Consider the following 70827-nt stretch of genomic DNA (forward strand, 5'->3'; position numbering starts at 1 on the left):
CTGTGAAATTGGTTGAAGTGAAATTGGATCTAGGTATCTGATTTGTTTCAGCAGGGTTTAAACCATGATGTATCTGGTTTCATCTTTTGTTAATCTGCAGTGTATATTTTTTCAAGCAGATTAACACTGGATGAAACCAGTTTCGTTCAGGTTTAAAGATACATCTGTGGTTAATATAAGAGTATTAGTATGTTCTGAATGAGATGTATGAAAATCTATGTTATGGATTGAACGAAATTGGGTTTGCATTTGGCTACGAAGTGATGCTCAACAGGTGTTTGAAACTGGTTTTCATCAAATTTTAAGTTAGAATGTAAATGACCTGTTGGTGGTATTAAATTAATGATTAAATGGGTTTGCATCTTGTTATTTAATTATTTTTAATTGTTAAATTGCTTGAAGTGAGATTGGATGTAATTTGGTTTTCATCTTGGCTTGAATCTGGTTATATCAACTGTTTCAACAGGTTTACATATTATGAAACTGATTTCATCCAGGTTTAGTTTGCAGTGTATGTTGTTTCAGCAGACTAAGACTGGATGAAATCAGATACATCCAGGATTTTGCTACTTTTTAAAGTTAACATTTGAAGATCTGTATTAAAGTTAGGTCCTATTTTAGCTTCATGCCATAAATCAATTATTCTGAAACCTGCTGAAACTTGTTTTCATCTAGCATGAAAGATAGGATGTAACTGGTTTCATCCAAATTGTTGCAGGAAGCGGTAGCAAGAAAAGTAAGAAGAGTGCTGCTGCTGAAATTACATCCAAGAATAAGCATGATGTGAAAGTGGGCGGAGAGTATAGCACAGGGGATATGGAACTTGTGGATGCTGAAATGGATGAAGACAAGTTAGAGAAAAAGGAAGGGAAGAAAACGTTCCGATCAAACCTGAAACCGACAGTTGAAGTGCTGGAAAAACTGGTATTTACTGAAGCACAAGAGGCTGTGTTAAGGAAGACTAAATTCTGGAACTTTATTGAGGCGATCAAACAAGGTAAGGTGGGCAAGGCTGAATGTAGCAAAGATCCAAGGGCGTTAGAGTTCATCATAAGAAATTTTGACCCGAAAGAGTTGGCATTCAAGATTGGTGATCAAGTTTTCAAGACCAATGCAAATCATCTTGCTGTTATTTTCAAAATGCAGAGAATACGTATGAGTGAAAAAGATAAGAAACTTTATGGACCAAAAGAAGACCCAAGTTTGAAAACTTCTGAATTTTACAAAAAGTACTTTCTTGAGCCAAAGAGAAGGGATGAAGAGGAGAAAAAGAAAGATGAAAAGAAGAAGGCTAGAGCCAAAGAGAAGAAAAGGAAAGAGAAGAATACTGGGGACAAGTTGGATAAGAAATACATTGTCGAAGGAATACATACTGCGATGAATGAAGAAGGAACAGAAAAAGACTTGGCGAAACTTTTGTTGTTGTTCATGTTCTGTACAGTATTCTTCATAAACACTAGAGGTATGTATGTCCACTACAAGTATTTGAACTTCGTACAGTCAATCGACACCATTAACAAAGTATCTTGGTCCGATCTCATTCACGAGCATTTAATGCAAAGTGTTAAAGTTGTATACGAGACATCACACTCTATCAATGGTTGCAGCTTCTATTTGCTGGTGAGTATCGTCTTCTATCTTTTGAATATATTTTTTTCTTACGTTAAATGTATCATGCAGTGAGTAACATCTTATATATTATCTTTTGAATATATTTTTGTTTTTGCAGTTATGGATTTTTGACCAAATGAAAGGCATTAACAGGAAAGACAACAGTGATTCATGGCCAAGGAATGCAAGATGGGACTTGTATAAAGTATCTTGCGAAATTGAGGGGAAGCTTGAAACTCTTTCAAGCAGTGAGGTAAAAATCTTGTTGTTATTATAACTGGATGAATCCAGTTACATCTTGTGTTGATGTTGTTTAGATTCATTTTTAAAATTCTATCCCCTATTATAACTGGATGAAACCAGTTACATCTTATGTTATAAAATGATGAAACCCATTATCTACCAAGTTTCATCCTGTGTTATTAGTGGATGAAACCCAGTCACATCATGTGTTATGATAAATTTTATGTGTTTGCAGGTTGTTGACTTTGTTGGTAGCTGGAGTCAAGAGGAGAAAAAACTATGCTTGTTTGGTGATGAAGAAGAAACACAGATGAAGATGATGTTTCCAAGTTGAAGAATGAACTAGCTGAGAAGGACAAGATTATCCGTCACTTGAATGACGAGTTGGAAGCAAGGAATACAGAGTTGGAAGCAAAGGAGGCCGAGTCTGAAGCAAAGGATAAGACAATCTCATACTTGAAAAGTGAAGTGGAAGCCTTGAAAAGCGCAACTCAAGCCTCAACTGGGAACTCCACAAGCTTCCTCTCAAGAGATTGTTCTTTACACCCCACCTGAAGACTATTTCAACCTTAACATCACTCAAGAGATGAATAAACCTGTGGAGGAGGTTGTTCCTAAAGACGACATCACTCAAGAGATGAAAAAACCTGTGGAGGAAGCTGACAATATTCCCGAAGCAGAACCTGTAACACCAGTTTCTCGAGCAGAACTTCTAGCACCAGTTCCTGCATCAGAAATCAACCAAGAAGAAATTATCGCAGCAGAACCTCTGAGAGTTATTGGATCGCTTGAGAATAGAGTGAAGAACGTATATAAAAGGGCTAGAAATAACAAGTTTGTATCAGATGATGATGAGCGTGCAGAGAAGAAGCAGAAGGACGATAAGTTATGGAAGTTAACAAGTAACAACATGTTGTGGAAAAATTACTTGATGAGCGGAATAAGACAAGCTGAAGAGAAGTTAATAAAGGAGTACTTTGTAACTGGAAAAGTAAGGTACGTATCCGCATTCTTTTGCTGTTTTTTTTTTTCATTCTACTTTTCTTATTTCTGTAAAAGTACTGCTAAGTTTATACTAAATTATATGAACTTGTTTAAATGAAGTGACTGCGTTTGGAAGTCCAATAGAGGTGTATGTATCAGTGGAGAACACATCAAGCAACTTGTTTTCAATCATCCATTGGTGAACACTATTTTGGAGTTCAAAATCGAAAAATGGAGACAATTGTTTCAATCTGGCGGTGATACCAAAGGATACTCCAAGTCAATCTTTCTCAGCGCGCTTGCATGGGTAAACATTTTGAATACTACATTTTAAAATGAATGAACTTAGGTCTGCAAGTTGTTTTCATATAACTCTTAAGTTAGTGTAGGATGTACCTAGCTTGCATCTGTTGCTTGAAATATAATTCTCTCACTAGTGTAGGATAAAACTGAGTTTCATCTAGCTATTATATGTAGGATGTAACTGGGTTTCATATGATACCTGCAGAAACTGGTTTTCATCTAGCATTAATGACAGGTCGTAATTGAGTTTCATCCATATAAAAAATATGGTTTAACTGGTTTTGATTCAAATTTGTATTCATGCTGATATCATTGGGGGAGATGAGTTGGACGCTGCAAAAATGATAAATGCTGAACTGCAAAAGATTAATGTCGAAACGCAACACTTGTTCATCCCAATGCTGAATGAGAAAGAACATTTCACATTGCTTCACCTTGACATCCATGGAAGAACTTGGACACACTACACTTCTCGCCTAGGTTCTTCAAACTATTTAAAAGAATCTCAAATGATGGCGAAAAGAATAAATCATCTTTTTCAAGTTCAAATTAAAAGTACTAGTATGGATGACATTTATGTCGTCGTTCAATCAGATTGTCCACAACAGTGCGAAAGGTAGGTCGTTAACTCTTTGAACTGAGATTATAACATACAAACTGAAACGAAGTTTGAACCGACATTACATTTTTTTTTCAGATCGTTAAACTGACATTACATATTCATTTGTCTTGCAGTGATGATTCGATGATGTATGTTATCTACTACATGGAATGGGCAATGACAGACGGTTACTCCTTTGAAGGCAAAAATACTATTGGAGAGGAGATGGGCACAAGACGAATCAATCTGGCATATGAAATCCTAACTGTTGAGAATAGCTGCTGGAAAGTTTGATGTGTTTAGGTTGTTTAGAAATTTTTTATTAATGTAGTTCATTTGGTAGTACTTTTTTTTTTGTTGAACTATGTCTTCGCATATAGTTGTGATCCGTGGATTCGTCTTAATTAAAATATGAACTCTTTTACTGAAAAATGCCTATACTTCAATTTCATGATGGTTGTGTTTGAATATGTTATCCAGAAATGATTAAATTTGCAGATTGAAAATGTAACCAGGCTTGGATGAAACTGGTTACATCCTAGCCTGTATAAAACTTCAATTTTTTTGTCAGATTGTAATCAGGCTTGGATGAAACTGGTTACATCAAAGCCTGTATAAAAACTTTTTCCAAAGTGTGCAGGTTGACAAAAAATAGTTTTTTTTGTCCATATGTGATGGATGAAATCCAGTTTCATCCTGGCCAAAAATCTCATTTTTTCCAAAATAGGCAGGATGAAACTGGTTACATCTTGTACAATTAAATTTGAATCTTCGCAAACATTCAAATTTTACAGTGAAAAACTGAAGGGAATGTACAATTAAACAATCAACACAAGACTAAAAGATATATACTATAAGATATATTTTTATGAACAAAATAAACAATCCAAGGTAAATACTAGTTGCGAAAATATAATTCAAGGTAAATAAATCTTAAATGTGCAACAAGAGGCTGCAGAGAAGAATAAACTAATAAAGATATCATGGTAAAAAGATAATAAAAGATATCATGGTAAAAAGCTGCACAGAAGAAATGAAGGCTGGAGATGTTCTTAAGCAGGTACATAACGTTGCTTTTTCGCAGGAGGATGAGGACACGTCATCTTGTTATGATGTGCCTGAGTATGGCAGTTACCGCACGTAATTGGTCTCTTGAAACTTGCACTACCTGTGTTAGGAATCCGCTTCTTCTTCGGCCTACCATGTTTTTTTCCTACGACAGTTGGTGGGTTCACGAGATCTCCAGTAGCAACATCAATAGGCTTGTCCTAATCAGGAATGGGCTTGATAGGACGATCATACGAAGCACAGAAGCTAGCAATATTGAAATATGGATTAATGTACTCGTAAACATTGATGTTATTTGAATGCATACACGCAATAGCGTGATCACAAGGGAACTGCTCACACTACAAAAAACCTGAGAAAAGGCTACTAAAATCCGGCAACTGCCCAGAAAAATTCGTTGCCAAAGGTTTTCGGAACTAGTCAAAGGCAACTAGTAGTTCCTATATACTTCGGCAACAAGTTGATCGCAACTACTGTTTTTATTAGTTTCTGAACTGTTTAGCAACGAACATATGCCAACAACATGAGATACTCTAGTAGCTTAACGCTTCCGGAACTAGGCACACACAACTTCTAGTTAATGTACTCGTAAACATTGATGTTATTTGAATGCATACACGCAATAGCGTGATCACAAGGGAACTGCTAAACCAAACCCTACAGCTGCACTGAAACCTCGCAATATTAACAGCATGCGTGTTCTTTCCATCAAAAACTTCCCACTCCATGTCACCAGACTTGGTTATTCTCCACTGGACACCAGCACGAATGGAAGCCAACACTTTTTTCTCTAGCCTGGGACAAATGAATCCTTTATACGTCGCCCCCTTCCTCTTCCTTGCATGTCGCCGTAACAACAGCCCAGACAATGTGCATTGGACCAACATTCCACTGGAATCTCACTCAAGAATTTGTGAAGACCATCACATCCCATATCCTTCAACTTTTGCATACCCTGATCAAAGCCTTCATGAGTCGATGAATAGAAACATTCTTTGAACAAACCCATCGCAGCACAATGCTCTCCCTTTTTCTTGTTGGTCTTACTGCAGACATTATTCTTCAAATGCTGGTAACACCAAGCATGATAGAAAGTTGGGAAAACATCACGAATCCCTTGGATCAAACCCTCATGGCGATCCGAAATAAAAGTTAGTACACGAGGACCCAAGATAAATTCTAGTTTCTTCAAGAACCAATGCCAATTCTCCACAGTTTCAGCTGATACGATACCATATGCCAGAGGAAATATTCCTACAAAAACAAAACAAACACAAAAAGAAAAAATCATATCAAACTGACTGAAACATCTATTGTACAGAATGAAACTAGTTTCATTCTCTAGTCTGACTTCACCAGTTAAGGACGAAACCGGTTTCATCCAGTGATAAACTGACATAATTTTTTTTTATGACATCAAAAATAAAAAAAGACGTACCATTATTCGCATTCTTCCCGGTAGCCGCCATAAGACAACCCCTAAATTTTCCAGTTAGGAAAGCTGCATCCAAGAACAGTACCGGGCGACAATATTCGAAACCAGAGATGCAAGCATCGAAGGCTAAGAACAAAACTTAAACCCGCCACCTTCAACAACTAAATCAGCCCTACTACCTGGATCGTGTTTCTTCACGTCTTCACACCACCATCTCAAGTCAGTGTATGATTTAATGTCCTCGCCATACAATTCCTTGAAAAATAATTCTTTCCCGGCATGCGCCTGATCGTAACTCACTTCCAACCCATAATCACTTTTGAGTTCTCTAACAATATCCCTGGCTTTCTTGTTGGGATTCTGTTCAATCTGCTCAAATATCAAACTCTTGATAAGTTCGCGCGTAACCGGATCAGCCTTTGTTGCATCACTATAACCAGCACAACATTTATGTTCCCCGTTATAGGCCTTGAGGAATAAGTGACCCTTCACATTGGAAGTCTTGGGATCTGCATGGAACATCCAGTCGCATTCCAATTTCTCCTTGTAATAACATTCCACCGTATATCGTTATGGATTTCTCTTGACGACTCTCACCCTGCGACCAAAAAAATGGTTATATTTCTCAACAACAAGACGAGATTCATATCGTCCTCCATAAAACTCTTGACCAACACCTTTTATAATAAACTCCCATTCAGCCGCCTTGCAAGATCTTTTAATTACCAACTTTCCATTGTATGTACATTCTTGAGACATGGGGATATATTGAGAAGAAACAAGCTCTTGAGAGGAAGGAATAGGTGACTGAGCTAAAAGCAACTCCGTCATTGTAGGTGTAGGAGTAACTTTACTGCTGCTCGGAAGATGACAAGGATTAACCAACTGAGCTCTGCTAGGGTCTGGTGCTAAACGAAACTCGCTCGTTCTACTGCTGCTCGGAAGATGACAAGGATTAACCAACTGAGCTCTGCTAGGGTCTGGTGCTAAACGAAACTCGCTCATTCTGCTGCTGCTCGGAAGAAGGCAAGGATTAACCAACTGAGCTCTGCTAGGGTCTGGTGCTAAACAAAACTCGCTCATTCTACTGCTGCTCGGAAGATGACAAGAATTAACCAACTGATCTCTACTAGGGTCTGGTGCTAAACTAAACTCGCTCATTCTACTGCTGCGCGGAAGATGACAAGGATTAACCAACTGATCTCTACTAGGGTCTGGTGCTAAATGAAACTCGCTCGTAGTAGGTTCACGAAAAAAATCAGGAGCACGAAGAGGAACACGTTCAAATAAACGAAGCTCCAAGAAAGACAACTGGTTAACAATACACAATGACAAGAAAGAACAGAGCTTCACATCACTGTCAACAACATTGCTTCTCCCCTCATAGTCAAATACAAACTGAATTGAGTCCGGTAAAATGCTATTCCAATAAGAACAGACATGCGCCTTCAACTCATCAACTGTTGACTTCGTAGTAACTTGGTATGGACACGCATCGATACCCCGGATAACCACACAGAGAAAAATGAAGATCCATCTTCAAAAGGAATATACAAAAACAAATCTTCTGAATCTGGATGTATTCAATTGATAATATGTAAACAAATTAGCAGCAGTACATACTAATTCAGTTCACATCCTAAATGAACACACAAACTTCACATCTGTGTATATTGCATTGAAAATCAGATTACTAAACCCTAGAAAACATGATTCGAGACAAACCCAAATAATGGACAAATTGAAAAATTTACCAGTCACATAATCAACTAAACCCTGGATATTCAAAATCAACAACTAAAATCAAAAATTAACAAAAATTAATTATCAACAACTAAAAATTGCTTCAAAATCAACAGAGAAACTTCAATTGGACAAATTGAAACTTACCGATTCGACGCTATTATAGAAACTTCAATTGATTCAAAACAAACTCAGAAACTTCGATTAGATGAAACTCCAATTGATGAAACTTCGATTAGATGAAACTTGGATTCTACAAACGTATTAAACAATCGCTAATCATCATGATTGATAAACGAGATATGAAGAAAAAAAAACGAGCTCTGAATTGCCGATTTCTGCAGAGCTCTGCGGGAAGGGAAGAGGAGGTTCTGCAGAGCTCTGCGGGAAGGGAAGAGAAATAAATTCTCTTTGAAAAGAAGGGTTTAAAAGGTTAGGGGGTATTTTAGGTAAGAGACCTTTTTTTTAATTTTCCTGGGCCAAATATCCAAATTGGATATATAAACAGAATATTTCTGATTTTTGGCTATATAAACAGTATCAAAAGCTAAGAATCTATATGACCCAGAAATTTTGTGTTTTGGTCTTTTTGACCAATTTTGTGTTTACTTATATCTATTTGTCCCCCAAACAATAACTCGTGGCTACGTCCCCGGTATCTACCCATTGCTTTATGTAACATATTTCTTACTGATGGGCGAGAAAGGCTTGACATATGTTTCTGCATCACAACACTAATATCGAGATATAAGATACGTACTGTTGGAACGAAATCTGTGAGTATACTCTTCCCATATCTATGTTCTGGGTGAAATTACATCATATTTGCAAAATGGCATCCCTCTAATTATTCTCGTACTACATTAATTCCCATCTTCAACTAGAATTCGTAATAGGTTCAAATGGTGTGATGAGCCGATGACTCCGCTTCAGGTTTAGACCAACACTAGGTTTTGGTCTAACATTTGTACAACATTAGGGCTTGGTACCTGGACTGGATGTTGACCCGGATCGACTGTTTTAAGTCTTGATTTCTGTCCAAATATTATTAAAAAATTTCCAAACAAAAAAATAAATAAAATTACCAAACCAATTTACAATCATGCCCTTAATATTAACCAATTACATCATAACCATAAGGAAGGGAAACATCTTCTGTTCTTTCTCTAAACCCATCAGCACCATCGGTCCATCACCATTTTTGTCTCTTTATCACTACCAGTTCAACCACGATGTCTATCACCATCAAGTTTCCACACCGGAGCAACTAATTCAGTGCCCACAGGACCTTATACTCAAAACCATTCAAAATATCAATCCCATAGACCGGAAAAACACAATCACAGCTTCTTTCTATTAAAAACAGAAAACATCAATTCATTTCAATTTCTTAATCTCTTAACTAAAAATAGACAATAACAACACCATTAGAGCTTATTATACATAAGTAGGGTAGGTGGGAAAAAATTCTTCATTACAATTTCATATCTTTCATTCTCCGTTGTCATTTGTCCCTTAGCATCGCCATATCAACCATCGATGTAACAGCTCCCCAACTAATCAACACTAGAAAACAAAATAACAAAATAGACTTGGGTTTCCATGTACATAAGTTAGGGTTTTGATTTAGCAAAATTGGGTAGAAATCAAGGTTTTAGTTTTGATTCAATGAAATTGAGATTATAATTTGATCAGTAAACTAGGGTTTTGTTCGATTCGGTAAATAATTATTTGTTCAATTCAGAAATTAGGTTACAGTTTAGTGAAATTGAGATCTTGATTTGAATCACCAAATTAGGGTTTTATTTGATTCCGTAAATTAGGTTTTGTTTGATTTAGAAGTTGGGTTTTGATATGGGAGAGTAATTCATCTGATAGATTTGTGAACTGAAGAAATCAGGGAACAAGTTAATGGAGTTTGCGGCGTTTGGGTTCTTGATAGAAATCAGAGAAACTGGATTGATCAACTAAACAAAAAAAAATTAGAGAAAAAGAAGAAGAAAAAGCAATTCGAGAATATTAGTCCCACATTGTTGGGTAATCTAAGATCCTGCGGCTTATAATCCCTTAGGTCCTCTCCACTCATTGCCAATTGGTTTTGAGTTGGATGCCCGTATTCTAACATGGTATCAGAGCAGGCTATATGCGACGAGTCGTTTGACCGCGCCTTTACTCCGCGTCACCCGATTTAGTTGTCCACGTGTTAGACCCAACGAGGCTACACGTGAGGGGACGTGTTGAGATTATTAGTCCCACATTGTCTGGGCATCTATGATCCTACGGTTTATAATTCCTTAGGGCCTCTCCACTCATTGCCAATTGGTTTTGAGTTGGGTGCCCATATACTAACATGGTATCAGAGCAGGCTATTTGCGACGAGTCATTGACCGCGCCTTTACTCCGCGTCACCCGATTTAATTGTCCACGTGTTAGACCCAACGAGGCTACACGTGAGGGGGCGTGTTGAGAATATTAGTCCCACATTGTTGGGTAATCTAAGATTCTGCGGCTTATAATCCCTTATGGCCTCTCCACTCATTTCCAATTAGTTTTGAGTTGGATGCCCGTATTCTAACAACTAGTAAACAAAACTTGGATATGATTCCAACCTCTACTTGACATGTGAGTTGCTAAGAGTGAGAGATGCAGAATTGAGGCAGACTGACAGAGGAAGAAGATGAAGATTGAGTGGGATATGGAAGCGGAGGAAAAAAAGTTGTAGCATTAGGATTATTGCATCCTAGCCGTTGAATAAATGATCTTATTTTCAATCGTTGGATTTTAGACCCATCTCAGGGATATACTTGTAATCTTAGTAGTATTTTACAGATTTTTATTTGATAAATTTAATTAGAATGTGGTCATTAACAATCAACGTGGGTCAACATCTGGTCCAGATACCAAGCCCTACAGTCGGACAAATGTGAGACCAAAGCCTAGTATTGGTCTAAACCTGGGTACCAAACACCAATTATCTCAAACCAATACGAACACACACAGCTGCAAGAAAAGCAAACAAAGCAAAAGGACATCAGCCCAGCAACAGCCCAACTAATTAAACACAGCCTAATACCGTACTGCAACTAAAAATTCCTAGTACTTCTTCTTGGCAGGGGTCTCCCATCCATGTTCAATCATTTTAAACACTTCATGCATATTTTCACCAGTTACCAAGAACCATGCACTTTTTCACCATCCAGGATCAAATATAAAAAGATGAAAGCTTGAAAGGTTCATAGAAACAACATTATTCTTTCAGCGTTAATGGTAAATACAAAGAGGAAATATATAATATCCCCATGCTGTGGCACGAAGGTACCAATTAATATCCCCATGCTGTGGCAGCGAGGACTGCCTGCTTCTTGCCGGTGATCTGTCTCTCTCTCACTATATAGTAATGATCAATAATACCGAAAATCCCATGTAGTTGCACGTACGTTGGGACTAGTTAAATGAAGTTTCATGATTCCACATGTATTAGTTATTTCCCTATAGTCAACTAGAGTTCTGGGCATTGGAACTTTACGAGATCCAAATTTTATTTAGACGCATGCATATGCAAGCAGTAAACAGACAACAGCGAAAGAAATCAATCCATAGAGCTAAAGATGATGATAGGAACAACAGGATACTTTGCTTTTGCTCTTGTTCTTGCATCATCACTGCTTTCTTACTCAATATCAGAGGCCAATTCTTGCTCTTCTTCAAACGTCCATCTAAACACCATAAATTCTTCATCCTCTTCTGATTTAAATATTTATTCTTCTTCTCCTTCTCTTTCTGATGAAGAGGAAGAAGTAGCAAGGAGAAAAACATTGGCAGAAAACATACTTTTACTTTTAGGAACTGAAGATCAAGCTGCCAGAGTCAACGCTGCGACAGCAGAAAGGATTAGATCTTGCTTCAAGTATTTCGTGACACCCACTTCTAGTAACAATGCTTCTGGTGAATTCATTTGGTCAGCACCACCTCTAATCAAGGATCTTGCCCGGGAAGCAGCTAAGTATACTGGCAATCCTCGTAATTTTATTCACAGTCTTGTGAATCCAGAGAAGCTGAACGTGAGTTTCTTTATGTTTTCATACCATGTTTTCTTTTGTTTTGATTGTAATAAACCTTGATATACACAACATTGGTACGTAATTGACTGGAATCATTTTGGAATTTGATAGATACCTGATGCCAATGGAACATGGGCTGATGGACGCAAAATTCAACATTGTACGCTAACGCAACTAGATTACGGATATAGCTTCCAACGAAATGTTTGCATTCCATCAATCCTAGTTTGAGTTCGTGTTTTCCTAAGCATCAATTATTCGACAATATCATGATCGACTAATATTTTCTTTTATACTGATCTTCGCTATATATATTATATATGTGTTGCAGGATTATACTAGTTACTTCATAAGACTATTTGAATTTATTGCTGACCAAGCTGGTGCATCTGTGGGATCCACGGTGAAACTAGACCGTTATGACTTATTTCACGGACACATGTTTCTTGCACCCGACACTCGAAGGATCGGTGTCATGTGAGCTTACTAATTATCAATATATGAATAGTTAACCCTTAGAAAAATCAAAATTGCTTAGTACTGTTATTTTTTTTTGTGTTTAGCCGATAATGTACAGCGCATAACATACATTATTCTGTATAATCTACTTATGGTAATGACTTAGTATTGACTAATATCTTGACAGATTTCATGCTCAGGAGTACCCCAGATTAAATCGGAGATCGTTTAATGTGGAACTTGGTGTTTGTCAAAGAGGTAAGTTTGTGTAGGGCTAATAAAATCATTGATTTACATTCATGGCCTGGGAAGCAGTGTTCCATGCATTTCGAATTATATTGCTGTACTTACATTGCTAGCTACTGCCTGCTGAGCTAAGCGAACTTATTTATTTTTTTGTCAGATGGTAATATGATGGAGTACAATCAAACCAATATGAATCTACGAAACATTCTCTGGCTCGCGCCACTGTTTGACGATACGGATGCAGTAGAGTTGGCACCTGGTAAGCGCACAACATTCACTTCATTATTATTCAGTGCATATAATGGAAGGAGTTTGTAATTTGATTGTGAGAAATCGACTAGAAATAGATATTAAAAAATGCTATGTACTGCGTAATGGGTATGCATCTAACATGGTTTCCAATTCTGTTTTTCTTTATAAAGGATTTCTGGTTGCCCTCGACGCCCGTCCAAGAGGAATCATTTATGAAGATCTTGTCATGAACGACGCACTGCTATACCAGAAAAAGGGCATGTCAATCACTAACGGTCAGAATCTTGAATTGTGCCTGTTTTAACTTTGTGGAATTTTTGTTGGGAGATCGAATAACACTTAAAGACATTGTGCACAATATGGAACCTACACATACAACAAAAATAACCAAAAATTGTAAAAATACTAGTAATCACACAACACTAACATTTACGTGGAAAAATCTGCCTTCGATCAAAAGATTAAAAACCACGGACAAGTTTCTATTATGATAAATAATGAGTTACAACTATTTTGCCTAAATTATGTGCATATATAGCATTAAGATTACCATCCTAATATTCTCACCACTAATGGTGAATTTTCATATCCAATATGTAATGTTTCAACAAATCATCAATATAACAAGAATAGAAATACTTACTACGTAGAGGATTTTGTTCTCCTAGCTAGAATCACCAAGTTTGCATAGAAAAAGAAACTGTCAAACTTAACTGATTAACGTTGCCAAGATGTCGCCAAAAACTTTCTTAACAAAACCCAATTCTTGCCCAACTTTAAATTAAAACACTAGCTAGCTATTTAAAGGATAACCTTCCCATTGGACAGAAAGGAGTGAACTAGGCCCAACAATTATTTTTGCTGATTTTTTCTATATGTCCTAAACGGATTTCTTATATTGCGTGTGTTTTTGTAAAATCAGCTGATTTCGGAACCGACGTTGGTGATCTCAACTACTTGAATGTAAAAACCAATCCTAACGATGTCGACAATTACAAGTTTTACGTTTGCCAGCGGCGGCCAATTCGGTGCTCCCCTAGTGTCACTTCAGAATAAATGTATAATCATGTCTAAAGTTGCTGCTGCGCTGATTTTACTACAAGCTTAAAATTAGTGTCCAACCGGTCGAAACACATTTTCAGTGTCATTTTGGTATATCCATCACGTGCTGCTGTGCCGAGCCAACATTGTCGTTTCATTTCTAGATGTGTGTTGACTATAAATTAAGCGTGTGTACTGAGGCTAGAACAACACTGTAGCAACTTACAAGGTTTTCCTTTCCAATTTGGATTTTCCCTATTATAGTTTGAGGAGACGAAATTCTTTGTACTCATTTTATTATTAAGGAAGCTTTTTTTGATAGAAGAAACCAAACAAATTTGATAACGTAAAAATCTAACTTTTCCATACAGACACTGTAATTTAAAGTTGCAGCTTATTATCAATCAATGTACTGGCGCCACACAAATTAATCCTTATTATAACAGCAGTATGTCTCCTAGTGTAATAGTTTCGAATGGCTTTGGTAACTCTGCCCTGCTCTCAGCTGACAACGCAAGCTTTACCGATATTTCTTGCATAGTTGGCCGAGCACATGGATCATTATGTAAGCATGAAAATCCAACTTTCATAACGTCCGTTATTTGTCTCTTAACAATCTCCGCTGGTTTTCCAACGGATTTGTCCATGATGTCTCTTACACTTATGCTTTGCCCCACCGTACCCAAAGACAAAGATGAAAGAACATTTTGCGAGAGTAATGTGATAACTTCAGATGGATACCTCCCCATTAGTACTTCTAATATGATCACCCCGAAGCTATAGACATCACACTTTTCAGTCACTTTCATTGTATACGCAAGCTCTGTAACAACAAAACAAAGACATGGATGTGATTTTACTTAGTAACTTCAGAAAAAATGGTACCAAAAACGATCAATAATAAAAGTTTAAGTTCAATTAAACCTGGGGCAACATATCCGAAGGTTCCTGCAAGTGCAGTCCAATTAGATGAATCTGGCTTCAAAATCCTCGCCGTACCAAAATCAGAAACACGAGCTTCATATTCAGAGTCCAACAAAATGTTGTTACTAGATATGTCCCTGTGAACTATTGCTGGAACACAATCATGGTGCATGTAAGCAAGTGCATTAGCTGCTCCCGTGATGAATCTTAACCTCTTTATCCAATCAAACTCCGCTGCTTGTTCCCCATCGCATAAAACATTTTTCAAGCTTCCTCTTTCCACGAACTCATACACCAAAAATGCGATCCGCCTTTCAAGATCATAACAAAAACCAAAAAGTTTCACAATGTTCCGGTGTCGGATTTCTGTCAGTGCACGAATTTCACTTTCAAATGACTTGAGATCAAAATTTTCAGAATCATCATCTGATGAGTGAAGTTTCTTCACAGCAAAAACTCGACCTTTTGACAACTCTGCTTTGTAAACACTTCCGTATCCTCCCGTTCCAATGCAGTATTTAGTATCAAAATTTTCGGTTGCTTCAATTATGTCTTCATACATTATTTTTCCATCGTAATTCCAAATCGAAAATAAATTTCTTCTGGTATTAGTAAATCTAGGTTCATATGTAGGCGGGGCATTTCCTACTGATCTTCTTCGAAGGCGAAACAAAATGGCGAGAAGTACGAGCAGAAGAAACGCTGAACCAAACAAAGGAAGTAGGATTACGAGCAAAAGCTTATTATGTTTGGCTTCTTTTCTTCCCATCGCAACCGAAAAGTTACATGGTTTTAAACCAATAACGTTATAACCACATAACCTTTTGTTGTTCTTGAATGCATGAATTGGAGCATCCTTAAAAGCCTTGATATTTGGAATAGGACCGCTCAATTCATTGTAAGAAATATTGACAACCCTTAAGCTAAGCATTTGATCAAATGAAGATGGAACTGAACCGAAAAACTTGTTGTGAGATAAATTTAACCTTTCCAGCTTGTTTAAGCTACCGAGAGATGATGGTATCTCTCCACTCAATTCATTGTAACTAAGATCTAACAAAATCTGTAATGAATCCAAGTTTCCAATTTGGGGTGGTATGTTTTCAGTAAAATTGTTTCTGCTCAAATCCAAAGATAGTAAGTTTGTACACTCCCCTAATTGTTTGGGTATTGATCCAATGAGTTTATTCGTTGATAAGTCGAGCTTTTGCAGGTTGGATAGTATTCCAATTCCAGATGACAACCTACCAGAAAGTTGGTTATCATGCAAAATCAACTTGCTCAATAAAGACAATTTAAATAACTCATTAGGAATTTCCCCAACTAAGTTATTTGAATGCATATAAAGTTCAGTTAAATTCTTCAATTTTCCGATTTCAGATGGTATTCTACCGGTGATATTGTTCATTGAGAGACCTAGAATTGTCAACTTTTGACAATCCCCCCAGTTTTTTGAGAGCTCACCATACAACATATTTTTTCGCACACTAAATCTATAAAGATTCGGATACACGTGAAACGCTTCTGTTAGATTATCAACCAATTCATTATATGAAAGCTCGAGTTTCCGAAGGCTGGTGCAATTTCTAAGGCTTCTTGGTATAGAACCTGCGAAATGGTTATAACTTGCCTCAAATACTTCAAGTGTTCCGTTCTGACATACATTTTGTGGTAAATAACCCGAAAACTTGTTATGACTCAATACCAGTTGTTTCAACTGTGTAAGATTGTTGATTCCTATCGGTACAGAACCAGTTAATTGATTAAAAGAAAGACATAAACGAGTTAAATTTCTCAAGTTACCCACAGAAGCAGGGATAGAACCAGTGAGTTGGTTTAGAGACGAATCAAAGCTTGTAAGAGAACGTAGCCTTCCAATATCTTGAGGAATGATACCAGAAAGTTTGTTATTATACAGGGACAAATATCGTAGACCTGTAAGATAACCTATTTCTGGTGGAATATGTCCAGAAAATTTATTGGCAGAAAGATCAAGGTGGGTGAGTTTTGAAGAATTACTAATTTTGGACGGAATGGTTTCGAAGAGGTTGTTCTTGCTCAAGTCAAGAATAACAAGATTTGAGAAAGATGAAAAGTTGAAACTATTGAGCGTACCTTGTAAACCCAAACCCATTACGTTCAATTCCGTGACGCTACCCTCATTGTCACAGGTGATTCCATACCACTTGCACGGACTCGTTGTACTCGCAGTGGAATTTCTATTCCAAGAAGAGAGGAGAGAATGATTTTGGTTATCAAGTGTTGATTTCCATTTCAAAAGAGCATCTACTTCTTCTTCAGCTACTACTTGCTGTTCATAAGTAGTCAATGAAAAAGAATGGGAACAAGAAGCAAACTGAACATTGTAAGATGAGATCAACAGTAGGAACGCTACTAGCAAAGTAGCTGCAGTGGTAACATTCACTTGTAGCAACATTTAGAAAAAGGAGAAAAGTTTCGATTCTCAGATGATATTGAAGTCCTAGCTAGAGGCGATTTTATACAAGACTTCACCTGCAACCAAGACAATGTTTTCGAAACCTAAGCCAGCTATCTCGGACCTTTAGGATAGATTGACACATATAGTCAGGGGATGATGCACAAAAGTTTACCAAATTCCAAGTCCAGCCGGAGTTATGAATGAATGGTGGAGCCTGCAACATGCATGCAGCTGACAACGTATTGCTTCTAGTTGTGTCCTCTAATGCAACAATAAATGTGCTCATTGGTCAAGGCCAGCATCACGGATAAGGATTTGTATCTTTCTTACTGCATTCAATTGCCTTCCAAAAAAACTAATCAACCTTCTAAATGCAGACAATTCTCTTCACCTCACCCACCACCAACCTTGAAAATCGTTTTACCGATTCTCCATTTCTTTTATATAGTGTTCAAGGCTACGTCCATATTAATGGTTAACTGTTTAAACTTTACATTAATTTGTTTGTCTTGTGTGGGACTTTGTGGTCAAGTTTTTCTGTCTTCATAAGGCATATACGGCTGGTTTCATCATTTTACGCGTAAAAGATATCTATCTTTCATCATTTAAAGCTAGCTATTTGAGATGAGTAGGTATTCTAGTTAGCAATTCGGGGTTCGGCATACATATGGGCGACAAACGTACGTGTATTATTCGGATTTGTAAAAGTCCAATTCGGTCAAATATCCGGTCAATAATTCGTGATTCAGAAATAATTCGGAACGACATACGTACGTGTATAGTTCGTTTTACTGATTTTAGTTCGGTAACGAAAATTCGGCTTGTATTAATTAATAAATAAATATGTGTCATATACCTGCATATGACAGTCCTTGAACTGTGGTCTGCCCTGAGTAATCCAGTGGGGTGTACTCAGTATTAGTTAGTGGCTAGTAGTGTGGCAGCATGTGTCACTATGGGATTAGTCAAGCTAGGGACAAGTGTCATACTCGGATTAGCTAATTCCGATCTGAGTTATTTTCTCTTCCTTCTTTATTAAGTGTAAGAACCATTTTTGTATGGTTAAGCTGGAAGTAGTGAATTGTTCTGAGGCTGCTCAGGAAGATTGTTACCATTTCCTTGTTATTTTTCAATTCTTGTTAAGTATAGTACAATTGGTATTTAGAGCTGTTCTTTCCTGACACATCAAATTTAACTCAAATTTTTTTTCCCACCATGGTTGCTCAAACGTGTAAAGAGCTAACTGATATAACTAATAAACTACAGCTTCAGATTGATAATATCAATCTCCAGCTCGAGTCGGTGCTTACCAAAGATGAATTCGAAATCAAACTGAAAGCTGGCCTGGATTCACATATGTTGTCAATCTAATTGATGATGAAATCCCAGATGGAGGAGCTCTTGTTTACAACGAATTTCCACCAAGGTGATCATAGTGGAGCTCTGGGACACAATCTACAGGTTGGGAATTCATTTCACAATTTTTTAGGGGATCGTGATTACAATCATCATCATCGTCTTCCAAAGATGGACTTTCCACGTTTCGATGGCGATAATCCAAAAATATGGCTTAATAAATGTGAGTATTTCTTTCAGATGCATGAGATTCCTGAATTACAAAGCTAGAATGGATGCAATGCATTTTGATGGCAAGGCAGCTAAATGGTTTGAGAATTTTCGATTAAATAGACCTCATATCTCTTGGCAAGACTTAAGTAGTAATGTTTGTCTTCGTTTTGAAAATCCTGCTCATGAAAACATTGTGGGTATGTTCAAAAAATTGTCTCAACTTACAACTGTGGATGCTTATTTTGAGGAATTTGAACATCTGAAGGCACTCTTGTTAAGCAAACACAATATCTTTACAGAGGAATATTTCATTAGCAGTTTTATTGGTAGGTTAAAAGAAGAATTAAGAGGGAGAGTGCTTATGTTTCTCCCTACAACACTGTCAACTGCTTTTTCTCTAGCTAGAATGCAAGAGAAAACACTAGCTCTCCAACAAAAGTCTGTCAAACCTGCTACAAGAGCATATTCCACTTCTTTTTCCACCATTACACATTTTTCTACACATCCTCATGTTACACCAGCTTCTTACACTCAATCATCTTCATTCACTTCAAACCCATTACCAAAATATAACACATCTATTCCTATTAAAATACTCACCCCTGAAAAAGTGCAGGCTAGAAAAGACAGAGGTCTGTGTTATAACTGTGATGAAGTATACAAAAGGGGTCATGTCTGTAAACAACAACATCTATACTTAATGATTGGAGCTGAGAGTGAAGACAGTTCTCTAGACACAGAAGAAGCTACTCATCTTGAAGAAGAGGACTCACCTATGGAGAGTTACATGAAAATTTCTCTTCATGCCTTGACAGGTAATAATTCTGGTGAAACTATTAGAATTCCTGGTCTTATTAAAAAGAGAACTATTTCAGTACTTATAGATACATGTAGCACACATAGTTTCATTTATAGTGACATTGCTAGGCAACTTAACTGTACCATTGAGCCAACTCCTAGCATGTTAGTCATTGTGGCTAATGGTGATAGAACTGTCAGTAATGGTATCTGCTCAAACTTAGATTGGTCTATGCACAACCACAAGTTTTCTGGTAGTTTAAGACTCTTACCACTTGGTGGCTGTGATTTGGTTTTGGGAGCTGATTGGTTGAAGCAATTGGGGGATGTGATTTTTAACTTCTCCAAGTTGAGTATTTCTTTTAAACATAATGGGAAGAATATTACACTTACTGGTACTCAAGATAAAGCTTCTTGCAGCATGATGAGTGGCAATGCAGCTACAAGATTCTTCAAAAAACACACTCATGGCATGATTGGCCAACTATTTTCCATATCCACTTCACCACCACCTACTCCTCCACCACCTCCAATTTCAGAATTACTTAATCAATATTCTGATGTTTTTTCTGAGATCAAAATCCCTTCCACCACAGAGAAACCTAGACCACTCAATTCCTCTTAAAACAAATTCTGAACCAGTTAACATGAGACCTTATAAGTGTCCCTACCTTCAAAAGTCAGTGGTGGGACAACTAGTTCAAGATATGATTCAGTGTGGCATCATTCAAAGAAGTCACAGTTCTTTTGCAACTCCTATACTTTTGTTCAAAAAGAAGGAAAACACTTGGAGGTTTTTTGCTGATTATAGGAAGCTTAACAACATCACAGTCAAGGACAAATTTCCAATTCCAATTATAGAGGAGTTGCTTGATGAATTACATGGTAAGAATTTTTTTTCCAAAATTGATTTAAGAGCTGGATATTATCAAATAAGGGTCACTTCTGCTGACATATACAAGAGTGCATTCAGACCTCATCATGGTCACTTTGAATTCAAGGTGATGCCATTTGGACTTACAAATGCACCTGCTACCTTCCAAGCTCTTATGAATGACATATTTCAAGAACACTTAAGGAAATTCATCTTAGTATTCTTTGATGATATCCTTGTGTATAGTTCTTCCTTGGACGAGCATCTGTTGCACTTGCAACTTACACTGGATATATTGAGAAAGCATCAGCTATTTGCCAACTTTACCAAGTGTTGCTTTGGACAAAAGGACTAGAGTATTTGGGACACATCATTACTGCTGAAGGAGTTAAAGCTGACCATGCAAAGATTTCTGCTATGCTCAATTGGCCACTTCCTCATACACTTAAGGAGATAAGAGGATTCTTGGGCCTCACTGGCTATTACAGGAAATTTGTGAACAACTATGGTCTCATTAGCAGACCACTCACTGACTTACTCAAGAAAAATGCATTCCTTTGGTCCCCTGCAGCTACATCAGCTTTTCAACAGCTCAAGGAAGCCATGTCCTCTACTCTTATATTAGCTCTACCAAATTTCAATAAGCCATTTTTTTTTGAAACTGATGCTTGTGATACTGGTATTAGTGTCGTTATGCTACAAGAGGTCAAACCATTGGCTTTCTACAGTAAACCTCTGGGACCAAAAGCAGCTGCTATGTCTACTTATGAAAAGGAATTTCTCTCTATTGTTCAAGCTGTCACCAGATGGAGACAATATCTCCAAGGAAACCACTTCATTATTCAAACTGACCACCAGAGCATCAACTATTTTTTAGAGCAGAAAATCTTTTCTAACTTACAACAAAAATGGTTGATGAAGCTTATGGGGTTTGATTATGAAATTAGATATAAAAAGGGGTCTGATAATATTGTTGCTGATGAACTTTCTAGAAGACCTCATGAGAGTGGTACTTGCCAGAGTATATTTATTTCACAACCATCTTGGTCTCAAGAAATTATTGATATCCACTCTTATGATGCAAAGGTACAGGCTCTCATTGCACAGCTTGCACTTATCCAGCTACTCTTCCCAACTACTCCTACACTGATGGTATTTTGAGATTCAAGTCAAGAATCTATGTTGGCTCCTCATCAGATGTTAAGGAAAAATTTTTGGACTGCATTCACTCTTCTGCAACTTGTGGCCATTCTGGTATTCAAGCTACTTATATGAGAGTTAAATCCACATTCTTTTGGCCTGCAATGAAGAAGGAAATACTACAGTTTGTCTCAGCTGGCTTGTTGCAACCCTTGCCAACCCCTGACCATGCTTGGCAGCACATCTCTATGGACTTCACATAGGGACTTCCAATGAGTGAAAGGAAGTCAGTTATCTTAGTGGTGGTGGACAGACTAACAAAATATGCACATTTCATTGGCTTGCATCATCCTTACACTGCTGCTTTTGTGGAAAGGGAGTTCATTGCTCAAGTTTACAAACTACATGGTTTGCCTGCATCCATTGTGTCTGACAAAGACAAGGTCTTCACCATCCACTCTTGGAAAGATTTATTCAAGGATCTTGGTATACAGTTGCACCTCAGCACTGCTTACCATCCCCAAACTGATGGCCAGACTGAGAGAGTGAATCAATGTTTGGATAATTATCTCAGATGCATGTGTGGGCATCAGCCAAAGAAGTGGCATCATTGGCTACCTCTTGCAAAATGATGGTACAACACCAATTACCACACCAGTCTCAAGCTAAGCCCATTTACAGCTCTTTATGGTTACAATCCTCCTCACTTGGATTTTCCTTCTACTTCCACCACTTCTGTTGCTGCTGTTAAGGAGTACTTGAAACAAAGAACTTCTATGTTGGAATTCCTGAAAGACTCACTCCACAAGTCCCAGGAGAGAATGAAGCTCTATGCAGATAAGACTACAGTGGATACAAGTTTTGTTGTTGGTGATAGAGTTTACTTAAAGATACAATCTTACAGACAAGCTTCCTTGGCTTTGAGAAGGAATTTAAAGCTTGCAGCCAAATACTATGAGCCCTTCACTGTCCTTCAGAAAATTGGCAGTGTAGCCTACAAATTGCTGTTACCTGCTGAAGCAAGAATACACCCTATTTTTCATGTCTATCAACTCAAGAAACAGATTGGTTCTCAACATATCATCTCCCCAACTCTACCAGCCATCAATAGTGAAGGTCAGGTGCTTGTCATCCCTCCAGCTGCACTGGATTCCAGAGTTATTGTTAGAAATGGCGTTTCAGTTCCTCAACTGCTTATCCAATGGACCAATGCCTCAGCTGCAGATGCCACTTGGGAGGATGCTGGCAACATCAAGATCCATTTTCCAAAGTTCAATCCTTGAGGACAAGGATTTGGTGATGGGGAGGGTATTTGTCATATACATGCATATGACTATCCTTGAACTGTGGTCTTCCCTAAGTAATCCAGTGGGGTGTACTTAATATTAGTTAGTGGTTAGTAGTGTAGCAGCATGTGTCACTATGAGATTAGTCAAGCTAGGGACATGTGTCATACTCGGATTAGCTAATTCCGATCTGAGTTATTTTCTCTTCCTTGTTTATTAAGTGTAAGAACCATTTTTGTATGGTTACGCTGGAAGTAATGAATTGTTCTTAGGCTGCTAAGGCAGATTGTTATCATTTCCCTGTTATTCTTCAATTCTTGTTAAGTATTATGTTAATTGATCGTACTAAGTATAGTACAATATGTCTCAGTGGTTGGGATACTGTGATTTGTGATTTAAACCCCATATATATTTGATTTATTCACATTTAATAGCAACAAAGCCTGACTTATGAAGCCAGAGAGCAAGGGTTCGGATCTTCGAATCAGTGGGCTACAGAGTAGATATGGGCTTGGAATAGTGTTGGATCGGTTGGGCAATGAAATAGTTGGGCCAAAGTTAGAAAATCAGCTAGCAATAGCTGGCGCACCGAACAGCCGATTCGAAAACCGTAAAATTCACAAATCATTCGTCAAGGCCACGAAACATGCGGACTGGGTACGGAGTTTAGGTAGTTCGGGCGTACTATTCGGGAAAGACTGATTCAGAAAAGTTCTCGAATTATTCGCGAATAGTACGTCGAATTTCTAACTAGGATAGGTATAGAGAGGTTCGGTAGGCAACCTACCAATTTTTTTTATTTAATGTTAGTAAAAAGAAAAACACAAAAAAAAGGTGTCGTACCAAAAAATGTATTCCCTCAGTCCTATATTATTAGTCCGCTTTGACTAAGTCAAGATATTAAGGAGACCGGAAGAGTGTACAAAACTATCCCTATTAATTGTTGTGTTATTACTAAAATTAAAAGGAGTATATGGATCATGTAAAAAAAATACATATAAATGTTTAAATAGAAGATAAAAATATTTATGGATTGATTTATTAATTTTGTTTCCTATTGAGGAATATATATCATTTAAGACGTTTAAATAGAAGATAAAATAAAAATATTTATGGTTTGACTTAGTAGATTTGTTTCTTATTGAGGAAGATATCACCTAAGATTTTTGTTTGGTGATATTTAAAAATTATTTTCTAATTATAAAAATTGAAAGGTATATTTGAGAGTTTGACTAAAAAATATGACTATAAACAGAAGATGACCAGTATTTTAGGACAAACAAAAATAGAATAGATGACATAAATTTTAGGACAGAGGGAGTATGATGTATCTAGACAGTAATTAAGCATGTCTCTGTTTAGCATGTACATTGGTACCTTGTACCAAAAAATAGTGACGTACGAATAACGGAGAATGCAGTGCTTTTTCAAAGATATATAATTACTCTTCCAAATATTTGATGGATCACTGATGGCTCCTCGTAATGTTTCTTTGATCATTTTACCGATACCAATTAAATCATGGGTTATCTGGAGAATTGGCGGATGATATTTTTGGGGCACGAGCCTAAGCACACTGATTGCGAACAATCAGACTCTGGATATCCTGGATATACTTGGGGTTTTTAAACTGTAGGGCATGCTTACTCTCTTCCTCCTTTTATGCACATTCAGTTCCTTAGCCAGTTTAGAAGTTTCTGCAAGCGCTTTTAAGTGGCATGCTTTTATTTCGAGCTCTTTCTAGCTATGACATTCGACTATTAACCAAACGAGGATGTAGGGTCATGGTCAGGAATGTCTGTACGTATGACAATTTTCCATATAATGAATCAATCCGGCCGTAGCAATTATAGAATTATTCACTTCATATTTAAATGCAATTGTAGTATTACCCACCCGGCTGTAGACCGAACAACCATGGCATTATATTGGAACAGGAAAATAATACAAACTGGCATACATATGACTTATATCCTCCTATTGAATGGAGTCGTCACATGGTGCACGTGCTTTCGAAATCCGTCTGGATGAATAGGTATCGCTTGGAAAGTGGACTGTCGAAACATACCACCACATTGGCATGTTTTCTATCACTTTTGTATTGACTTATGAAAATGAGTTCCCTAACAAGAACTTCATTACAATGTCGTTGAACTGCTTTGGGTTTTCAATCTGAGGTGTATGTGATGTTTTCAACATAACTTCTATTCTTGCTTTTTCTCCAAGAAGCCTGAAAAACAATATTAATAAAAAATACAAAATATCATGTTCATGACCACTAAAATCTGCATTCAACCATTGATGCATGTTGATGAAATAAAATTATTATGCCATTCATCCCGTCCGGTGGGAATGTAAACTTACTCTTTAAGCTCATAACCCTTCTCCAATGGAAATATTGCGTCATTCTCCCCCCATATTAGTAACACCTCCTGCGTGCAACAACCAGTTTTTAAACTGAAAAGTCTAAGAAAAAAAAGCAGGAAACATGCGACCAAGACGTGTAGCAGCGGGACAGGAGAATCGATATCTTACCTGTTTAAGAGGCAGAATGGATATTGTATTCTCTTTCCCAACTGTGGTTCCCTTGAGAAGCTCTAATTTTTCCTTCCTGTTTTCATTACACAAATTCTGCAACCACATTTCAATCATCCAATTAACTGACAGTCAAGACAGCTTAGCACTCAAAAAGCAGACAATACAAATGATGAAAAGCATTGAATTACGAAGAACACTTACATTAAGAAAATCATTCAGCAAAAACTCCGGTATGTAAATCGGTAACTGCTTATGAATTAATCGGATACAAGTTAGTAACTCAGCAGGCGATGACGGCATGAACACACTTTCAATATTCTCAATCTTTGCTTCTTTTAGCAACTGTTCAACCTCTTTTGACGTGATATTTAAAGCCGAATTGGCTATAACTACTTTCTCGACTCTGTCAGGCCATAGTCTAGCCATATGATAAGCAACAAAACCACCATAACTTGTACCCATAACCGAATATGTCGTAACACCCAACAACTCAAGTAATTTCCCAATCGATTCCGCTTGAAAAATTTCCGTACGCTCTGAAGATTTCGTTACAGACTTGCCGAAAAATATAAGGTCGGGGACGTACAAAGTGAAATGGGTTGAGAGATGTTGAACTTGCTTACTCCATTGCCAAAGCGAGTTGCCTCCAAAACCGTGGAGCAGGACTAGTGTTGGTAGTGTTACTGGGTGTATTGGTGACCAATAATGGATATTGGTATCAGAATCGATGTTGATGGATTTCGGAGTGAGACCGGAGGAAGTGAATGTGTTTCTTAGATGAGATTCATACATGGATACAAGACTGAACCAAGAGGAGGATGTTGCCATGACTGCTTGCTTCTAAGTGAGAAGTATTGAGTTCTAGTTTTAAAACCAAAATTCTCCCTTTTCTTTTTATAAGTGGCACCAACAAAAATAATAGTCCTTGTCAATCTTTTACCTATAAGCCTTTTTTTCACGTGTTTGTTTAATAGGTACGAAAGTTAGTTTGAAAAAATTTATCTAGATGTATGTCCAACATTGTTAATAGGGGTACCAAATTAAGTGGGGTGTACCAAAATTATAATAAGACAAAACATATTTTCATACTCCCACTAAACCTAGCACCCCATTAGCAGCATGATTGATAAAGGCTGATACCGAAATTACTGGGCTGATACCATTCAGCCGATCCAAGACCTTTTTGTCTTATATGAAATGGTATCAGTCCTTAGTAATTTGGTATCAGCCTATATCAATCATGGCAGTATGTCGACCACTATAAGCATTTGTTTTCTTTAGCATGTATACATTGTAACTTTTATCTCGAGCTCTTCCTATTTCATTACCGTGTCAGTCGACTATGAACCAAACGAGGATGTACGTGGTTGCGTAGTCATGAATGTCCGTCTCTTCGTTTTTATGACATTTTGACATATGAAGAACATCCATAGAAACTTCCGAATTATTCACTTTCATATTTAAAAGCAATATTTGAAGTTTCGAACTGTTGATGTTGAATACAATGTTTAAATTCTCAGTTTGTAATCAGATCTAAATTTGAATCATAAGGTGTGATTATGTTGTTAAACAAATATGTGACTATAGATTGAACAACCATATGACATTATATTGGAACTGGACAGTAGTTGATACAAACTGGGCATATATACATGACTAATATCCTCTTATTGAATGGAGTGGTGACAGGGTACATGAGCTTTTAAAATCCGCCTGGACTAATGCATATCACTAAAAAAAAGTGGAGAGTCGAAAACACACCAGCACATTGGTTTATTTTTCTATCACTTTGTACTCTCAACCAAGAACTTCATTATAATGTCATTGAACTGCTTTGGGTTTTCACTCTGAGGTGTGTGTGATGCTTTCAACATAACTTCCATTGTTACTTTATCTCCAATAAGCCTGAAAACAATATTAATCAGAAAATTGTCATTGATCACTAAAACCAGCCATTGATGCATATTAGTTAAATAAATTCGGAGTTTATGCTGGACCTTCGGCCTGAGCAGGTCTGGTGGAAATCCTGTACTTACTCTTTAAGATCATAACCCTTCTCCAATGGAAATATTGGGTCATCCTCCCCCCAGACTATTAACACTTCCTGCATGCAGCAACCGAATTTCAAACTGGAAATTCCTTTAAAGAAAAGGCAGGGAAAATATTAAGGAGACATGTAATGCCCGGAGCGGAGTATCGATAACTTACCTGCTGAAGGGGTGAAAGGGAGACTATATCCTCTTTCCCAACTGTGGTTCCTTTGAGAAGTTCTAATTTTTCTTTCCTGTTTTCATTACACAATTTCTGCAACCATATTTCATTATATCATCCAACTAGTAGTCAGGATAGCTTGTGGGTGGCACACAAAAAACCGGGTGAAATGAATAACCAGACGCGTTGAATTAATTAATGAAGAGAGAAATACTTACATTAAGAACATCATTCAGCAAAAACTCCGGTATGTAAACCGGAAACCTCTTATGATTAATTAATCGAATGCAAGTTAGTAACTCAGCAGGTGATGCCGGCATGAACAAACTTTCAATCTTCTCAATCTTTGCTTTCTTCATCAACTCTTCAGAATCTTTCCGCCTCAAATTTATAGCAGAATTGACTATAATGACTTTCTGGATTCTGTCAGGCCATAATCTAGCCATGTGATAAGCAACAAAACCACCATAACTTGTACCAAGAACCGAATACCTCGCAACACCTAACAACTCAAGCAATTTCCCCATTGAAACCGCTTGAAAAATCTCCGAACGCTCAGACGAATTTGTTATGGACTTGCCGAAAAATATAAGGTCAGGGACATACAAAGTGAAATGGGTAGAGAGACATTGAACTTGCTTACTCCATTGCCAAACTGAGTGGCCGCCAAAACCATGGAGTAGGACAAGTGGCGGTAGTTTTGATGGTTGTTTTGGTGACCAATAATGTAAAGTGGTATCAGAATCGATATGGATGGATTTTGGAGTGAGGCCGGAGGAAGTGAATGTGTTTTTGAGATAAGATTCAAACATGGATACAAGACTGAAACAAGAGGAGGATGTTGCCATGACAGCTTCTGGTAGATCGAGGAGTATAGAGTTCTAGTTTATTGAACGGGAGAATATATATATGTATATTAAAAGAAGAGGAGGATTTGCTATGAGCCTTTTCTTCACATGTTTTGCTTAAGAGGTAAGAAAGTTTGCTTGAAAATATTCTGAGTTGAACAAAATAAATTAATTCGTTGAAATGCAACAAGCAAAGTCAAAGTCAAATTGAGTGGTTTAACATGTACTGGGATGATTGGTTCGTCATTATACTTTGTGGAATAATCTTGCTGCTCACAAGGAACCCCTTAATTGACTTTGAATAATCTTGCTGCTCTCGAAGAGTCAAGATGTCATCAAGCTAGCCGAGTGAAGGGGTGCTCCCTGGAAGGTAATAATCTAAGTTCGACCGTTAAAACCTGTTTATAGGAGGTTTTGAGGGTTGACAGTTCTCGGTTTCGGGCAAGATTATTCTGGCTTGTATGGCAGCCTTCCTATTTAAGCTTGATAAGGTGATAAGATATGCATCAGTTGCCATGAGTAAGCCCCAAGCACTCATAAACTAAGCAAAAGAAAAATCCTAAATTAAATTAAAGTATATCTCATGACAAAGAAAACAAAAAAAAAAAAATCATGCCTCTAAGAAGCACCAACTCTATATTAAACTAGAGAGAACTCATCATCACCGCTAACTCTAGAAAAAAAGTAGAAACGGAAGAACAACTATTGATGTTCTTCACTGTAATTGAACTAGCTTCAATTTTCTTGCTGTAATTGTGTGTTGTAACTGTATTTCACACAATTTGGTGGAAACCGAAAAACTTGGAAAAGCTTTTGAAAAGACAAGGAATCAATGCTACTCCTTGCAAGATTTTTCATGGAGACAAAAAAGAATACGTAAAGTCGATGATTGAAGCTTCTTCTAAACCCATGAATCTTAAGCATAGTATTGTACCACGCGCAGCGCCATTCATGTTCCAAATCCTGCAAAAATATGGTATTTTAATGGTTGATATTGACTCGATGTTTTTCGGCCTTCTTTTGGGTGTTTGTGTGTGTGTCTTAGTTGGTTATTGATTGTATGTCTGGATATGTTAACAGGAAAGATGAGTGCATTTTGGTTTGGAACAACACCCAGAGTACTCGTTTGTGATCCTGATATGATGAAGGAAATTCTGTCCAACAAGTTTGGTCACTTCAGAAAGCCACCACTTAACCCTCATATCAATCTTTTAACAAAGGGTCTCACCGTCTTGGAAAATGATAAATGGGCTAAACATCGACGAGTTATGACTCCTGCTTTTCACCATGAAAAGTTGAAGGTGTGAAAGAAATATTAAGGCATCAATTAGTTTGTTTATCCATGACTCCATGAAGGTATGATCATAATTTTCATGATTACAGGAAATGATGCCAGTATTTACGAGTTGTTGTGATAAGTTGATCGAAAGATGGATAGATTTGGTTGGTCTGTCCGGAAAATCTTGTGTGTCTCAAAGATTATTTGGTTGGTTTGAAGGCAGTCTCAGATAATTCTGAGGTATGTCAATTACGTTTGTAATTGACATACCTCTATCATCTTTGTATTGATTTCCATCATTAATAAACTATTTCTAAGTGTTCTTCGTAATGTCTTCTTAGTTTAATAGATATATTGTTAAAGGGGTGTAGTAGTAGGATTTTCTACTACTACATTTTGGCGCTAGAATACAGCTTGGGATTGAGATTGGATCTGTTTGTGAAAATTTTAAGATGAGTTTTTTTTTTCAAAAATTTCTTTGAAAATAAAGTTTCTTATTGTTCTTGTTTGTGAAAAAAAATTATTTTAACATGAAATTTCTCATAGTTCTTGTTTTGAAGTTTAATTTGGAGTCACTCATTAAAGGCACAGTTTTAAATTAATAAAGAAGTTTTATAAAATAATCTTTGAGGCTATAAATATCCTTTTGAAAAACAAAGTTTACATATCTAAAAAAGATTTCCATAGAGATAATTAGAGGAGTTATTCATAGATTTCAAGTTAAGGTTGCTTACACGTAAAAGAAAGAAGAACAAGTAGATGTGATAAAAGGAGCGAACAAGCATATATTCCAAGGAGCGAATAGATTCAGAGGAATAATAAAGAATGTCGGAGCAGAAAAAGGAAGAAAACATCTATGGTGCAATATGATAACAAAGTCAGGTATATATACTATGGATTCCAGTGCAGGAATCACCGGACAGATCCACAAGCGTGATAACGAAGGAAGGAAGATCTCGACGATCGAAAAGATGTCACCCTTACATGAATGGCAAAAGCAGAAGATCATGTTTGAAGCAGATGACATACCATACAGAAGCTGGGGGCGAACAGATCCATTGATAATAACTGTATCGGCGCGAAGAATGATAAAGAATGGCGGTGCGGAAAGCTCAGAGGAATGGCAGATAGAAAAAACTTTGATAGATACCGGGAGCTCAACCGACATCTTGTTCTATCACACGTTCAAGGAGATGGGGTACAACGATACATATTTACTACCAACTACATACAACATACATGGTTTCAACAAAGCCATAACAAAACTGAAAGGGGAGATAATTATCAATATGCCACTAGGGGAATAGAGGTGAAGGTAACACTATGCGTAGTGGATGTGGAATCACCGTATAATTTGATATTGAGAAGATTATGGCTACACGGCATAAAAGGAGTGGCATCTGCCTTGCACCGATGTTTACGTTTCCCAATGCCGAGCGGAATATGAGAGATTGTAGGAGATTCAGAAAGATCCAGTACCTTCTACCAGCTAGATATGAAGAATTATGAAGGCAGAGCTAAGAAGAGAAAAGATAAATGGAGACAGGCGAAGCAGTCAAGAAAGGAGGAAGAATTCAGGGTGTACATGATACAAGCGAAAGAAGGAAGACGCATACCGACCGAAATCCCAGACGAGGAAGGCGTACAAGCAAGAGAAATAAAAGAACCATCCTCGTTAAACGAACCTAAAGAAAACTTTGTTGCAGCGGAGCCAACTAAGGAAGTAAACATAGGAACTGAATAGGAGCCCAGAATGATAAGGATAGGGACATGAATGGATGCAGAAGAAGAAGAGAAGACAATAAACCTTCTGCGAAAATATAATGATGTCTTTGCATGGGAAATGGATGAAATGCTAGGGATGAATCCTGATATCGCATGTCACAGGTTAGACATCAGGAAGGATGTGCGACCGTTCAAGCAAAGAATAAGGAAAATAACAACCACATACCATCCGCAAATAGAAGCGGAGTTACAGAAGATACTAGATGCAGGAATAATTCGACCAGAAAAATAACCGGAATGGATAGAAAACATGGTAGTGGTGCCGAAGAAGAACAAAGGGATAAGAATTTGCATCGATTTCAGCAATTTGAACAAGGCATGCCCAAAAGACAGCTATCCATTACCAGATATACCACAGATGGTAGAGGCTGCCTCCGGATATAAAAGATTGTCACTTATGGACGGGTATAAAGGATACAATCAAATTCCATTAGCAGAAGAAGATCAGGAGCACACGGCTTTTTTCGGACCCAAAGGATTATACTGTTACAGTAGAATGCATTTTGGATTGAAAAATTCTGGTGTGACGTACCAGAGAATGGTGGAAAAGGTATTCGCAGAATGGATTTACAAAACTTTAGAGGTGTATGTTGATGACATGCTAGTGAAAAGCAAAGAAATCGAAAATCATGTAACGCATTTGGAAGAAATATTTGCGCCAATGCGGCAGTGCAAATTAAAGATAAACCATGCGAAATGTATCTTCGGGGTGGCATCATGGAAATTCCTAGGATATTGTTTGAGGGTGAAACGATTTCTGCTGATATCTGTAATTTCAGGTGTGTGGGTGAGAAACGAGTTTAAACCCTAAACAATGTACTGCAAGGGAGTACTTTAGATTCGAGAGATCAATCTGTACAAATCTGACCTAAACCAAGAAATGGTCGTTTCAGACTTGCTTCGGTCACAAAGTGAAGGAGAATGGGTTGGTTTTGGATAGGGAAGGGAAGAAAGTATTGAGACCAAGTTGATTCTGGAAGAGTAGTTGTTTCCCGACTTGTATCAGAAAATGGGAAGCTAACAGATGGAAAGCTAGCAAATGTTTTCTGAGTGTTGTATGCCCCTGACATGAACTTGTTGTTCGGTGGAAATAGGTAAGATCTATTTATACAAGTCGAAGTGAAACGTACTCTGGTCTCATTAAGGAATGGAAAAAAATGGGTGAGTAAATGGGAGGAGGTGGTAACCGTTAACGCATGGAATTGATGTTCAATAAAAGAGAGTGTTTCACCATTACTCCCTGTATTTACTAACCGCCTTATCCTTATAACACTTCCTTATGACGGGCGTAGTGTATGCCGCACGCTGTAAACCGCCAAACCAATACCCAAAGAGGATCCCCCAGTTTGTGATATGTGTTGATGTCTCGAATGTTTTCGTGGAAAACATGTAGCATATTGTTCTCGCCTGGCAAGTCGATCTTGGGAGACTTGCTGGCTTGGTGACTTTTGACGGTCGAGATTTTGCATCTTAAGAGGAAAGTTAGTCGTTGATCGTCGCACGCTTTCGTTTTTGGTAGCCGCATAGGAAAGGACAGCATGGTGGCGCGGCAAGATTGGCATGCCATTGGCATGGCATGCCTTGGCGCGGTTTGGCGTGGCCAAACTAGGGTTTTGGGTCGAAGGTTACCATGCGTTTTCTGGTAACCTTGGACGGCTAGGATTTTCTCTTGGGATTGAAGGGCGACCGTTGATTGTCGCACGCCTTCGTTTTGGTAGTCGCATAGGAAAGGCCATCATGGTGGCACGACAAGGTTGGCATGCCATTGGCATGGCATGCCTTGGCGCGGTTTTTCGTGGAGGGGACAATGGCACAGTGGTGCGGCTGGCATGGTTGGCATGCCTTGGCGCGGAGATGTGGCTGGCACGGTTTGCCATTGGCACAGTGGTGCGGCTGGCATGGTTGGCATGCCTTGGCGCAGAGATGTGGCTGGCATGGTTTGCCATTGGCACACTGGTGCGGCTGGAATGGTTGGCATGCCTTGGCACGGAGATGTGGCTGGCACGGTTTGCCATTGGCACAGTGGTGCGGCTGGCATGGTTGGCATGCCTTGGCGCGGAGATGTGGCTGGCACGGTTTGCCATTGGCACAGTGGTGCGGCTGGCATGGTTGGCATGCCTTGGCGCGGAGATGCGGCTGGCATGGTTGGCATGTCTTGGCGCGGTAGAATGAGAATTAGGGTTTAGGTGATGTTAGTCAATGTTAACACTAGTACAAAATGGGCTTAGGTGACAGTTCAAAACTGTCACCACAATAGTTATGTGACAGTTTTGAAAAATTACTGGACTGTCACCAAAGCCTCTGTTACGAAAGGTCTTTAAGAAACTGTTACATAATCCTGGCCGAAAGATTACAGTTTATTCCTAAACCTGTCACTGTTGACAACTTGTAGTAACATTTTTTACAGGAAACTGTTATCAGAAACTCAACTCTTATACTAGGGTAACAGTTTCTTTCATAAACCTGTCATGATTGACAACTTAGGTAACATTTTCCACTTAAAACTGTCATCGGAAACCCTATTTTTTTAATAGCAAACGCCTTACTGTAACATTATTTTACAAAGAACTGCCATGATAAACACTTTTAGTATGGGTTTTGTGAACAATCTGTCACATGAGTGGTACTAAGGTAGGAGTTTCTTCATGAAAATGTCATCGTAAAGCCTAGTGCATTATAGTTTTATAACATACAGTTGCTTGGTTTTCCTTTGTTTCCTATTAGGTAGATGGTCAACATCATATCATATATAGTAAGAATACATGAAAAAATGATAGAAAAATATATATGATTTAAACAAAAATGTTTCTACAGACTCGAACTCGCTTGTACGGCTTTTACAAAATGCTAATAATACATAAGTAATTGGCATCAATTATCAAACACTATAAAAAAACAAAAGAATACGGAAAAACAACAACTTTCGAACACTACAAGACCCTGCAAGATAAAAAGATCCTTTACAAGGAGACAGCCAGGTAGCAAAATCAATCTCATAGCAACAGTTCTTGAACAAGACAGCAAACTGGAACTTGCAGACAGGCAGGAGTGAGGCTGGTCAGCAAACATGAAGAAGGCTACACAATTGACACGCATGAAAAATGAAGCAAAGGGTTGAGAATATTTGAATAGTTCAATATATACGTATTGGTCAAATTCCACTCCAACTATCCAACTTCTTAATGTTTCTACAATGAACCCATGCATGCTAAAAACCCAAGCATATATTGGGATTATACTGGCGAGAAATAAAATATCTTCTCTTAAGACATGATTGGAGGCAGCGTCAATTACAACTTAGAAAAAAAAATGTATGAATCAATCGCTATCAATCTATGTATATACTAAGACATACCTGAGCAGAATAAGCTTTTATGTTCTCATGCCAAGTTATTTTCATGGACTGATTAGCTTTGCTTTCAATAACCAATCCAAGCTGAAATTTCGTACCTTGGAATTAAGTGATAATCAATTTGGTAGCCATTAAACAACAAACTCAAGCTTCCAAATCTCTATGGAATGTTTACCCCAATAAGTAAATAATGAAGTTAATGCCATAGAAAGGACCAATGCAGGATAGCTTCAAAAAATATAAATGGGGAAGTGCATATGAAATACCCTCCTGCACATCTCTCGACAATCTCAATAAAAAAAATATAGTTGTCATTTATTCTAAACAGACAAGATACAGTAAATAATGTGCGCAATAAAATAGAAAACATATAAAACTTCACGCAACAGAGTCAACAGAGAACTAAGAAAAATCTTGTCCCAATAAAATTTCATTGTTGCCCAAATTTTCAGAAGTAACATCTATCCTAAGTAACATGAACCCATTTTCTGGTTGATCATCAATAACATAGTGGGATGATTGTGTAGAGGAACCACAATCGCCAACTGCATGAGATTGCTTGGCTGTATTATCATAAGTGGTAGACACAAAATATGTATGGATACAATCGATTACAACATGGATATAAAAAAAGACGTTATCTGCATGAATATAATATGATTAAAAATAGATATAAAAGAAGCAATGTATCATTATCACTACTGGTCAGAGCATATGTATTCTCCGGACTAAGAGAATAAAAGAAAATTCAGTTTCAATGATTCGTGTATTTCACCTTGAACAAAATTCACTCCCACGAAATGAAATAACAGGTACATTCATACAAGTTCACCAGCTTTCAGATCTCGTTACACCAGGTGGATCATCAGAAAACCTAATCCAACACTAAGAAAATTAACCATTTGTTCAATTCCTTAGCAGTAAGACTATAATGAATACAAATAAAATGCTTACTTTCAGCCATTCTACAACATAATATGGAAGCTAAAGCAATTAGGATGAGAAAACGAGTCAGGCAACATTCATAAAGAGTCTTATATACAAATTAGTATATGGGTACATGCCTACATACATACAATAAGCTTCTTCAAACTTCTGTTAAGCCTTCACAAATTGAAAACCTAAGTATGAAACGATATTGTTTCCTTCTTGGGCATCTAAGGTATAAGCACATACATACCGCGTGTTCAAATAACAGATGATTTTCACCCACAGTCGCAAAACTAGTTGGAAAATTAACTTAATAAAAAGCAACATTGCAACAAAATAATTGGACAAAAACGGGACTGAGTTAAAATTGTGTATGCGGATATCTTACCCACATCTGAGGTAGCAGTAATCTATACCCTATGAATCAACAAAAAACAAAACTTCTTATGGAATTGAAAAAAATTCAGTCATTTTAATAGAGAAAATAGACGAAAAGCCAGAACTAATCTTATCCAAATGCTACCAACACCCAGAAACAATCTAATCTCACTCAACTTAAGAGTCCAAAAGCAAGATCAATCCAATACCTTAGAAGGAACAAATGTAGCATCTTTGACTATAAAATATTTTTCAAACTGACCTTGAATAACTTTAAAAAGGTATTGGTACTATAAGATCATAAGATCTTTGTTGAAGGAGCTGGGGCACTGACTGATGGTGAAGGTGCAGCAGCGAAAGAAGAAGGTGCTTGTGCTAAAGGTGGAGTTTAAGCTTTAAGGGCATCAACAACTCTAATACCAACCTTCTGTCCCTTTTTACAGTTGTCTGAAAATCCACAGATGTAGAAAAGGTGTCCCTTGAGCTTAATTGGAATTGTATCTTTGCCAGAAGTGAAGGTTTTCATTGGTGATGCAGCGTTGCATTTCTTGTAGTCATCATAACTGACTTGGACCACATTGTGATTTTGTGGCGAGTACTCGAAAGCTATACAAATACAATAGAAAGAAAGAAACAAAAACTAGAGATTAGAACACGTTAAGAATGGTGAAACCACTTAAATAGGAAAATAATCAAAAATTATGCTTAGGAATTAACAAAGGAGAAATCTTCAACAAATTATAAATGACTTAATGAAGATGCTTTAAAAACATTAGGAAAAAGAATCTAGAAAGTGATATTCGACCAGACTTGTACATGCCTGATTTGTTCAGTTGGAAACAAATATTAGAAAAATGAGTACTCAGTTATGTAGTACTAACCCCGCAGTAGGGAGACATATCGATCAAAAAGAAATAATTATCGACATTTACTGCATAAGAAGGAAATTTCAAAAATAAATGCTCAAGGAAATTGTTCAAGCAGTTTGGACAGACACTGTATGATGATTGGGATTATGCCACTTTCTTATGATGATTTGGCCTGATATTGAACTATACTATCTTAGGTATGATGATTATTATAGTGATAAATATTTAACGACACTGTTTACTTACTATAAACAGTACCATGGTGTAGGACAAGCTATAATTGTGATGCTATAATGGATGAGTATAGTAAGATTGCGCATTCCATACTCGACTTTTGTGAAATGTACACTAGATGCTGTGTTTAAATTATGTCGAGATTGCATGTCTAGAAGTTTCGTTAACACGAAACCAGGGTACCGTAATCGGAAAAAAAAACAGGATATGTCTTTTACCACTAGAGCCTGCAACTCAACTACTTGAGAAAGGTTCCCAGCGTACCGGGATATCCGCTACAAAACTACACATCCACCACCTCCTTCCACTGCCTCCCAATTCAGGTTCATCGCAATCGTAACCACCTGACTTTCATACAACACCAACCATTCCTGCATCTCAAGCCACAGAAAAATCCCCTTCTCGCCATTCGCAGCTACCCTTTCTTAGTCTAATACCACCAGTAACTTGCAGTTGCGACACCATCCCTTCCCAACCCACCAGCTGAATTCGGCAACAACCAACAGGAACGGTACAATACACCACCAGTTTGCGCCATCATCTGTAGGGTTATTGATCAGCCTGATTTATCATTCTACATCGATTGAAAGTATCAACAAAGTACATCAAGATTTAGAGGTATTTTTTCATTAGTCTATTTATTAAGCAAAAAACAATTTAAGCTGCTAAATCCATCAAATGAAAAACCTAATCTCACCCAGATCTATTAAATCCATCAAATGAAGGCAATAAGCTTCAAGTACCGATTCCTGAACCAATTACTTGTACTGACGCCATCAAAAAAATCCTACAAAACAAAGAAAATTCACAACTTGTTTTCATAAGTTTAAAGCAAAATCAATTCCTTTTTGTAATAGAGATTACAAAAATTTATTTGGTTAACATTGAAAAATTGGAATCAAGAAATTAAGAAAAGAAAACATGGTAAATGAAACAACAAAATTGGGGGTTTCAAATAACCCTGTTGATTTCATGTATTCGGTTATAAGTTTGATAATCTTAGGACAAAATCTTGTCATACCATTTTAGGTGCCGAATTAACCGTGATTATTTTTCCGGGAACGCGATGGAGATGAAGAATACAAATTTGGGACATCAGAAATTCGAGATTGAAAAGGTTATTAGAGAAGAATGAAAATTATGTAAGGATTGAAGCAGAAGATGAAATCCTAGATTGAAGTAAAAGATGAGACCACAGATTTTTTTCTCTTAGAAAAAATCATAAGAATAGAGGGATAAGATCCGTCTGTAGAGATATAAGGATTATCGAGAGAGATTAGGTTTTTCATTTAATAATTGAAATAGAGACAGATGGGTGATGGTAATGACTATAATGATCAATTGAGTTTAAGTTCTTTCCTCGGGTTTTCAAACAAAAATAGAGGCGATTGGTCGAGAGAGACACCCACTAACTAAACAAACCCACTACTACTGGTAGTTAATTAGAGGATGGAACAGTTTTTATACGAATGACAACAGTTTTAGATAGGACCTGTCACTGTAAACTGATGTGGCGGTTATAAAAGAACTGTTATCTATATATTTACCCTTTGGTAACAGTTTTTATCTGGAACAGTTACATTACCTTAAGAATAGTAACAGTTTTATAACTGTTATTATACACCTATGTACAGTAACATTTTTCTAGAACAACTGTAATTGTATGACCTCTACTTAGGGAGGCTCAATAAAACCTCACTATCAAACACCAAGAGACCTAAATAAATGCCCATGTCATAAAAATCTTTGTTTTCTAAAAAGGGTTGTATTCGCATAAAAAATATATTTACCTATTCGCTCACATATATATTACAGCATATTCGCATAAATTCTGTCTTACACCCGCATGAATAAAGTTTTATATTCGGATAATTAATATCCTATATTCGCCCAATGAATATCATATATTCGCATAACATTATTTCAACAGTTGTGTAAGCATCATCTTTCTCGTAAATCCATGAGCAGGTCATTATCTAACATACAAATAATAGAGGCAAGTATGGGAATTACAAAAAGATAGTATTATTCGCATGATTAGAAAATCACCTTGCATAGAAACAAACCAGGGTGAAAATATTGCTCGAATACTTAGAAAATAATTTGTAGAATTGCATGCTTTGAAAATAACCTTTAGAAACAAATTTGTCTTTCCTTAAATGTGCAGCAAAAAAAAAAAAAAAAAAAGAAGAAGCGAGATCCAATCAAGTCCAAACATATAGAAATAGAATGAAGCTAAGGGTCATTCAGAGGAATTTCATCATGTGAATGAATGGCTTCAATCTCTGCAACAGGAGGGGAACTTGAAATAGAAGCCTTCGCAGAAGGTTCAACATGGGGAATAACTCCAGCATTTGGTACGTCAAGAAGATCACCGCCAGCACCATTTCCCTGAGTTTGATCTTCAGGGAGAGGGATTTCCTCGTCACAGCTGACATGATCATAGTCACTATCAGGCTGTGGAATAGCTTCATTATCAGAAATGTCGAGAGGTTCAACTTCCTCCAGAGGCAGCGAATTGGCGATACATATCCCATCAGCATAAGCCTTAGCTTGAAGATGGACCTCACGTGGGACGTCCTTCTGAGAATTCTTGACATAAACCCTCATCAGCTACTCAAGATATATTTGTCTCCTCTCTGCCCTATCGCGAGAAGACGAAAGCATAGAGGCAAGATCCCTAACATCCTTGCGAGATTTAGCTTTTGGACAAGGAGTTGGTTGGCCTTATCAGAAACTGAGGAAATAAAAAATACTATAATTATCTTAGAAACCACAAAGCAGCACGAAAGAAGCAACATTCGAAATAAGATAAAAATACAATTAAAGGTAGTCAGCTTGGTGCGAATACCTTCCATCTGAGAAAGCTAATATTGAGAAAGGGCCAAACTACTACTTCTCATAACCTCCAAGTGCTTATCAAAGTCATCACCTATCAAGCCTTCAAGACGCGAGTGAGTCTTATTCTCATCCTTAACAAGAGAGGCATGTTTCTTCTTCAAAATATCATGCGATCTTTCCAACCGAGTGTGATGTTCGCGAAGCTTCTTCATTTCGACAGTCATTTTCACCATGCTATTTATAATCTTTTCACTTTCTAAAGACACTCTCCTTATATCTCTGTCATATTTATTCCTCAGAGTACGAAGAGATTCCTCTTTCTCAGTACAGGTTCGTCGAAGGGCGAGGTATATATTGCTGAGTATAATTCGTCTTTTCCTTCAAAAGGGATTGATTCTCTCCCATGAGGGTGCGATTTTTCTCTGGTAGAGTTTGATTACTTAAGTCAGTGTCATATAAAAGCCCAGAAATATGGGATATTTGGGAGTTCAGGGAATCAAACTGAGTACTAAGGCCATGATTTTCATTCTTCAAATTATCAATTTGATCAACTAAGTACGAGCGATCACTGAGCAGTAGATCAACTGATGTCGCAGCTCTTTATTCTCTGCGCTAGCATCCTCAGCAGAATGTTGGAACTAATGTCTCTCCATAACTCGCTTTTGGCACAAATCTATATGTTCGCACGAACAGAGGCAAAGAAGGGAAAAGGTACCGACGAATAAATATAAAGAGCAAGATGTAATGGAATCACAAAATGAATAAAAGGAAGTAGGATATACCTCTAATTTATTGATTCTTGCTGCGAAGTTTCTCGGCTGTAACCTCCCCAGCATGAACATCGGCTCTCAACTGGCATTCTGACGGGTAAGCTCACGAATTGTAGAACTAGACTCTGCAAAACCTTCGGCTTGAATAAAGCGGCGACGGGATTCTAATCAATCGAAGGCAGTATTCATGGATGAGTCCATTTGAGCGAAGATCTCACTCCTATCTGATTTATCCAAAGAAGAATTGCCCAACAGTTTGATAAGAGACTCGCACAAACGAAGTTGAGATGGGTCATTGGAGGATGAGCGTGCGAGCTGAACAATATCAAGAAGAGGCCCAACTCCTGAACTAGCAGCACCAAAGGTACCAAACTCAGGAGTGACAAATTTCGCTTGAGAGGGAGCAGTTGTGCAAAGAGGAGAAGTAGTCAGAACAGTGCTCATGGAAGAAATAGCAGCAGCAGCATCCAAAAGAGAGGAGACGGAATGATCCAAAGATACGGGAGTATCCAAAGGAGTAGTAATAGGAATACCTAGCATAGATGCAACAACTTCTTCAGTAATATAAGTTATAGCCTGAGTCACCGAAGCTAATTCCAGAAAGATAGAAGTTGTTGGTGGAAAAGAAAAGAGAGGTAGCGAAGTTGAAAGAATAAGATCCTTATAGGGATTCTTAGTAGGAGAATGAGATGATGAACCGGAAATGATGTTCGCTGGAGGAGAGATGGGGGACGATGGGAAGCGGCCATACTTGCCCGAACAACAGAGACAGTCTCACCAGAGGGCACTTGTTTAGCAGAGTTAGATTTCTCTTTCACATCAGCCTGCGAATAACAATGTAGATAAGAATTAGAGGAAACAATATTGTTCAAAAGGAATAAGATGTTTCTTACTACCTTGTCATGTGAAGGCTTCCTCTTGAGAGATTTTTCTCGCGCCTTGAAGAGGTGTTAGGGTTTGGAACGGTGAAACGAGTTCCAGCGGAAGCGGTTTTGCTGCAACAATACCAGTATGGGAATTATGAATAACCATAGTATAAATAACAATGGATGGAAAACAGCAGTAGATCAATAATGGCGGCTCACAGTTACAAACGACAACAAAAACAAGACATACCCAAAAAGCATAACAAAAGAGATAAGACGAATCTTTGAGGAAAATCTATTGAGTTCAAATACTAATAGAAGAAAAGAAACTAAGGGTTTGAAAGGGACGAAAATCCCAAAAGGTTCTGTGAAGAAGAAGAACTAAAAAGAAAGTCTCTCTCTCTCTGAAAAGGGGTTAAATAAGGAAGAAGACAATCGACTGTACCAAGTAAAAGGGGATTACGTGTCAGTGAAAACTGCAGAAATGAGGACGTGTAAACGGTTGCACGGAAAACCTGGAAACTTGTCGTTTAAGAGAGAAGATGAAAAGTTGACAAAATGCGAAAAATCGCATAAAGGGTGCGAAGAAGATAATAAAAACAGTTCTCTCATCGCTCTTTCCATAATAAAGATCGATAAGAGAAGAGGAAAAATGTAGGGGTTGAATGCCGCACACATGAATAATCGTGCGAGACAACTAAGTTACTAAGGAGCGAATGAAGTTCGTACGTATCATATCTTAAATGACAAAATCAATGACGTCACAAAGTCACGAGTAAAGTGTGAGAGTTGTACGAAGTTGAGGAGCACGTGCGAGAAGACCAGATACATGGGTGCGAAGACATCGCATGCTAGATCCGAAAATAGGGGCTTTGTTAGCTGTCCTCCACTATGTAAAATCCCTATATATAGGACCAACCATCCTTGTGGTTGAGGGAGATCCTTTTGAGAGTGGAGATAGAACTTTAAGAGAGAGGAAGTTATTTACTTCCCAAATTAGGGTTTTATCTATCATCTTTGTATTGATTTCCATACTTAATAAAACTATTTCTAAGTGTTCTTCATAATGTCTTCTTAGTTTGATAGATAGATTGTTAAAGGGGTGTAGTAGTAGGATTTTCTACTACTACAGAGGTCATAAGAATCTGCGGAGAAAACCCACCTCAGTTTGAAAGTCTGGCCCATCTGAAGACTGTAAGTGTCTCAATTCATTCTGCATTTACAACTAAAACAAGGAGTACTTCGTCTGATAGTCGAGCTAAAGAAATTTAAGCATTCTAGTTCTCAGATAAATCGTCAAAACTGTAAAGAAACATCATATATGTTATAAATGCCAGATACTATGTTTTCTGACAAACTCTAACTGCAGGTAACCATAATCCTATATGAAGTTCAGAGGTTATATCCACCTGTGATCCAAAAACATCAGTATACATAGAAGAAAGTGCGGACTAGAGATCTCACCCTTCCTGCTGGGGTCGAGATTATACTACCTACACTTATTATTCATCACGATCCTGAACTATGGGGTGAAGATGTAGAAGAGTTCAGACCAGAGAGATTCTGTGAGGGAATATCCAAAGCGGGCAAGAATTGCAAAGTAGCATTCTTTCCGTTTGGATGGGGACCAAGGATCTGTATAGGGCAAAACTTCGCCATTGTTGAAGCTACAATGGCATTGGCTATGATTCTACAGAACTTTTCATTTGATCTATCACAGGCTTTTACACATGCTCCCCACACCATGATGACTCTTCAACCACAACATGGAGCTCCAGTTATGTTACACCGACTCCACTAAAAGTTATTGACAAGATGTTGTATATGTAAATAATAAAATACCATGCAAAAATAATGTGCTGCTGAATGAATTTCTTGGGAAATGTTATGTGGATGCTATTTGTCAAGAAGGTAACCATAATATGTAACAACGAAGTGAATATGCAGTAGTTGTGATTCAATATGTTTCGGACAATATATCATTATTTACCCTGTAAAGTGCACTATTAAGAGAAAATAACACAAGACTCAAGAAAATATTAGGATAAAAGAAAAGAACGATAATGTCATAGCCACTAATTTTCTTTCGAGTTCAAACCAGGCTCGAACTCAAGAAATGAAGTCAAGATGACTTCAGTAACAAGCCTCCACTAGTGGAAAATGGGTTTTTAACCACTTCGCGAGCTTCACTAAAACGACTGCTGTTGGGCTGTAATAAATTTGGGTGCTGTGACCAGCAGTTGTTTTATTCAAATTTGTTTCTGTCACAGTAGTTTTAGAGATGGGTATTTTTGTAAAAACACGGAGCTCCCTAATAGGTTTTGGTAGAGTTCTAAAACCACTGTAAGACAAAGAACTTTCTATAACAAACCTTTTTAAAATTCTATCTGTCCTCCTTTCTCTTATCATTCTAACCTGCTCACTTGCTAGCTGCCCCTCTCTCTTCTCCATTTTTCATATCCTCATTATTGATCCTGAAAGTAAAAAAAAAATCAGAAGTAATCACTTCAATCTTTGCTCCTAAACCCAAACCCCTTTCTCATCTTATTCATCTTCTCCAAAAAGCTCAAATGTAAACTGAAAGATAACAACAACGATTTGTTTGTAATTAAACAAACCCCTTAAATTGCGTATGATTCTTCTTCTACTACTTCTACTTCTTCTTCTTTTTCTCTTGTTTAATTTGGATTTGGTTAGATCTAATTTTCTTGTAAGATTCTAGGATTTTCACCCAAAAAATTAATCCGAATTGGAGACGATTATCGTAAAGACTTTAGGGTTTTATCTGAAATTAGAGATTCTTTGAATCTGAAATTTGTTAGGGATTTTGATTTGTACATGTTTTTTAATGATGTTGTTATACCTATTTTATTTAGGGATTGTTATTTGAATCTGGAATTTATTGGTGATATTGATTTGTTAATGTTTCTTAATGAAGCTTTTATACCAAGAAATAAAACTGGTCGATCTGAATCGATTCAGTATGTTATGGTCTTACCGAGGTAAAATCAACTTCTGGTTTCTGTTTGAGTTACATATATCTTCATATAGTTTTAAACCTTCAATAGTAATTGCTATTCGTTTTTTTTTTCATCTGGTCAATTAGGTTGCACAACGATCAACTGTTAAAGAAGAAATAGAAGGGGTGTGAGTGTTCTTGTGTCCATTTTATTAAGTGTATGATAGAATCTGTTTGTGATTGTAGGTTCTGGATTATATGGATATTCAACTGGAACGACCTAAAGTCTGATGGGGTGAAGCAAAAGTTGGAATGGCCAATTAAAATCAGGAGAAAAAGCTCCATGTGAACAATTAAAATCGGGTTCAAAACTTCTCTTAGAATTTCTAGAATCTGAACCGAGTACTTTGTCGTTCAGAGTGAAGTTCATGTTTTCTTTCTATTGCGTAGATACTGAATGATGAAATACTTTTGCTATGTAGCAGAGGAAGCTAGATGAATGTTAGGATCCTAAACTGGCTAAAAGTTTTTTTTACAATATTGTATCCTAGGTACAAGGCCTTTGTTTTTGTGCTAACCATGACTGACACAGAAACTAAAGAAAATTCTTTGTTAACTTGATTTATTGTCCGAATATGAGCTCAGTTTACATTGTTTGGTATTTTTTGGTTCATGTATAGCATTCCTCTTTGACAACTTAATGTTTTTGTATTCCAGGCATAATTATCTCTTCCAGAGGGGATGGCATCAGTAGATGGGTTAACAACAAGGATGAAGGACCATTATAATATTCTGGTGAGACAGAAATTGGTTCTTGGTACTGGGATTTTGATCCTATATGCTTTTATCCTGCACCTCCATTGAATGTGAACATATTTTGTTTTTACTGCAAGGGATGAATTTCATCCAATAATACTGTATTTCAAAATTGTTCTTGGTTTTGTTGTTGTCATGTTGAAACTCATGTGTTCTTGTTGGACTATTGACGAGTGACGAGATTCCTATGCATTAAAAATGAAATATGTATCATTTTTTCGTTTCTTTCCTTAATTTATCGAGTGCTCTTTTTTCCCCTATCATAAGTCTTGAATTGTGTAACTCAGTGGTCGGTTTCCTTAACTACTCTTCTATAATGTCTCATCTCCGTCGATATCAAATATTAATTCCTTACTGTGGCTGCAGAACATGTGGAAAATCAGTTCATATGTTATTCTTTGAATTTCAGTTGGAGTGGATGCTTGTGTATGTGTTGGTAGTGAAGGTGTCAAGTAGATTCCTCATCCATTTTTCTTTTTGTGTTACTTGATATAGTCTTGGTTTTATTTTCAGCTTAAGGCTGGAGTGATGGAAAAACAACCTGATCATATGTGGATGCAGAGACAAACTTAAAGTTCGTCAACTTTGAAAAGTTTATGAGAAGATCTAAAGAAGTTGACGAACCCTCCATCCATGCTTCTCAATCTGCCAAAGTCTTTAATTTCCCTGATGAACCTAGAAAGCATTGGCTTCTTATTTTAGAATCTCCTAAGAGATCAGGCCTAAATGTGAATGCTTATGAAGATATCCATATGTGTTCAGTGCATCTGCGAATCAAGCTCCACTAATTTCAAAATATGTGGCAAACAACCAGTATTGGGATGAAGATCAGGTAATAACTCTCCACTGAATGCTTGAATTGTTCTTATTTTATCTTCTTTATGTACATGGAGAGCTGAAAACATGGTCGCCTCTTCATGTTATCAGGAAATAAGCCAAAAACAAGGATTTCATAACTGTCATCGAGGTATATATCTTCTTTACAAGTTAACGAACACCACCATTAGCATACTGTAACTGCATTGTTCCCTCTCCTTACTTATATCACCTACTTGAATTATTATTCGCAAGTCAGATTTGTACTTCGTTTCCCTACCCCATATGACCAATTTTGGAGTTTTGGTAAAAGTTTGTTTGCTTTGTCATTTATACTTCGTTTTGGATAAAACTACTAGATAGCACTTGTTAGGCCACTTGTTAGAATACAAACTTGAAGAAAATTATGCGCAATTTATGTTTTTATGAAAAATAGAAAAGGCTTGGTTACTGTATTGTTCATTAGATATTTTCAATCTTAATTATCAATAGGGTAACTTCTCTTGTTCTCCCCCGACAACTATTTACCTTAAGAACTTGCACAGATATGTAATGTTTGTGTTGTTAAAGAAAAATGTGTATGGTCGATAATTTCCTGACATTAATCTTTGTGTTGTAACTGCAGGAGAGATCTTCATGTAAACTTAGCATAAGGGGCGCTCCATACACTTCGCTTGCAAGCATTAGCCCAGGTATTAAATTGCGCATCAGAGTTATTTGGTTCTATCTGCGTATATGTGTTTGTTTATATTTTTGTGCCATCCTTTATGCTTGCATAAGCTTTTCTTTAATCTCAATGGATGGGTTATTCACTTTGGCATCAATCCACGTTGCTTGATGTAAATGACTTTCATGTTGCTTTTAACGTAATACGTTAGTTTAATAGTGCTTGTTGAATTTTTAGTTCCTTCTACTAGCACTTGTCTGCGAGAGGTCAAGAACTTTTTGTTTAGATCAACAAGCACTTGTTTGTTCCCACTTCCTTCAATTTTAACAAGTCTTGACCACTTATGGGAGTCCGTAGTGCTTGTATCTTCTGGCACAGATACAATGGTGTTGATATTGAAGAGGTCAAGAAATTTTTTAGGACATACTATGATGTTAGAACTTTGTTTCCTTTTTTAAAAGAAGTAAGAACTTCGTTATTAAATTTCTAACGCCGAACTTATTTTGCTGCAGTGTACTATTCCGATCAGTTGGGCAGCTCAGTTCATCTTTTTGCTGGTTTTAGCTTCTTCTTTTTGCGTTGTAGGTTGAGTTCCATGGATTGTGTAAGAAAATTCATCTTTCAGAATGCTTATACTAGTAGTTCTACTTATAACTTATAATTGTGAATTCACTATTCAGTACTTGTGTAGAGTTTGTTGGGGGTTTTTAACTGAAGTGTCAGCTTGGTTCAAATGTAAATCGAGATATTGCTGTAAAAAATTTCAAATTTAAATTGAATCGTGGAATTTTGATATCAAATGAGCTCCTATTAAAATTTCAGTTTAATGAGTTTCAAATTTTATGTCATTTAGGATAAGTCAGACGAATCAGATTTTCTAATAGGTTCAGTCAGAAATACCAGTAAGACTGGCATCCAGACGAATCTGATTCTCTGAAAATATTCATCACAGTTAAACAACTACCGAAAACTAGTGATTATCTATTATTCTTTCTAATTTGAAAATATTAAACTACTGTGTTTGACAGTGTTATCGATCCACTGTCAATGGAAGTTGTTTTTCTAAAGATTTCAATGTGTGTGAGACACAGTCGTTTTGGGAAAAACCACTTCAATATTACAACTGATGAACACAGTCGTTTTTAGTGATATTAACTCTTTTCCTGTCAGTGGTTTAACTTCCATTTTCCACTAGTGCTCTGTATTTTGTACATGGTAATCAATGTTGAAAGTTGTTTTTCTTTTCCACATACGAACATGATAGAAAAGAAAGCTGAAACAAAAGAGAGGATTTACATGGTTCATACCGTGTCTTCTAACGCCAGTCCCAAGATCTTCACCTCTTAGCCCTAGGCCATTGAATAGTTCACCACGAGTTCTCCATCAAACCCAAAATTCTGGAATTTCAAAAAACACTCTACCTTTTGGTTTCCCATCCACAACAACCAATAAAATCTCATTATAACAAAATGCATAAACTAATACAATCACTTACACTGTAAAGATCATTCTCTATTTCATCAGGGTTAGGCGAGAAAGCACTATTTACATGCACAAACTGTCAAGTAAAACAAAACCCCAATTATACTACAAGAAAATGTGTCATCAGCGACCAAATGTTATCGTCGCAAAAAATTAATTTCGTCGCTGATATATTTTGCCGACGACTTTATTCCGTCGCAAGGTTGGTCGGTAATAGTGCGTCGCTGAATGGTATCAGCGACTCAAATATTTGTTTCGTCGCTAGAAGTTTATTGGCGACAAAATCAAATTATGTTGCTGAAAAACAAATTTAACGACAATAAAGTACAGTGTCGCAATATAAAATTAACAGCGATGATACATTTTATCGCAGATTGTTTTCCTTATGCAACAAAATTCCAGTTTTGTCGGTAAATCAAATCTTACTGCGACCTAATATTTTGTAGCCAAAATTGACAAGCGGGGACGTAAATTACGTTGCATATTTTTAATGAATCCAACTTTAGTTGATACAAAAAAAAGATTCTAAAATGCAAAGATGATTGAAACTAAATACACATTAATATTGCAGTTAAAAGATGAATTCAAATATACATTATTATCCCAAAACCACATTCAGTATATCAAATCTTTTGAATGCTAGATAGTATTCTGGATACCAGAAAGGGGTTTACAAGTGGATATCAATAATCACTCAAAACGAATAGAATATCAAAAATGCCGAAGAACGAATATTTATTCTCCGTACAAAACTCCAAATAGCCACAGCAATAATATATTCATCCGCCAGTCCATGTTCTTTCTTGTCGCCTTAATTCGCTTACTGCCGCTGAACATTCTTCCTAGACTAAAAGAGATGGGTCGCCATAGGTTATATAGCAATAAACTTCCACAGTTCCACACCAATATACTACAATCCAGAAGAAAAAGCAACTGACTTTGCCTAATGACTGCATTAAGAGGTGAATTTTATCGAAAGCTGTATGGAGTATGGGAACACCGTACAAAAATGGTTAGAAGAATCGGCATACCTAACATTTCATTCAATATAATATGAGGTAAACGATGTAAATAAAAATCATTAAATACTCTCCCCGCTTGTTGATAATAGCCTGTATACAAACACTGCCATTCAAACATTTCACAAACCAAAATAACAATAATAAAAAAACAAATACTGTAAAGACAAAATTTTAAACTTCATAACCATGATTATCAAACAAACGAACACTTGCTTGAAGACTTACGAATTAATTGACCACCAAACTAACATAATTGAACGAGAATAAAATTACATAGACCGCCGATTCCATGACAGTCAATTCTCTTATGATGAAAACGAGTTTCCCTTGCTTCTTTATTTATCTTCTCCTATTTTCTTCTTCTATGTTCCGTTTCATATCTCCTAGTTGGAACAAATCAGATCAAAAGCGATTTACATATTGTAGTTCAAAATCCTAAGCTCAGAAAATCATAATCAGACGAACTAATTTACAAAGATCTTACTATTACGAGATCCAATTATTCTGCCTTCTATGTAAATCAAAAAATTTACAGATCAAACTAGAGATTCTCTTGGCGAATAAAAGAAATAAAAATGACCAGAGTAAAGGGAGAAGTTAGGAAAGTTTGCTAATAAAAATGAGAGGAGCGGTTTCTTAATTTTGTTTAACTTAATCTTTCGATGGATCGTGTCATGTAAGTTATAATAACTAAACCTTTGCAGAAGTCCACGTAGCTACAGCTCATTCTTTCGTAACCATAAACCCAAACTAGTCCAAAGACTCGAAAGAGTCCAAGTCCAAACATCATCCGTGTAGTTATTACGTATATAACAAAAATTAAAAAGTATTAAACAGTAGTCACCGATCAAAGCTAATATATTTGAAATGAACAGTATACCTGGTCTTTATAAATAAATATTACACCTGAGAATGGAAAGAATGCCAAACGAGTAAAATCCGTAATGATATGCATAGCAAAATGTGCTGATTACTTGTTAATTAATGCAAATCTAACTCATCACCAAAGGCACCACCATTTGGCGACCTATATGGGGTACTTCCCTATAATTTCCTTTTAACGACCCAAAATATCATCGCTAAAATATTGTATCAGCGATAGTATCGATTTAGGTCGCTGTTTATCTGAATTAGCTACAACATCAAATTTGGTCGCTATTTTTATGATTTAGCGACCATCTTAGCTACAATTTTTCAACCATGTTGCAGAAACTATTATTCTACGACCATAATTTTATTTGTCGCTGTCTATTAAATATAGCGACGAAATCTCATACGTCGCTTAGAATTTGGTCGCTGATGGCATGTTTTCTTGTAGTGTTACTCTCTGCTAAAATTCAGTTCCAATTCCAAGTAGTGAACTATCAACGTTTTCAAGGACATAAAAAAGACAAGAAAGAAAGAAAACTTACAAGTGTATCTCGGTGAAGTTGTCTACGAAGAAAATCAATTACCTTCACAAATTATTATCAGTTCCTGCTATCTGATAACAATCCACAAATCATGCATGTTAACAAGCAGCACTCTATCAATAAAGGGTGACTGGTGACGGTGACCACAACTAGTGGAGGGGACAATTACCCGCCCCCCCCCCTCTCCCCAACTAGCATATGCTGGATCGAACCCTTTTTTATCCTAGTATAATCTAATCCAAGTAATACCATGAACTATGTTGACCTTGGGGGCCTAGTGAGGACAATTGCCCCCATAACCTTAACGGGATCCATTCTACTTCCCACTTATATCAAATCTTGAGCCAAATTACTCAAATCCAGGTTTTAGAAAAGAACCCCGAGTTATAATCTAATCCAACTAACAGAATGACCTGTCCTGCAATATACCTTGAACTTGGCTTGTTTAAGTATTGGAGCATCACCAGTTGCCCTAAGATGAACTACAACTGAGGGGAAAAAACAGAAAATTTACATTCGTGATAAACCTAAACACAAAAAAGAAAGAAACCCACGGATGAATTATTTCGTGGAGAACTTTTACCTTTACGTGATGAATTTGGTGATTCTGTAGCCATGAATTGTGTTCTGAGAGTCTTGGGGAACAGAGGAGAGGAACAAGAAGTTCAATGGAGAGTTAAAGACAAGTTGGTTATGAATATATCTCAAGCGTGTTTTGCTTTGAACTCATTCTTTTTCTTAACAAATCTTATTCATGAACTTTCAAAATTACAAATAAAAGTGGAACAGAAAAACAAGCACACCGCAAACAAAGAACGGAAACACAAACACATCATAAGCAAATTAAGGTCATTGCTTGCAGATTGATGTGGATGATGCTGCCGGCAATTAAATTGGGGAATCATCACCATCATTAATTATCACCATCAGAGAACCGACTGCCTTTACTCAAGAGGAAGTTCGACAACCTCGTACTGATAGCCGTAGCCATTGTGGGCAGTAAAAAGGCCATCGTTCTTTTCAGAAACTTTTGTACTCCCATTTTTCAAGACGTCACGCTGAGTGTAAGAGTATGGTACGTCGCACGAACACCGTGTTGCCATCAGACTCGCCTTCAATATAGTCATAGGTGGCACAATGATAGTTCTCACAGACCCCACTTCCTGGCTTTTTGTCTGCGTCTCCCCCCAGTCCCAAGATCCAGAAACCTCAGTGGAAATCGTAAAGCTAGCTTCAGATACCAATGGGACACTAGCAGCAATACTCATCTCGACACCCACTTTCAACCCGACACTGTTACTCCAATTGGTTGTATCAGAAACTGTTGTCTTGAGATTTATTTCTGACGTTAAGGGATGTCGAGTTCTGTTGATAGAATCATCAGTAATAAGTGCAACAGTTTTCTCATCGTAACGCCTTCCATCAGTAAAGTGATATCTGACGTTATCGATTTTCCTTGAGATAACGGGCTCCTCAATCTCCATGGTACTCCAATCGTCGGGCCACGTATTAAGTGTGGCGAGGCAGTTCTCGTGTCTATTGCAGTACTTTCCATTCTCCAAACATTTCATGATAATGCGGTTGTCACCAAGTTTCGTGGGTAAAAATACGGTGTTGCAGTCATGGACTGTGGTGGAAGCCTGCTTTAACAATACCCAAGAACTATCAGCCATGTACTTCCAATATGTGCCAAGGTGAGCTGTACTCTTCAGACGGATGCCTCCATTGCGACATGGAGACACCTCATAGTCAAAAGATGAGGAATTATCGGCGTTGTGATTGAAGTCCATAGACCCGTCGGCGTTGGCCTTTAGGTGGTTTTCGTTGTTCCCTTGATCCTTATAAGGTCGGGCAACATAACGACAGACTCCCAGTCAATGAAGGTGCACACATCAGCAGTCCTGTCATCAGATTGCAGTTTAGGCTTTAAAGTCAAGCAACCGAGATACTCATGGCTATTAGCGGTACCATTATACCTCCTAACGTAGTTGCCGGTATTTACATGGCGAAGCTAAACATTACAGCTTTCGATGTGTAATACCACAACCATTTCAGGTTCGAAGAGCGTGAAATGTTTGTCGGACTGATTCTCCTCAGGTTTGTCTGCCGTGGCAGTGACCCATTTTTCGGGCACACCGGAATTTTCCCAGTACTTGTTGTTCTGCAAAGACCGGATATGGACGAGTCCATTTCCAGTGGTAGCTGGCACCACCTCAAATCTCGTCTCTAGCCCGAAACTGTATTCTCCCTCGAACCTGAGGGCATTAGGTAACTTTGGGTACTCTTTGTCGAAGTGCAAGTATTTATTGTTATCTTGTGATTGGAATATGACATACTTGGGGAGTTTTCTTTCCAGCAACTTTCTTCTTTTTTGTGTAATAATATCCATCAACTCTGTATCGGTGAAAGGAGTTTCTGCTGCTGTTGCTTCAATTTCTCTCTGACTCTCAAAGTAACAATTTATTTCTGGTTTTTCTTTTCTTTCTTGGTTGTACGTTTCTTTGCATGCAAATCATGCCGTATTTATCCATTTTAGTTTGATCTACATATCTCTTCGAACATTGGATATGTAATTCATGATCTGTGTATACAAAAACACCCAAACTTTATTATTAATAGTTGGTACGACATAATAATTAGCTACTGAGCACGTCGCACGTCCTTTTTTTATCATTATTAGAAATAATTGAAGAAATTCCACATAAAATGTTCAGTTAAGGGGCCATAATGGGTGGTTAGCTGTTGAATTGCGGGACTAACTACATGCTTTGTTTGTACGTTTCAGGAGATTAAAACGGGCCGGCACAGCCCATTAATAGGCAACCCCCGTTCTACGTGCCATGTTGTGCCGTGTCAGATATTAAGCCGTGCCGTGTTGTGTCGTGCTCGAAGCCGTGTTATGTCGTGCTGTCCATGGCATACTTATTTTACATTAATATTTTCAACAAACTTAAATATTACGTGTGTTGTCATTAAACTAATTTGACATAACGAGTAGAATGTCAAAAATGGTTAGAATACATACTCTCTTGTGAAATATATCAGGAAAAAAAATTGTATAATACCGTGTTGTGTAGTGTTTTATACACGATATGATGTGCTTTCCTAATGGCGTGTACCGTGTTGTGATGTGCATTTCCGTGCCACGTGGTGTTACGCCATTGTGCCAGTTAACCTGGCCCAGCACATCACATCAAGCTAACGTGTTGTGTCGTGGTGGACTAACTCGCATGCTGGGCGGTGCTTATGCGGGCGCGATCCAACTTACACCTCTCGTTTTAGGACTACGTGATTATTTTTCTGTCTTCATTAGACATGGCAAGTTGTATAATTTTATAAGTATTTAATGTTGTTTGAAATTAGCCTTAGGATTAGGATATTGGTGATGACTGCAAAAATAAAATCTAATAAAATAAGAAGGTGGCTTTATCCTGTAAACCTAAGAAATTAAGGTCCAGTTACTCTATGTAGTCCCCAAAAGAAGAGGCATTTCCAAAAAAATGCGTTGCCCAAGGGACCGTAAATCAGGCGCTCGCTATCCCAAGATCACCATTAAGCAGGAAACCTAGTAAAGGAGGCCTCTAGCATTTCCCATGCCGTGGCACCATTACTGGCTGCTTCCTCACGATTACTGCCTGCTTCTATTGAACCAGTGGCCGTGATCTCTCCCCAAGTCTTTACGTAGTTGCTCGTTGGGACTATTTACTTGCATGATTCAACCATTTCAGATGTATTAGTCTAACTATGGCCCTGGCCTTTGTGGAACTTTACGAGCTACAACTCTTATTTACACATAACACACATGCACCTGCAAGCAGTAGACAGACAACAACGAAAGAAAGAAACCTCTCCATCGAATTATCTCTACTAATTTCTTACTCGGCATCAGAAGCCAATATTCACTCTTCTACTTCAAATGTCTACCTAAACACCATTAGTTCTCCATCCTCTTCTGTTGATAATAAGAATGGCGACTGTAAGTTCACACATGTTTTAAACTGTTAGTTGCTCAACCACTGTGATGATTTATTCAAGAGGGTTTCTACAAGTACTTCATCTGATAGTCAAACTAAAGAAATTTAACTGTTCGCCTAAACTGGTAAGAAACATCAGATATGTTTTTGTCCTCTGACTAACTCTAACTGCAGGTAACCATGATACTTTATGAAGTTCAGAGGTTATCCACCTGTGATCCAACAATATCGGTTTACATACAAGAAAGTACAGATTAGAGATCTCAGTCTTCCTGCTGAGGTCGAGAGTATACTACCAACACTCGTCATTCATCATGATCCTGAATTATGGGGTGAAAATATAGAAGAATTCAGACCAGATAGATTCTCTGAGGGAATATCAAAAGCGGGCAAGAATGGTAAAGTAGCATTCTTTCCGATTGGATGTGGACCAAGGATCTGTATAGGGCAAAAATATGCCATTGTTGAAGCTAAGATGGCAATGGTTATGATCCTACAGAACTTCGCATTTGATCTGTCACAGGCTTATACAAATGCTCCGCACATGGAGCTCCAGTCATGTTACACCGACTCCACTAAAAGTTAATGACTTAAGATGTTGTATTTATAATACATAACAAAATACCATGCGAGAATAATGTGCTGCTGAATGAATTTCTCAGGAAATGTTATGTGGATCCTATTTGTCAAGAAGGTAAACATAATATGTAACACCGAAGTGAATATGCAGTAGTTGTGATTCAGTATGTTTCAGACACTAAATCATTATTTACCCCGTAAAGTGCACAAGAATCAGGAAAATATTAGGATAAAAGAAAAGAGCAATGAACTCAAGAAATGAAGTCAAGATGACTAAAATAACAAGCCTCTGTATTTTGTACATGGTAATCAATGTTGAAAGTTATTCTTCTTTTCCACATACGAACAAGATAGAAAAGAAAGCTGAAACAAAAGAGAGGATTTACATGGTTCATACTGTGTTTGTAACGCCAATCCCAAGATCTTCACCTCTTAGCCCCAGGCCATTGAGCAAGCATAGTTCACCACCAGTTTTCCATCAAACCCAAAATTCTGCAATTTCAAAAAAACACTCTACCTTTTGGTTTCCCATCCATAACCAATAAAATCTCATAGAAACGAAATGCATAAAGTAGTGCAATCACTTACATTGTAAAGATCATTCACTAATTCGTCAGGGTTAGGCGAAAAAGCGCTATTTACATACACAAACTGCCAAGTAAAACAAAACCCAATTACTCTCCGCTAAAACCAATTCCAATTCTAAATAATGAATTATGGACGTTTTCAAGAACATGAAAGACAAGAAATATAAAGAAAACTTACTAGTGTATCTCGGTGAAGTTGTCTACGAAGAAAATCAATTACTTTAGCAAATTTATCAGTTCCTGCTATCTGATAACAATCCAAGAATCATACATGTTAACAAGCAGAACTCCATGAATAAAGGATGACCACAACTTCAATTCTAGGGGACCCCTCTCCGCAATTAGCATGTGCTGGATCGAACCCTTTATTATCCTCCTAGTATAATCTAATCCAAGTAACTATGTTGATCTTGGGGTAGTGAGGGTGATTCCCCCCTTAACTTAAACTGGATCAATTCGACTCCAACATTTATCAAATCTTGAGCCAAATGACTAAGCTCAAATCTAGGTTTTTGAAAAGAAGTTATAAACTAATCTATTCCAACTAACACAATAACCTGTGCTGACATTGGGATTGAGGGCAATCGCCACCCATAACCTAAGTTGGATCAACTCTACTCCAAATCACATCAAACTTTGAATCAAAACTTAGGGTTTTAACAAGAATTCAAGTTATAATCCAGTCCAACTAATGCCATGAACTCTGATCCCATGGGAATTTGGGGCAATTGACCGTAACACAGTGTATGCTAAATCAATTCTACTCGAAATTATATCAAATTTTGAATCGAACATAGGATTTTAAGACGAACCCATTATGCAGAAAGTGATAAATATGATGATACCTTGAACTTTGCTTGTTTAAGTATTGGAGCATCACCAGTTGCCCTAAGATGAACCACAACTGAAAGAAGAAAAAAAACAAAAAAAAAATTGACATTCAAAAATCAATCGAAACACGAAAAAGAAAGAAACCCATGAAATATTTGCGATCGAATTGATGGATATTGTGGAGAAATTTTACCTTTACGAGACGAATTTGGTGATTCTGTAGCCATCAATTGTTTTCTGAGAGGTTTTGGGAACAGAGGAGAGGAGACAAGAGAGAACTTGTTCAATGAAGTTTTAGAGTGTTGGTTAGGAACACAGCTCAAGCGTGTTTTGCTTTTATATAAGAAAGTGATATTTCAACCCAAAATTTTACTATTTCATCCCGGTTATGGATTGTCCATCACTCTTCAAGTTAACAAGGTCTATGAATAAATATCTGTCAACGGATAAATATCCGCCGGATATTAGACAATCCGATAAGGTTAAGGTTAAGAATTATCGGATATCCGATATCCGTTAACATCCGGCGGATATCAAAAATACAAACCGATATCGTTAACGTTAATCTATCGGATAACGGATATTTATCCGTTAAAATCCGATAACGCCTGTCACAGAAGCAAATGCAGAAATGCTGAAAATTTAGGTTGTTCTTCAAGTTTTTTGACAGTCTTTTTTGTTCAGGTAAGAAATACAAACCACACAAACACCTCAGTCACATCACACATGAAAAAACAAACAACAACAGAGTCTGCAACTACAAACAAAAAACCACACTCAAACAGGCTAGATCTTCTTTGCTGGTTTCATTTTGCATCAACTTCAGTCGACGACTTCCATATCTGCATTCACAAAGAATATTGTTACAATTCTCATCTAATATGGTATCTCATCTAATATTAATATTGTTACAGTTCTAATATGGAAAAGAATTAAGTAAAGGAAAAGAAACGAAGATTTACCTGCATCAAAGAAGTCTGGCAGCCAATTACTTAAGCATAGCAATGCTTGGACTAAATCTGGACTTAGTGAAGTTCTATGAGTTGTTAGGACCCTTCCACCATCGCTGAACATGGACTCTGACGCCACACTAGTCACTGGCACAGCCAATACATCTCTTGCTATCTTTGCCAGAGTTGGATACTTACAACCATTCATCTTCCACCAAACCAATATATCAAAGTTCATTTCATCTTGAGCTGTTAGAGTTGGAAGAATTGGTTCTGCTAAGTATGTCTCTAACTCAGATTTCTGAACATCATCTTCATCATTTTCCAACACAAAACTAGCATAATATGTGCTAGATGCACCTGAGCTTCTTACATTCATGCGAGCGACAGAGTTTCTAAAAAAAGCAGGAGCTGCAGTGTTGTTTTTAGATTCATATGCATTGTAAACTTTGAACAAGTTTGTTTTGAATTTCTCATAAAGTTCTGCAGCTTTAGCATCTCCAAACATTCTTTTATATGTGTACCTAACCCATTTTGCCTTATACCTAGGATCTAAAACCACTCCAATGCTCATAATCAAGTTACTCTCACTCCAATATCCATTAAACTTTTCTCTCATTTTCGACCTCATTTCTTTGATATAAAAAAACTCACTATCTTCCCAAATGTTGATGCATTTGTTAATTTCATAAACCCCATTATAATACAGATTTGCAGTTGGATACTTAATCCCTGCAAACTGAGTTGAAACAGTATTAAAAACCTCTAAACATTTACATATTTCTATTCCTTGTTCCCACTGCTGTTTAGATGGTAGAATATCGAAATCAGAATCAAACTCACTAAGTCTTTCAAAACCTTCTTGCAGTTTAATTGCATTCTTAAGCATCATGAAAGTGGAGTTCCACCTTGTGTCCACATCTAAACTAACTTCTCCAGACAATCTACATTGTGCCAATGCTATATCAAACTTTTCTTTCCTAGCTTGTGAAGACTTTACATATTTAACACAATCTCTAATAGCATCTATAAACTCAGCAGCTACTTTCATGCCATACAATACAATCAAATGCAGTATGTGGTTGCTACACCTCATGTGAAACATTTTTCCTCCAAGCAACAAACAATTTTTACCATCTAGCCAAGTGATAAGATTTCTCATCATAACACCATTAGCTGGAGCATTATCAGCAGTCAAAGCGAAAAATTTCCTATCTATGTTCCATTCCAAAGTGCAATTTTTGATAAAATCTGAGAGAGCATCTCCTGTATGTGGTGACGGCACTACAATGTAAGCTAAGGTTTTGGCTTTCAAATTCCACTCATCATCTATAAAATGACATGTAACACAACAATAACCATCTTTAGTGTATTTGGCAGTCCACATATCAGTTGTAAGACTACATTTGGAAGTCAATTTCTCTAATTGTAGTAACAATTCATCTTTCATTTCAGCATAACACCTCATAACATCTGCTCTACTTGTATTCCTACATGGCATTTTAGCAGCAGGGTTTAAAGCCTTAACAAACTCTCTAAAGTAGAAATGCTCAACCATGTTGAGAGGGTAATCATGCTTAGCAATCATTCTAGCAAGGAAATCTCTCATAACAATAGGATCATACTTCCAATTAAGTAATTTAACTTGGTTATTACCTCCTTTTTTAAATGCAGTGCTAATCTTCCTCTGGCCCGTCTTGTTTTCAGGCTTCTCAAGGAAGGTTTTTAGTTCCTTGTTCACTCTGAGCAGGTACTAACCTTTTACAATGATGACATTCACCCATAAGTACAGCTTCATCCTCATTTGTCTTCCCTTTTACAGGTTGTACAATGATTCTCCTAGTGAATTCATCCCATGCCAGTGACCTTGTTGTACGCAATTTCTTCAACAAAGCAACAACAAGTGGATGATTTTCATCCGCTACTTCTGCTAATATCTTACTTGAAGATGGTGTTGAACTTGAAGCAATTGTTGAATATTCAACACTTTGATCTTCTTGTTCTGGTTGTTCGGAATTTGGTTGACTGCCTGAAGTTCCAACTCTGTTGGATGCTTTATGACTTTCAGACATTCTGAGAACAACAACATGAATAAAGTATTAGTAAAACACACTTGCTGAATAAATCATCATATCATTCTCATATGTCAAAATACAAAGAAATCATAAATCTAATTAGTTAAGTAGTAAAGCAAGTCATGTACAGTGACAAACCTTAAATATACAGCAGCAATAGCAGCAACAACCAACTTAAAGAATGAGTGAACTCCAAGAAGACCTGAAATTTGCAGCTGAAACTCAAAACCTAATCACAAAAGCAAGAAAAAAAGAATGAATTTAGTATTGAAGAAACCAATATTTATTCCACATTTTAAAGCCCCCTTCTAATCAATCAATCAAGTCAAATCAAAAAACCTCAAGAACAGTGGAATCAACTATTTGAGAAATGAAAGATAAAGAAACCTTAATTTCTAATTGCTAGTCATGTTCTGATGTTCCTTCACAAATCACCATGGAAAAAGAACATCCCATTTAGAAAGTATAATCTTCATCTTTTCATGAACAGTTTGTCTTAAAGAATTTCTAAGAGAAACCACACTGAACTTAGAAGATCAAACACACAGCCAACATCACAGATGAGAAGATTCTTTGGTGAGAGAAGCTGTAACATAAATCATCATAATTCATTTCTTAACAACAACAAGAAACCAACTGCAACCCCATGACCCTTTTTCTCATATAAACCAGATTTAGTGAATTCAGAAACCAATTTCCTATACAAACTTGATAATTTTTTAGTAACCCTTATTTTATCTGGAAAAAATTGATTTTCAGAATCTCAAAAATTAAAAACATAGAAACATTCATGACTTCCTTAGGGCTTAGGGTTTCGATTAGATTAGAAGAACATCAAAATTAAACATCAAAATATGCAGTCGATTTGGGGGAAAAAATGAAACCTAACTTTGAACATCAAAATTAAACATCGACTTACTTCTGTGAGAGTTTCTGATGATGACTGATCATCACACTTCTTCTCTGATGAGAGTCACTTCCTTCTCAACTTCTCGAATCACACTTCTTCTCTGAATCTCTGATGATGGTGAAAAACGCTCCTCCTCTACTAGAGTCTAGAGTCGAATCGAATAGAGAAGTCGAAGATAGATTAGATTAATTAGGTTATCCCTGTCGGCAGCATATATCTAGGGGTAGGAAATTACAAGTACACCCCTAGACTATCGGATATTAACCTAACGGAAAGGCCTATTCCAATATCGTTATCATTAAGAGAAAATATCCGATAAAATATCCGATTCCGATATCCGGTATTCGATATGTCGGATAAAATCCTATAGGATGTCGGATTTCGGAAATGGATATCGGATATCGGTTATCCGTTGCCAGCCCTAAATTTAAAAAGAAACTGCCGAGCCTTCCGGAAGATATTATCATGGATATACTTTTGAAGTTACCAGTGAAATCTATCTCTCGTTTCAAGTGTGTATACAAACTTTGGCATGAACAGTTCAAAAGCACCATGTTCATTGAGAAGCACCTTCAACATGTTATTCAAAACAACAAGTTCAGCGTCCTACTTGGTTCCGATATTGATTTTTATACCATAGAATTTGATGGAATGTCCTCAGCTAACCATATAGCTATTCAAACTAAACTTCCAAGTAACACGTGTGTAAATGATCATCTACTTAGTGTGTCTTGTGATGGTCTAATAGTTAGAAAATGGTTTTCTGGTGAATGCTTCCACACCTTGATCGTGTAGATAGCAGATATATTTATATGCAATGTAAATCTCAATCAGTTACAATGTGCTTAACAACCTAAAGAGATTACACGCCATTATTGTAAGCTACTGACTTTGACAGAATACTTGGTCAGGGTCTTAGGTATTGAGGCTTAATAGGCAAGTCTTATGGAGTCTTGCTAACACTCCCCCTCAAGTTGTATTGTAGCTCGCGAATTTGCAACTTGCTTATTAGTATATGAAACCTTGGCGGCAGTAATCCCTTAGTGAAAATGTCTGCAATCTGATCTTTGGAACTAATGAACCTGACTTGAAGTTGCTTGGATGCTACACGCTCACGAACAAAGTGGTAGTCTACTTCTATGTGCTTGGTACGAGCATGAAACAAGGGATTTGAGGTTAAATACGTTGCACCCAAATTGTCACACCAAAGTATAGGTGGCGAGGTTAGAACACCAAGTTCTTGAAGTAATGATTGGATCCAGATTATTTCCGAAGTGGCAATAGCAATGCCACGGTATTCTGCTTCCGTGCTGGACTTGGAGACCGTCTTCTGCTTTCTTGCACTCCAGGAAACCAGGTTGCCCCCAAAGTAGACACAGTAGCCACTGGTAGAGCGTCTGTCATCAAGACAGCCAGCCCTATCCGCATCAGAATAGGCTTGTAAGGAAATATCACATGACGGTCGGAGATGCAGTCCATACTCAACTGTGTTTTTGAGATATAGAATGATTCGCACCAGTTCCCAGTGCTCATCATAAGGGTCATGCATATACTGACAGACCTTGTTCACCGCAACCGAGATGTCCGGTCTTGTCAAATGCAAATACTGCAGCGCACCCACAACGCTGCGATATAAGCTCGAGTCATGAAATTTACTTGTACCTTGCTTCTGGATTTTAACATTTGCAGCCAATGGTGTGTTGAATGGTTTAACCCCATCCATCTTTGTCTTCCGTAGAAGATCCGTGACATACTTACGTTGGGTGAGAATCAGCTCATCACCACGCCTGAGCACTTCCACTCCCAGAAAGAATGATAAATCACCCAAGTCTTTAAGTGCAAAGACTGCACTGAGATCAGCAATTAATGCAGAAATTTCATCTGCATGAGATCCTGTAACAATTATGTCATCTACATAAACCAGAACATATAGAATTGACCGTGATGATTGGCGAATAAAAAGTGAGCTGTCCGCAATGGACCCCTTGAAGCCCAAATGAATTAGATAGGTGTTGAGCTTCGAAAACCAGGCCCTAGGCGCCTGTTTGAGGCTATAAAGAGATTTGTGCAACTTGCAGACATGTGTGGGATAGTTTGCATCTACATACCCTTGAGGCTGCTGCATGTATACATCCTCCTCCAATGTGCCATGCAAAAACGCATTTTCAACATCCAACTGCTTGATTGGCCAGTGATGCATAACCGCAATAGATAGCACAAGACGGATGGTGCATGGTTTAAACACTGGGGAAAAGGTTTCCCTATAATCGATGCCCTATTGTTGGTTGTATCCTTTGGCCACCAGTCGTGCCTTCTTTTTGTTGATAGAACCATCTGGGTTCTGTTTGATTCTGTAAACCCATTTGGATCCCACAACATTCATACCTTGCTCATATTTGACAAGAGAGTAAGTCCCATTCCGAATCAGTGCATTAATTTGAACATCCATTGCCTCCCTCCAATCTGGATCTTTATGTGCAGCTGAAAAGCAGGTTGGTTCCATGAAGGCTGCATCAGGCAAGGCATGTTTGGAGGAAATGAGACAAAGCTTCTGAATTGGCTTGTGGATGCCAGATTTCGCACGAGTCATCATTGGGTGCACATGGCCTCCACTGTGGTTCTCCTCAGAAGCAAGAGCAGTTGTAATTGGCAATGTGGATTCATTAGGAGAAGATGGATTTGAATGAGATGCAGCAGTCGATGATAAATCCAGCTCAATGTCAGGTGTATCAGCAGAGACAGAGGATGTAGCCTGAAGTGGTGCAACTTATGGAATTTGCTGAGCAGGCAGCTGTTGATGATTGGCACCCTGTTGGACAGACACACTACTATTGCGAAAAGGATGCTTAAAGAAAATACCTGTGCTAGAATGCACTATACCTGGATTTGGCATCGGAGACTGCTGCTTGAGGGATACAAATGGGAATGTGTTTTCTTCAAATCTAACATGCCTAGAAATATATATCCTGTTTGTTTCTCTGTGTAAGCACATGTAACCCTTATGAGCATTACTGTAACCGATAAAGACACAAGCAAGTGACCTAGGTTCTAGTTTGTCACTGTTATATTGTCTTAAGCATGGATATGCCAAGCATCCAAAGACCTTTAGAAAGGAATGATTAGGTGGCCTGTTGAATAAAAGTTCAAGTGGTGTTTTTGATTCTGACCGTGATTTTGGCAGTCTGTTAATGAGATAGCATGCAGTAAGAAAGGCATCTGCCCAGAATGATTTAGGCATATGTGCATGAAAAAGTAGAGCCAAAACAGACTCTGTGACATGTCTGATTCGCGCTCAGCCAGTCCATTTTTAGGAGACGTGTGAGGACATGAAAAGCGATGCTGGATGCCTGAGTCATTTAGATAAGAAGTGAACTTTTTGTATTCTAAAGCATTATTTGACTGAAAGATTTTTATTTTATTGTCTGTAAGGTTTTCAACTTGCTTCCTAAATAGAATAAATGTTTGCAAAGCATCAGAACGCTTTACTAGCGGAAAAATCCATGTATAATGTGAACATACATCCATAAACAAGATATAATAGCGAAAACCAGTTCTTGACAAAGAAGGATAGACCCAAATATCTGAGACAACTAAGCTCAATGGTTTATTATAAGCAGTGTTACTAAATGAGAAGGATAACTTCTTGATTTTACTCACATGGCAAGAGTGACAGAACTAAAATTTTTTATTGCTAACTGGAAGAGAAAACTGATGACAAATTTTTGACACATTGCTAAGCATAGGATGACCTAAACGCTGATTCCATGTTGGAAGAGTTGAGGAAACCATTGCGGTTGGTTTTATTGAACACTTTGGCAAACTTACTCCATCAAACACATACAACCCATTTCTATTGATCCCTTTTAGCAGCAGACTCCCCGTGCGCTTGTCCTTTACAACAACAAAAAAACAGAGTGAAACTCAAAGAAGACATTGTTGTCTTTACAAAATTGTGAAACAGATAGGAAATTATTTTTAATCTGAGGAACATGATAGATATTGTTCAACAAAAAGATACGTGAGTTTAGTGTAAAGGAACCATTACCAACGCTCGAAATATCCAGTGCATTACCATGTCCCACATGAACTTGCTCAGTACCATGGCATTCATGAGGAATGGACAAGTTGCGCATGTCAGCTGTAAGGTGGTGAGTTGCTTCTGTGTCTGTCACCCATTCATTGTTTAGATGACCACCAGAGAGTGCAACATAGGCAGCAGGAGAACGATTGGAGTTGTTACTGGATTTCTCATAACGAAACCAACATTTGTCTCCCATATGTCCTTTCTTCTTACAAATCTGGCACTTCTCTACAGTCTGTTGATTGCGTTGAAACTGCTGCAATCGATTGCTTGATGAGTTGTTGTTATACTGATACACCTGATTGTTAAATCTCCTTGGATCTCCTCTACTGGATGACCCTGCGTGGGTTGCAGCCACATTTGCAACTGGGGTCTGTAATAAAGATAACTGCTGCTTCTGACGCATCTCAAAGGTAACTAGATGAGAGTAGAAGGTGTCGATATCCATGTCATCTACAGTGCTTAATGCTGTGACAATGGTATCATAACTCTGATTGAGGCCATTACTAATGGCTTGTTTTTTTCATTTGTTGTAACATCGCAGCCAGACTCTGCTAACTAAGTGATGGACTCATTTATGTGTCTATATTAGTCTCAATTCTCTGTAATATTAGTACTCGATTTTGTTTACTTTGATATTTTATGTCTTTGTAGGTGTTTTTTTGGAGAAATAAGGTTTTGCGGCGAGATTAGCTAAATATGGCTGGCCTGGTACCTTCATATATCAGCAGCAATTATTATGCTGGCCTGGTATTTCATATATATCGTTTGACCGGGCAGGGAGGTGTGACGGACAGAATGACCGATGGCCAGACTTGGTCAATGTTCTGATTTGGAATACGATGGTGCTGGAAAGGATGATATGGCACGCTTTCATTGATTGATAATTTACTTGTGACGTGAGAGAAAAGAGATGGAGTCCAAGGCTTGGGTCGAGTGAAGTGAATTGGTGGAGACGAAGAGTTCATGTTGGAAGCAAACAAAGCATATGGGTATTATTGAACTGGGCCTGGCAGTTGGCTAGGTCGAGTTTTAGACTTTCCTAGCAGACATAAAAGGACGAAGAGAAAGAAAGAAAGCAGGGGGGGGAAGCACAGGGAAACGGCGAGGAGCTGTAAACAGAGAGGAAGGCTGCCGCTGTTGCGGCTACACAGCCGTTTACGGTTTGAAGTTTTTGTTTCAATTCCATTTTTGCTTAGATATTTTAATTTTAATCTTTTTATGGCTTTTGAGAAAGCCATGGCTAGTTAGAACCATGTTAGGGTTTAGGTAGAACCCAATTTTATTATGAAAACTCTACATTTATATGCTTAATGATGAATTGAATGACTAGTAATTTATCTTCACAAAAGCTTGATATCTAATTGTTTACGTGATTTTGTTGATTATTTATGCTTTTCAATTGATATTTCGTACTTTGGTTAAATCCTTTGACGTGATATGCTTTAGGATTGATAGATAATGCTTTAGAATCACTACCCATGAAGCGAAGAAAATTACAGCGGAGAAACAGTATTTGAAAAATCATGAGTTATATTTTTAAGGATTAGTAGAGCTTGCATAATTAATTGGTGGAAACCGAAAACCCTAATAACCCATTCTCATTTGTTTATTGTTAAAATTATTATTATTTCATTTTGATCCGATCTTTTGAAAATCGTTAAAACATTACTTATTTGATTATTTAGTTTTGGTATTAGTTAGCAGAGTATTTCACACTCCTCGTGGGAACGACCTGTACTTGCCATTGTCTACTAGTTAGACGCTGTGCACTTGCAGTATTTTATTGTAGGTTTCCCAACCTACCAAGTTTTTGGCGCCGCTGCCGGGGAGTGGTTGCATAATACACTCTTATTGATACCAATTTTTGTATATAGTTTATTTTCATTTTTGTATATAATTTCTTTTTTTTTCTTCTTTTTATTTTAGATTTCTTTTAGTTCTTTTTATGCAGTTTGTTTGAATACTTTCCAGGTACCTTAGTCTGAAGTGTTATAGGCGAAAAGATGCACTCGCAAAGTTTTAGCAAGAGCCACTTGGAAGATCCACTAGAGGTTTGCTTAGCTCATTTTGGGTATGATTTTGATGATGATAGTGTTATTTGTGAAGTCAATGCCTTATTAGACTCCACACCGCTGCTAGACACTAATAAATGGAATCCCAAACTAGAACCTCTAGTTTTGCCCGAGCTTCGACTAGTTCCATCAGTCGAGGAAGCTTCGACTTTGACCCCTAAGCTATCAAGTTATGATTGTTTTCATCTTGATAATATTCATACTGAAATCGTTGTAGATGATAGTGGGTATATGAGTCATGATATTATTGCTCCATTGAGCCCTTGTCCCACGACTAAAATTTCAGCCGCGGAAGTTATTTCCGCTGATTTAGAACCTGATTTAGAGCGTGCCCCGCGAATAGAAAATGTAAAACAATCTGAATTTATTTCTTATGGGAGTGATTTACTTATCCTGTCCATGCATGACTTGAATATTACTTACAGATTTCTATTGGGAATGAACTTACGCATCCATTTGGAGCTTTATAGTGTTTGCAGGTGCATATTTTCAGCCGACCGGACTAATTGGGATGATCCTCAACTTTTCAGACTTTATATATATGATTGGATGTCTACTCTGGGTACCAGCCCCAGCTTGTTTGGGAAACAAATACATTTAACTTCTTGGGAGGTAACCCAATCTCATGCAACCAGGTAATATCCTTCCGTAACTCTTTCACTTCAAATGGTAACAGTTTCTCCTTGTTCATGCTTTTAATTTCATCTTTAGAACATTGAGGACAATGTTAGGTTTAAGTTTGGGGGTATGGGAGAAACTTCTTAGTTGCAGTATGAATAAATAAACTCCAGAGCCTAGAAATTTATGCTTATTTAGGATGGCACTAACCAATCTAAGTGGATGGAAGCATTTTGATTGTAGGAGTTTGAGGAACCAATCTGATTAGATGGAAACATCTAAAGAGTCTATTCATAAAAGCACAGAGCTCAGGTGTTAGAAATAACATGATAGTTTCACCATATCTCGTTGAGTCCTTTTCACTTCTATTTTTATTTTATTTTGTTTTTAAACTATGTTTCTCTAAGTAATAGGTGGGGCCCACGATTCAAGTTGTTACCAATGCTAGGGTGAATTAGAGTGATTGAGATACCTTCAGCCAAAAAAAAAAAAAAAAAAAAAAAAAAAAAAAAAAAAAAAAAAAAAAAAAAAAAAAAAAAAAAAAAAAAAAAAAAAAAAAAAAAAAAAAAAAAAAAAAAAAAAAAAAAAAAAAAAAAAAAAAAAAAAAATTGAGACCAGACCATTTGACCAAAAGGAATAAATTCAATAAAGTCGACCACTGGTACCCTTGTATATGCCAGTTGTGTTGACCTAGAGTTAGGTTATCGACCACTGGTACCCTTGTATATGCCAGTGTGTTGATATTAGTCAGACTAGTATCTCAATCCATTAGGATAGGTTCATTTTGGCGGAGGCCTTCAGACAGATATGGGAAACATCGTTCACTTAGTAAACATCAAAACCATCTATGTTTTCTATATCCATCTTCTTGATCTATCCATGTGATTAGTTTAGACTCCGAATATGATGTCCATAGTGCAACTATCTGAGTAGAGCTCTGTCACTTTATATGAATTTTAGTATGCTTGAGTGCAAACTCGTGTACAGCAATTGGAATTTCGCATCAGGGTACTTCTTCCTGTAGTCAATAAGTATGCCAACCAAGGAGATTCTTTAGTGCCTTCCAAGGTTCTGCGTAGATATCTAAGCTCTGGAGTATTAAGGTTTTGTGGGTACACCTCTGATAAACCCCCCGGAGACAACACTCCGCCACTAGGGCCACCTAGGGGTTCAAATGATTTTCCTTTCTAGAATAAATTTGCTCGAGGACTAGCAAATAATAAGTTTGGGGGTATTTGATGGACTCATTTATGTGTCTATATTAGTCTCAATTCTCTGTAATATTAGTACTCGATTTTGTTTACTTTGATATTTTATGTCTTTGTAGGTGTTTTTTTTGGAGAAATAAGGTTTTGCGGCGAGATTAGCTAAATATGGCTGGCCTGGTACCTTCATATATCAGCAGCAATTATTATGCTGGCCTGGTATTTCATATATATCAGCAGCATAGAATTATTTCACAGACGGGGCACAAACACAGCAAAGGAATGTCAAAGAAATATTGGTGGGGATGGTGGCTTCCACTAAGGCTATGAGAAAGTGGGAGACGTGACTAGTTTCTCAATTTACATCTTATTTTCATCACTCTCTTTCAAGCAAAAGCTACAGGCGAGAGGTGTTATGTTGTCAACAACACCATACTTGATGCCGAGGATAAAGACGCTCATGACTGCATGCTAGAACCATCAGCTCTTGTAGAGATGCAGAGAAGAATGGTTTGCTGCCGTGGGAACCACAGGCAGGGATCTTTTGGTGGATGAATGAGTAGAGTCCGCAGTCGAGTGAAGTGCGAGTTGTTGTTGCTGCCATGGCCCAGAACGTGGAAGCAAATACGTGATTATAGACGAAACATGGAGAGTGGACAGAATTCATTTGGATTGTACACAGTGATGAACATTGGAGACTGTTGGTTGAGGATTAGAAGAGCTCGGGTTTGGAAGAGATGGTAAAACTGGTACTCAGAAGACTGCATATGTTGTCGCCGGACGAATTAGTGAACTGTTGGTGCTCGAATGGAGAAGATGAAGCAGCAACAATGGCAGTCGACAGTGAAGAAAGGCGCTGGTGGAATTTTGGTTCTAAGTGAAGTAAGGATCTGTGTGTTTGGCTAATGGCTGTGAATTCATCTTATGAAGCTTGGCATTTTGTTGGTTATCCAACAGCGACTGCACTGAGAACTTGGAAATGGACTGAGGTTGTAGCAACAAAAGCTCACTGTGGTGAGAAGTTAGATGGCTAGCGTCAGAAGGCAGAAACTGGAGCTCAGATGGTTGAGTTCGTTTGACCGGGCAGGGAGGTGTGACGGACAGAATGACCGATGGCCAGACTTGGTCAATGTTCTGATTTGGAATACGATGGTGCTGGAAAGGATGATATGGCACGCTTTCATTGATTGATAATTTACTTGTGACGTGAGAGAAAAGAGATGGAGTCCAAGGCTTGGGTCGAGTGAAGTGAATTGATGGAGACGAAGAGTTCATGTTGGAAGCAAACAAAGCATATGGGTATTATTGAACTGGGCCTGGCAGTTGGCTAGGTCGAGTTTTAGACTTTCCTAGCAGACATAAAAGGACGAGGAGAAAGAAAGAAAGGAAGGGGGGAAGCACAGAGAAACGGCGAGGAGCTGTAAACAGAGAGGAAGGCTGCCGCTGTTGCGGCTACACAGCCGTTTACGGTTTGAAGTTTTTGTTTCAATTCCATTTTTGCTTAGATATTTTAATTTTAATCTTTTTATGGCTTTTGAGAAAGCCATGGCTAGTTAGAACCATGTTAGGGTTTAGGTAGAACCCAATTTTATTATGAAAACTCTACATTTATATGCTTAATGATGAATTGAATGACTAGTAATTTATCTTCACAAAAGCTTGATATCTAATTGTTTATGTGATTTTGTTGATTATTTATGCTTTTCAATTGATATTTCGTACTTTGGTTAAATCCTTTGACGTGATATGCTTTAGGATTGATAGGTAATGCTTTAGAATCACTACCCAT

At 37.5% G+C, this 70827-nt stretch overlaps 8 protein-coding genes, 1 long non-coding RNA gene and 1 pseudogene across 10 annotated transcripts; 1 reads left to right on the plus strand and 9 right to left on the minus strand.

Annotated features, from left to right (window-relative positions):
- Positions 1–5600: 5600 nt before the first annotated feature.
- On the minus strand, positions 5601–7076 carry LOC113327993. Its single transcript, XM_026575093.1, has 4 exons — positions 6843–7076; positions 6398–6731; positions 6249–6311; positions 5601–6064 (listed from the first exon to the last, which is right to left on the minus strand). The coding sequence occupies exons 1-4, from the start codon at positions 7074–7076 to the stop codon at positions 5601–5603; spliced, it is 1095 nt and encodes a 364-aa protein (XP_026430878.1).
- A 2144-nt stretch (positions 7077–9220) lies between these two features.
- LOC113328194 lies at positions 9221–9550 on the minus strand. The gene is made up of 3 exons (XR_003349293.1): positions 9467–9550; positions 9316–9341; positions 9221–9276 (listed from the first exon to the last, which is right to left on the minus strand). It is a non-coding gene; the product is annotated as an uncharacterized LOC113328194 (long non-coding RNA).
- A 1948-nt stretch (positions 9551–11498) lies between these two features.
- LOC113327800 lies at positions 11499–14361 on the plus strand. Its single transcript, XM_026574931.1, has 7 exons — positions 11499–12049; positions 12161–12253; positions 12381–12526; positions 12696–12766; positions 12912–13013; positions 13177–13281; positions 13929–14361. The coding sequence occupies exons 1-7, from the start codon at positions 11597–11599 to the stop codon at positions 14060–14062; spliced, it is 1104 nt and encodes a 367-aa protein (XP_026430716.1). The 5' UTR covers positions 11499–11596; the 3' UTR covers positions 14063–14361.
- A 123-nt stretch (positions 14362–14484) lies between these two features.
- LOC113327994 (MDIS1-interacting receptor like kinase 2-like) lies at positions 14485–15143 on the minus strand. The gene is made up of 2 exons (XM_026575094.1): positions 14972–15143; positions 14485–14870 (listed from the first exon to the last, which is right to left on the minus strand). Exons 1-2 carry the CDS (start codon positions 15141–15143, stop codon positions 14485–14487), a joined length of 558 nt encoding a protein of 185 aa, XP_026430879.1.
- A 13-nt stretch (positions 15144–15156) lies between these two features.
- LOC113327995 (probable leucine-rich repeat receptor-like protein kinase At1g35710) lies at positions 15157–17408 on the minus strand. Its single transcript, XM_026575095.1, has 2 exons — positions 15265–17408; positions 15157–15160 (listed from the first exon to the last, which is right to left on the minus strand). Exons 1-2 carry the CDS (start codon positions 17406–17408, stop codon positions 15157–15159), a joined length of 2148 nt encoding a protein of 715 aa, XP_026430880.1.
- Positions 17409–24922: 7514 nt separating this feature from the next.
- LOC113328408 (epoxide hydrolase 4-like) lies at positions 24923–26467 on the minus strand. The gene is made up of 4 exons (XM_026575522.1): positions 25818–26467; positions 25614–25709; positions 25443–25510; positions 24923–25308 (listed from the first exon to the last, which is right to left on the minus strand). The coding sequence occupies exons 1-4, from the start codon at positions 26442–26444 to the stop codon at positions 25185–25187; spliced, it is 915 nt and encodes a 304-aa protein (XP_026431307.1). The 5' UTR covers positions 26445–26467; the 3' UTR covers positions 24923–25184.
- Positions 26468–27202: 735 nt separating this feature from the next.
- On the minus strand, positions 27203–28691 carry LOC113327743 (protein ABHD4-like). Of its 2 annotated transcripts, none has more exons than XM_026574873.1 (4): positions 28046–28691; positions 27825–27920; positions 27653–27720; positions 27203–27521 (listed from the first exon to the last, which is right to left on the minus strand). In XM_026574873.1, the coding sequence occupies exons 1-4, from the start codon at positions 28673–28675 to the stop codon at positions 27401–27403; spliced, it is 915 nt and encodes a 304-aa protein (XP_026430658.1). In that variant the 5' UTR covers positions 28676–28691; the 3' UTR covers positions 27203–27400. The 2 variants fall into 2 exon arrangements, with proteins under 2 accessions (XP_026430658.1, XP_026430659.1); XM_026574874.1 differs by having other exon boundaries at positions 27402–27521; positions 27614–27720.
- Positions 28692–48586: 19895 nt separating this feature from the next.
- Positions 48587–51770, minus strand: LOC113327725 (annotated as a pseudogene).
- Positions 51771–52097: 327 nt separating this feature from the next.
- LOC113327996 (natterin-3-like) lies at positions 52098–52943 on the minus strand. Its single transcript, XM_026575096.1, has one exon. The coding sequence runs from the start codon at positions 52941–52943 to the stop codon at positions 52098–52100; it is 846 nt and encodes a 281-aa protein (XP_026430881.1).
- Positions 52944–55917: 2974 nt separating this feature from the next.
- On the minus strand, positions 55918–57423 carry LOC113328401 (ubiquitin-like protein ATG12). The gene is made up of 5 exons (XM_026575514.1): positions 57318–57423; positions 57139–57197; positions 56472–56540; positions 56295–56357; positions 55918–56198 (listed from the first exon to the last, which is right to left on the minus strand). Exons 1-5 carry the CDS (start codon positions 57349–57351, stop codon positions 56139–56141), a joined length of 285 nt encoding a protein of 94 aa, XP_026431299.1. The 5' UTR covers positions 57352–57423; the 3' UTR covers positions 55918–56138.
- Between the last annotated feature and the right edge of the window lie 13404 nt (positions 57424–70827).

Source organism: Papaver somniferum, unplaced genomic scaffold (genome assembly GCF_003573695.1).
Source record: "Papaver somniferum cultivar HN1 unplaced genomic scaffold, ASM357369v1 unplaced-scaffold_107, whole genome shotgun sequence".
In the NCBI taxonomy this organism is placed as follows: domain Eukaryota; kingdom Viridiplantae; phylum Streptophyta; class Magnoliopsida; order Ranunculales; family Papaveraceae; genus Papaver; species Papaver somniferum.

Coding starts and splice junctions, on each gene's coding strand:
- LOC113327996 (XM_026575096.1), bottom strand. CDS start 52,943: ATGGACTTCAATCACAACGCCGATAATTCCTCATCTTTTGACTATGAG.
- LOC113327994 (XM_026575094.1), bottom strand. CDS start 15,143: ATGCACCATGATTGTGTTCCAGCAATAGTTCACAGGGACATATCTAGT. Junction 14,871..14,971: donor CTTCGGATATGTTGCCCCAG/GTTTAATTGAAC, acceptor TTGTTGTTACAG/AGCTTGCGTATACAATGAAA.
- LOC113327800 (XM_026574931.1), top strand. CDS start 11,597: ATGATGATAGGAACAACAGGATACTTTGCTTTTGCTCTTGTTCTTGCA. Junction 12,254..12,380: donor GATATAGCTTCCAACGAAAT/GTTTGCATTCCA, acceptor TATGTGTTGCAG/GATTATACTAGTTACTTCAT. Junction 12,527..12,695: donor ACTCGAAGGATCGGTGTCAT/GTGAGCTTACTA, acceptor ATATCTTGACAG/ATTTCATGCTCAGGAGTACC.
- LOC113327993 (XM_026575093.1), bottom strand. CDS start 7,076: ATGACGGAGTTGCTTTTAGCTCAGTCACCTATTCCTTCCTCTCAAGAG. Junction 6,732..6,842: donor ACCATTTTTTTGGTCGCAGG/GTGAGAGTCGTC, acceptor TCCAATGTGAAG/GGTCACTTATTCCTCAAGGC. Junction 6,065..6,248: donor CGGGAAGAATGCGAATAATG/GTACGTCTTTTT, acceptor TTGTTTTTGTAG/GAATATTTCCTCTGGCATAT.
- LOC113327995 (XM_026575095.1), bottom strand. CDS start 17,408: ATGTTGCTACAAGTGAATGTTACCACTGCAGCTACTTTGCTAGTAGCG.
- LOC113328401 (XM_026575514.1), bottom strand. CDS start 57,351: ATGGCTACAGAATCACCAAATTCGTCTCGTAAAG. Junction 56,541..57,138: donor TTAAACAAGCAAAGTTCAAG/GTATCATCATAT, acceptor GATTGTTATCAG/ATAGCAGGAACTGATAAATT. Junction 56,358..56,471: donor AACTTCACCGAGATACACTA/GTAAGTTTTCTT, acceptor TTTACTTGGCAG/TTTGTGTATGTAAATAGCGC.
- LOC113327743 (XM_026574873.1), bottom strand. CDS start 28,675: ATGGCAACATCCTCCTCTTGTTTCAGTCTTGTATCCATGTTTGAATCT. Junction 27,721..27,824: donor CCCTTTCACCCCTTCAGCAG/GTAAGTTATCGA, acceptor TGCTGCATGCAG/GAAGTGTTAATAGTCTGGGG. Junction 27,522..27,652: donor AAGGGTTATGATCTTAAAGA/GTAAGTACAGGA, acceptor TATTGTTTTCAG/GCTTATTGGAGATAAAGTAA.
- LOC113328408 (XM_026575522.1), bottom strand. CDS start 26,444: ATGGCAACATCCTCCTCTTGGTTCAGTCTTGTATCCATGTATGAATCT. Junction 25,511..25,613: donor CCATTCTGCCTCTTAAACAG/GTAAGATATCGA, acceptor TGTTGCACGCAG/GAGGTGTTACTAATATGGGG. Junction 25,309..25,442: donor AAGGGTTATGAGCTTAAAGA/GTAAGTTTACAT, acceptor ATTGTTTTTCAG/GCTTCTTGGAGAAAAAGCAA.